Source organism: Oncorhynchus gorbuscha, linkage group LG08, assembly GCF_021184085.1.
Source record: "Oncorhynchus gorbuscha isolate QuinsamMale2020 ecotype Even-year linkage group LG08, OgorEven_v1.0, whole genome shotgun sequence".
In the NCBI taxonomy this organism is placed as follows: Eukaryota; Metazoa; Chordata; class Actinopteri; order Salmoniformes; family Salmonidae; genus Oncorhynchus; species Oncorhynchus gorbuscha.
Window position 1 is genome coordinate 58,238,123 of NC_060180.1, and position 72,089 is coordinate 58,310,211.

At 41.7% G+C, this 72,089-nt stretch overlaps 2 protein-coding genes across 6 annotated transcripts in view; one reads left to right on the forward strand and one right to left on the reverse strand.

Annotated features, from left to right (window-relative positions):
- Positions 1-5,396: 5,396 nt before the first annotated feature.
- On the reverse strand, positions 5,397-51,428 carry LOC124041905 (vasoactive intestinal polypeptide receptor 2-like). Its single transcript, XM_046360047.1, has 13 exons — positions 50,911-51,428; positions 35,552-35,657; positions 33,240-33,353; positions 26,992-27,083; positions 18,529-18,626; positions 18,168-18,300; positions 17,660-17,810; positions 16,936-16,996; positions 16,586-16,655; positions 13,414-13,505; positions 8,552-8,678; positions 8,380-8,421; positions 5,397-7,968 (listed from the first exon to the last, which is right to left on the reverse strand). Exons 1-13 carry the CDS (start codon positions 50,959-50,961, stop codon positions 7,795-7,797), a joined length of 1,311 nt encoding a protein of 436 aa, XP_046216003.1. The 5' UTR covers positions 50,962-51,428; the 3' UTR covers positions 5,397-7,794.
- A 10,339-nt stretch (positions 51,429-61,767) lies between these two features.
- Positions 61,768-72,089, forward strand: part of LOC124041904 (zinc finger MYND domain-containing protein 11-like) — a 23,636-nt gene continuing 13,314 nt past the window's right edge. For 3 of the 5 annotated variants that reach the window (XM_046360041.1, XM_046360042.1, XM_046360044.1), the window contains exons 1-4: positions 61,768-61,926; positions 65,970-66,105; positions 67,221-67,380; positions 67,895-67,918. In XM_046360041.1, coding sequence (XP_046215997.1) covers positions 65,975-66,105; positions 67,221-67,380; positions 67,895-67,918 — 315 coding nt within the window. In that variant the 5' untranslated portion in view covers positions 61,768-61,926; positions 65,970-65,974. The remainder of the gene's footprint in view (positions 61,927-65,969; positions 66,106-67,220; positions 67,381-67,894; positions 67,919-72,089) is intronic. The other 2 variants (XM_046360043.1, XM_046360046.1) reach the window with 1 other exon arrangement.

Below are 72,089 nucleotides of genomic sequence, written 5' to 3' on the forward strand. Positions count from 1 at the left end.
CAATTTGATTTGTTGCATGCGCTGAATACAACAGGTGTAGGTAGACCTTACAGTGAAATGCTTACTTACAAGCCCTTAACCAACAATGCAGTTTTAAGAAAATACAACAAAAAAAGTATGAGAAGAATCACAAATGATTAAAGAGCAGCAGTAAATAACAATTGCGGGGCTACATACAGGGGGTACCGGTACAGAGTCAATGTGCGGGGGAGACGGTGTCGAGATAATATGTACATGTAGGTAGTGTTATTAAAGTGAATATACATAGATATAACAGTGAGTAGCATCAGTGTTCCGGGGGGGCAATGCAAATAATCTGGATAGCCATTTGATTAGCTGTTCAGGAGCCTCATGGCTTGGGGGAGCCTCTTGGACCTAGATTTGGCGCTCTGGTACTGCTTGCCTTGCGGTAGCAGAGAGAACAGTATATGACTAGGGTGGCTGGAGTCCTTGACCATTTTTAGGGCCTTCTTCTAACAACGCCTGGTATAGAGGTCCTGGATGGCAGGAAGCTTGGCCCCAGCGATGTACTGGGCCCTACGCACTACCCTCTGTAGTGGCCTGCGGTCGGAGGCCGATCAGTTACCATACCAGGCAGTGATGCAACCTGTCAGGATGCTCTCTATGGTACAGCTGTAAAACCTTTTGAGGATCTGAGGACCCATGCCAAATCTTTTCAGTCTCCTGAGGTGGAATAGGTTTTGTCATGCCCTCTTCACGACTCTCTTGGTGTGCTTGGACTATGTTAGTTTGTTGGTGATGTGGACGTCAAGGAACTTGAAGCTCTCAACCTGCTCCACTGCAGCCCAGTTAATGAGAATTGGGGTGTGCTCAGTCCTTCTTTTCCTGTAGTCGACAATCATCTCCTTTGTCTTGATCACGTTGAAGGAGAGGTTGTTGTCCTTGCACCACACTGTCAGGTCTCTGACCTCCTCCCTATAGGCTGTCTGTCTCATCGTTGTTGGTGATCAGGCCTACCACTGTTGTGTCATCAGCAAACTTAATGATGGTGTTGGAGTTGTGCCTGGCTGGGCAGTCATTAGTGAACAGGGAGTACAGGAGGGGACTGAGCACGCACCCCTGAGGGGCCCCCGTGTTGAGGATCAGCATGGCGGATGTGTTGTTACCTACCCTTACCACCTGGGGACGGCCAGTCAGGAAGTCCAGAATCCAGTTGCAGAGGGAGGTGTTTAGTCCCAGGGTCCTTAGCTTAGTGATGGGGCGGCAGGGTCACCTAGTGGTTAGAGCGTTGGACTAGTAACCAAAATGTTCCAAGATCGAATCCCTGAGCTGACAAGGTAAAAATCTGTAATTCTGCCCCTGAACAAGGCAGTTAACCCAGTGTTCCTTCAATGAAAATAAGAATTTGTTCTTAACTGACTTGCCTGGTTAAATAAAGGTAAAATAAAAAGTGATGAGCTTTGAGGGCACTATGGTGTTGAACGCTGAGCTGTATTCAATGAATCGCATTCTCACATAGGTGTTTCTTTTGTCCAGGTGCGAAAGGGCAGTGTGGTGCAATAGAGATTGCATCATCTGTGGATCTGTTGGTGCGGTATGCAAATTGTAGTGGGTCTAGTGTTTCTGGGATAATGGTGTTGATGTGAGCCATGACCAGCCTTTCAAAGTATTCCATGGTTACGGACGTGAGTGCTACAGGTCGGTAGTCATTTAGGCAGGTTACCTTAGTGTTCTTGGGCACAGGGATTATGGTGGTCTGCTTGAAACATGTTGAAATTACAGACTCAGACAGGGAAATGTCAATGAAGACACTTGCTAGTTGGTCAGCGTATGCTCGTTGTACACATCCTCGTAATCCATCTGGCCCTGCCGCTTGTGAATTTTGACCTGTTTAAAGGTCTTACTCACATCGGCTGTGGAGAGCGTGATCACACAGTTGTCCGGAACAGCTGATGCGCTCATGCATGCTTCAGTGTTACTTGCCTCGAAGCCAGCATAGAAGTTATTTACCTCATCTAGTAGGCTTGTGTCACTGGTCAGCTCTCGGCTGTGCTTCTCTTTGTAGTCTGTAATAGTTTGCAGGCCCTGCCACATTCGACGAACATCGGATCCGGTGTAGTATGAGTCCCCAGCCACTAGGAGCACCGCCTCTGGATGAGCGTTTTCCTGTTTGCTTATGGCGGTATACAGCTCATTGAGTGTGGATTCAGTGACAACATAGATCTGTGGTGGTATGTAGACAGCTACGACAAATACAGATGAAAACTCTCTAGGTAGATAGTGTGGTCTACAGCTTATCATGAGATAACCAACCATGCTATTTTCGCCTGAGGTAGAGTAAGAGTCGATAAGACGGCTGCCTTCCGGCGCCAACACATTGTCCCTATGGGATGCACCCGTGGACATCCAACCCTCTGTTGCATTACAGCCATTTGAGAAATGTTGGTTGCCATGATCAAAATATGTTCTAAATGTCAGCAGTGAACTCATTGGCTAGTGTTTTTCAAAGAAATTAACTGACCTCTCAAGCATGTTGGGACTGAGTCAGAGACTACAGCTGGCAAATTATGGGGAATCAATTATCTAGACAGGTCCAGGTGAATATTACCTAACAAATGGCCTTCTGCAGTGGCATTCATCTGTTAATGTATGTCATGTTTAAGAATAGTTTTACAACTAATTAAAGTGGGCAATTCTATCATCTGTAATACAGTAATATTTTCCCTTTGGAGTAACCAAAATACAGACATTTTTGTCAGTGACCCAAATGCAGGTAATTAAACAACATTCATATACATTTAATGACATATCTTATTTAACGTAAAACATCCATATTGGAACTATGAACAGCACAGTACTTTCTAAGTGAAGGGAACTTGTGACTGCAGTTGAGAATCAACTTTCTAAGTGAGTGGAATTTGTCTGTGAATTTGAGTTTGTTTGAAGAGGATGAAATAAAACATCCATATTTGTGGTAATCCCCGTGACATTGTTCCTCAAGTGCAGATAAGCTTGAGTGATGGTATTTGCCACCTCCCCCTCTTACAGTTGAAGTCGGAAGTTTACATACACCTAGTCATTAAAACTCGTTTTTCAACCACTCCATAAATTTCTTGTTAACAAGCTATAGTTTTGGCAAGTCGGTTAGGACATCTACTTTGTGCATGACACAAGTCATTTTTCCAACAATTGTTTACAGACAGATTATTTAACTTTTAATTCACTATATCACAATTCCAGTGGGTCAGAAGTTTACATACACTAAATTGACTGTGCCTTTAGAAGCTTTAGAAGCTTCTGATAGGCTAAGTGACATCATTTGAGTCAATTGGAGGTGTACCTGTGGATGTATTTCAAGGCCTACCTTCAAACTCAGTGCCTCTTTGCTTGACATCATGGGAAAATCTAAAGAAATCAGCCAAAACCTCAGAAAAAAATTGTAGACCTCCACAAGTCTGGTTCATCCTTGGGAACAATTTACAAACGCCTGAAGGTGCCACGTTCATCTGTACAAACAATAGTACGCAAGTATAAACACCATGGGACCACGCAGCCGTCATACCGCTCAGGAAGGAGACGCGTTCTGTCTCCTAGAGAATAACATACTTTGGTGCAAAAAGTGCAGATCAATCCCAGAACAACAGCAAAGGACCTTGTGAAAATGCTGCAGGAAACAGGTACAAAAGTATCTATATTCACAGCAAAACAAGTCCTATGTTGACATAACCTGAAAGGCCGCTCAGCAAGGAAGAAGCCACTGCTCCAAAACCGCCATAAAAAGCCGGACTACGGTTTGCAACGGCACATGGGGACAAATATCGTACTTTTTGGAGAAATGTCCTCTGGTCTGATGAAACAAAAATAGAACTGTTTGGCCATAATGACCAGCGTCATGTTTGGAGGAAAAAGGGGGAGGCTTGCAAGCCGGAGAACTCCATCCCAACCATAAAGCAGGGGAGTGGAAGCATCGTGTTGTGGGGGTGCTTTGCTGCAGGAGGGACTGGTGCACTTCAAAAATAGATGGCAACATGAGGGAGGAAAATGATGTGGATATATTGAAACAACATCTCAGGACATCAGTCAGGAAGATAAAGCTTGGTCCCAAATGGGTCTTCCAAATGGACAATGACCATAAGCATACTACCAAAGTTGTGGCAAAATGGCTCGAGGTCAAGGTATTGGAGTGGCGATCACAAAGCCCTGACCTTAAACCTATAGAAAATGTATGGGCTGAACTGAAAAGTGTGTGCGAGTAAGGAGGCCTACAAACCTGACTCAGTTACATCAGCTCTATGGGAAGCTTGTGGAAGGCTACCTGAAACGTTTTACCCAAGTTAAACTATTTAAAGGCAACGCTACCAAATACTAATTGAATGTATGTAAACTTCTGACCCACTGGGAATGTGATGAAAGAAATTAAAGTGTAAATAAATCATTCTCTCTACTATTATTCTGACATTTGTAAAATAAAGTGGTGATCCTAACTGACTTAAGACAGGAAATTTTTACTAGGATTAAATGTCTGTAATTGTGAAAAATGTTGTTTAAATGTTTTTGGCTAAGGTGTATGTAAACTTCCAAATCCAACTGTACATTACCTGTTTGCAATAATTGCTGAGGAGCCTCTTGTTTTGTCTCTGCTGCTCGACATCCTTGAGTGTAGCCAGTAATGTGGGAGGTTCACTCAAGCTGTAAAGAGGCTTCTCAACAGCTTTGAGGATGAAGTACAACAAGAAGATAACTTTTAGACTGACGGTCACAAAGGAAAAAGAGCAGAAACGTGCTCCGCTCCACCCATTACATTTTTCTATCCAATTTCTCCAGTACGAGCTCACTGTTATGAGTTTACATTTTACCTTTAGGGTTAGAGGTCTCCATATGTGGCTCAAATGTATGCTAATAATGATATTTGGCCTGAGGCCTCTCAGTCTTCATTAAAGCTTTGACACAGATATTTTGCCAAAATATTGTCCCAGAATGAACCCATTCTACTTTTGAAGAAGTAATTAAACCCACTCATTCACATATCCCATCCACTCATATCCCAAATGCAAGAATTACAATCAGGGTGTGTAGAGAAATAGAGTGACTCCAGTGTGGATCAGAGGTTGTTTCTTTCTTGGACAGCATCTTCTCTTCCAATTAGTGCTGCTGCCTCCGCCCCGGAGCAGCTCTGTCAGCTCAGATCATCACAGCGCCTCATCTCAGAGTCAGCGACACGTTCAGCTAGCGTCCCCGAATCCTGGCTTGTGTCCCAATTGGCACCCTGTTCCAAAAATAGTGCACTACCTTGACGCACAATAAGGGGAATAGGGTTCTATTTGGAATGCAGTCCTGGAAACTAAAGTAAGCTGGAGCTCTGACAGTACACCATCTATGAACCAGCAAAAGGGCCAAGGTTTAATCAGAGAACGTTTCTACTGTACAATAGTAACATTTATTTAAGAACTAGTCTCATCAATATGTAAGTCATGAGAAGATTAAATATTGAAGGTCAAGTTTATTCATCATGTGCTCATAACATACATACCCAGACATTAAACAAAGCATCATTCGAAAGCATGTTGCTAATATATAAAAGTGTTTGTTATGCAACCTTAGAGCATGTCCACTGTATAGCGGTGAGAAATCAGCTAATGGAAATATCTCTTGACCATAACGGCAAAAATACATTTTGTTCTCATAAGGACATCAATACATAGCCTGGTTCCAGATCTGTTTATGCTCTTGCCAACTCCATGGCGGTCCATGTAAAGCCAATGACAATGCGCATGACACTTGGCATGAAAACACAAACAGACTGGTGTTCAGGCTCATCAATACAAGGATACATCACTAATGTTCACAAAATGAACACATTAACTGTGGTAGCTATGACATTACTCCACTTCTCCACCTCCTTGGATCTTTAATATACACATAGGATGCACCCTACATGGCACCCTATTCCCTATATTGTCCACTACTTTTGACCAGAGAGGGTCAAAGTAGTGCACCATGTAGGGGATATTGTGCCATTTGGGAAGGAGACAGCAACAGAATGTAGAATAAAATAACTCTAAGATGAAATAGAAAGTATTAGGCACTGTTAACATTTTGATTGACTACATCAATGACAAACATGCAAAAAACACAATCCTGGCAGATTTCTACATGGCAAAAACATGAGTTCGCTCAACATTTGAAATGTCTTCGGAGATCAGGGAATAATAGTACATTTGGGCGGATTTTTCTAGGAAACACAAAAGATGACCGTGTTGGAGCTTAGGTCTCCTTCTCGTATGACCTCAAGTCTAAACATTGTCACCTTGTCAGTGGAAACACCTTTGTGAGGTAATCAGCAGTCATTTCCTATCTGTCTTCCATATCTACACGAAGCACCTGAAATCCCGGTCAGGCTCAGGGTCAGTTTGTTCAGCCGGATGGATGTGTGTATAGCAGTCCAGACAGGAGCATGGATCTACCACAGAACTCATACCTTGAGTTAAAATTTAAATAGACAGCATAGGTACATAACATACAACAGAGATGGCTTTGGTTGGTTGTCTTAGTGAGGAATGAACACACACAAAAGCATAACATACTGTAAAAGATAAAGAGGAAAATTACATTCACATGATACAATACTAACAAGAGATTGTTCATCAATCATGTTGTGGTATGACATTCATGGTGTCTTTGCAGAAAATAATGCTGAGTAATATCTTAGCAAAAATGACATACCAGTACTTTAGACTTTGCAGTAGGTCAATAGACCCTCTAATATACACAATGGTCCTTTACAATTCATCTCCTCTCCTACCTGCTCATATTGTACTTGTTCTCAACTATCTCATTTAATTCTCTATATCCATTTTAATCCTCTCGACGGTAATACAAAGCAACATGAAAAATGTACATACTGTATATCTATCTATACATCTTTGCCATGACAATCCTAGTCTCCTTGTAATCATGTTTGACAAAATTAGATCTACTAGAACCCCAGTTCAGTTCGACAACCCATTGCTTAATTGTTTAAACAGCAAATGAACCATGAAGAAAACTAAATCTATGCTACAGTTGTTTTACATTTACGAAAGTAGATACAATGTTTGACGGTCAAGATGAAACCATTGTTAATTTGAATCCATAAATCTCTTACCCTTTAGTTCTTTTCACTCTGAAAGTCATCACAAATGACTCAAACGATAGTGTTAATGTCCCAAATGACACCCTATTCCCTGTTTAGTGCACTACTTTTGACCAGGGTCCATAGGGCTTTGGTCAAAAGTAGTGCACTATATAGGAAATAGGGTGCCATTTGAGACTCAGATATTAACTTGAAAGACATTGTTCATTTAGACTAGTGTCAGAACACATGGGTAGAGGGCTGCATGAGGTCATTAAGCACAGTGTGAAATCCATTTCACCACAGAGGGAGAGGAAGAGGGAAAGAGAGAGGAAGAGGGAGAGGGAAAGAGAGTGGAAGAAGTATACTAGCCATGCACAGCACTTCACCCTGGCATCGTTTAATGAAAGGTTTATTTAAACTAACCAATGACTTAAAAACATTGGCATTACTGCAGACAGACCAATTTATTCATATCTGTTAAAAATACCCTGTTATGACATCTGCCATAAGTTGCAGGCACAATAAAGGGTACAGGTTTAATAGACACACTCATTAGAAGATCCTAGAGCCATTTCAGTAATTGTTCTGCCAATACTGTGGGCCAACCTAACTTTTTAGTGCCCACAACTGTAGCCTATGCTTGCTGTAGTGTGTATTTAGGCCAATAGCAGAGTTTTATAGCGTTTTAATGGAGACAGATGCCTCTTTACCCGCAGCCCTCACAGTACAGTAGTCTCGGTCTGCAGGAAGGACTGGGCCCGACAGTTACGTTGGAACTGAGCCATGTTCTCTGAGCCGTTTCTGGAGGCTGAGGTGTTGTGCTGGGTGTAGTTTCTGGCCATATGGCAGTTGAGGCATATACTCTGCCATTTTCTCTTCAGTTCCCCTTGAACCTGAAGTAGGAAGATAAATCTCTTAGCACAAAGGGAAAACTAGTCAACATCTGTCAATTCATAGCAATACTATATAATGTTTCAATATAATCCTGTCCTCGTTGATTTACTACAATGAAAATGAAGCAGACAACATGAAGCAGACAACATTTAAAATGTCAATGTTTATCAACTTCTAATACAATACCTCCCTAATTATAAAAAATTATCTTAAATCAGTTAAAACCTTGTTTTCTAAAATAGCTTTTCTTCCCAAATTGACCCAAGGAAGACACTGTGAACACTGATTCACTAATCATTTACACTGCTATTTGTCTTCCTCATTGAGCCATTAGTCCCCAAGGCAACCCTTTAATTAAAGAAAAAAAAAGAAACAACAATTAAGTCAAGAGCTTAAAGACAATGGCTTACCTCACTGTTTAAGAAACAGTACAGGATGACAACCACCAGGCCCTGCCAATAGAACATTAACAGAAAATCCCGTAAATGAGAGACAACCAAAAACACAAACAATTCCCAACAAAACTGCCAAATATAGCCAGAAGATATTATGATTAAATTATGCAAAAATGATCAGTTTTACCTGAAAGGATCCGATAGCGAGGTCAAAGAAGATTTTGTAATCTACCATGGATTCATTGAGAGACACAAAGACAACATAATGGATGCCAAACAGAGGGATCAACAGGAGAGTGGATTTGGCCAACCTCCTGAAAACACACACAATATTACAGAGATACTGTATGCAGGGGACCTAGAGACTACCTAGAGACTACTTATATTCAATAATTACTGTTTAATATAATAATAATTGCTGGTTATACGTCCACAAAACTTTGGTACCGAAACATTGGTGTTTGCCCATTTAAATTATTGAGAGCATGTAGTGCATGCAACTTCCTTACATTTTTTGTTGAGTTGGCACTTCTCTAACTATTTCTGGTGTGCGTCCTCATACTTTTTTGTACATACAGTGCCTTGCGAAAGTATTCGGCCCCCTTGAACTTTGTGACCTTTTGCCACATTTCAGGCTTCAAACATAAAGATATAAAACTGTATTTTTTTGTGAGGAATCATTTACATTTACATTTAAGTCATTTAGCAGACGCTCTTATCCAGAGCGACTTACAAATTGGTGCATTCACCTTATGACATCCAGTGGAACAACCACTTTACAATAGTGCATCTAAATATTTTAAGGGGGGGGGGGTGAGAAGGATTACTTTATCCTATCCTAGGTATTCCTTAAAGAGGTGGGGTTTCAGGTGTCTCCGGAAGGTGGTGATTGACTCCGCTGTCCTGGCGTCGTGAGGGAGTTTGTTCCACCATTGGGGAGCCAGAGCAGCGAACAGTTTTGACTGAGCTGAGCGGGAACTGTACTTCCTCAGTGGTAGGGAGGCGAGCAGGCCAGAGGTGGATGAACGCAGTGCCCTTATTTGGGTGTAGGGCCTGATCAGAGCCTGGAGGTACTGAGGTGCCGTTCCCCTCACAGCTCCGTAGGCAAGCACCATGGTCTTGTAGCGGATGCGAGCTTCAACTGGAAGCCAGTGGAGAGAGCGGAGGAGCGGGGTGACGTGAGAGAACTTGGGAAGGTTGAACACTAGACGGGCTGCAGCGTTCTGGATGAGTTGTAGGGGTTTAATGGCACAGGCAGGGAGCCCAGCCAACAGCGAGTTGCAGTAATCCAGACGGGAGATGACAAGTGCCTGGATTAGGACCTGCGCCGCTTCCTGTGTGAGGCAGGGTCGTACTCTGCGGATGTTGTAGAGCATGAACCTACAGGAACGGGCCACCGCCTTGATGTTAGTTGAGAACGACAGTTTGTTGTCCAGGATCACGCCAAGGTTCTTAGCGCTCTGGGAGGAGGACACAATGGAGTTGTCAACCGTGATGGCGAGATCATGGAACGGGCAGTCCTTCCCCGGGAGGAAGAGCAGCTCCGTCTTGCCGAAGTTCAGCTTGAGGTGGTGATCCGTCATCCACACTGATATGTCTGCCAGACATGCAGAGATGCGATTCGCCACCTGGTCATCAGAAGGGGGAAAGGAGAAGATTAATTGTGTGTCGTCTGCATAGCAATGATAGGAGAGACCATGTGAGGTTATGACAGAGCCAAGTGACTTGGTGTATAGCGAGAATAGGAGAGGGCCTAGAACAGAGCCCTGGGGGACACCAGTGGTGAGAGCGCGTGGTGAGGAGACAGATTCTCGCCACGCCACCTGGTAGGAGCGACCTGTCAGGTAGGACGCAATCCAAGCGTGGGCCGCGCCGGAGATGCCCAACTCGGAGAGGGTGGAGAGGAGGATCTGATGGTTCACAGTATCGAAGGCAGCCGATAGGTCTAGAAGGATGAGAGCAGAGGAGAGAGAGTTAGCTTTAGCGGTGCGGAGCGCCTCCGTGATACAGAGAAGAGCAGTCTCAGTTGAATGACTAGTCTTGAAACCTGACTGATTTGGATCAAGAAGGTCATTCTGAGAGAGATAGCGGGAGAGCTGACCAAGGACGGCACGTTCAAGAGTTTTGGAGAGAAAAGAAAGAAGGGATACTGGTCTGTAGTTGTTGACATCGGAGGGATCGAGTGTAGGTTTTTTCAGAAGGGGTGCAACTCTCGCTCTCTTGAAGACGGAAGGGACGTAGCCAGCGGTCAGGGATAAGTTGATGAGCGAGGTGAGGTAAGGGAGAAGGTCTCCGGAAATGGTCTGGAGAAGAGAGGAGGGGATAGGGTCGAGCGGGCAGGTTGTTGGGCGGCCGGCCGTCACAAGACGCGAGATTTCATCTGAGAGAGAGGGGGAAAGAGGTCAGAGCACAGGGTAGGGCAGTGTGAGCAGAACCAGCGGTGTTGTTTGACTTAGCAAACGAGGATCGGATGTCGTCGATCTTCTTTTCAAAATGGTTGACGAAGTCATCTGTAGAGAGGGAGGAGGGGGGGGAGGGGGAGGAGGATTCAGGAGGGAGGAGAATGTGGCAAAGAGCTTCCTAGGGTTAGAGGCAGATGCTTGGAATTTAGAGTGGTAGAAAGTGGCTTTAGCAGCAGAGACAGAGGAGGAAAATGTAGAGAGGAGGGAGTGAAAGGATGCCAGGTCCGCAGGGAGGCGAGTTTTCCTCCATTTCCGCTCGGCCTTCCGGAGCCCTGTTCTGTGAGCTCGCATTGAGTCGTCAAGCCACGGAGCGGGAGGGGAGGACCGAGCCGGCCTGGAAGATAGGGGACATAGAGAGTCAAAGGATGCAGAAAGGGAGGAGAGGAGGGTTGAGGAGGCAGAATCAGGAGATAGGTTGGAGAAGGTTTGAGCAGAGGGAAGAGATGATAGGATGGAAGAGGAGAGAGTAGCGGGGGAGAGAGAGCGAAGGTTGGGACGGCGCGATACCATCCGAGTAGGGGCAGTGTGGGAAGTGTTGGATGAGAGCGAGAGGGAAAAGGATACAAGGTAGTGGTCGGAGACTTGGAGGGGAGTTGCAATGAGGTTAGTGGAAGAACAGCATCTAGTAAAGATGAGGTCGAGCGTATTGCCTGCCTTGTGAGTAGGGGGGAAGGTGAGAGGGTGAGGTCAAAAGAGGAGAGGAGTGGAAAGAAGGAGGCAGAGAGGAATGAGTCAAAGGTAGACGTGGGGAGGTTAAAGTCGCCCAGAACTGTGAGAGGTGAGCCGTCCTCAGGAAAGGAGCTTATCAAGGCATCAAGCTCATTGATGAACTCTCCGAGGGACCTGGAGGGCGATAAATGATAAGGATGTTAAGCTTGAAAGGGCTGGTAACTGTGACAGCATGAAATTCAAAGGAGGCGATAGACAGATGGGTAAGGGGAGAAAGAGAGAATGACCACATGGGAGAGATAAGGATCCCTATGCCACCACCCCGCTGACCAGAAGCTCTCGGGGTGTGCGAGAACACGTGGGCGGACGAAGAGAGAGCAGTAGGAGTAGCAGTGTTATCTGTGGTGATCCATGTTTCTGTCAGTGCCAAGAAGTCGAGGGACTGGAGGGAGGCATAGGCTGAGATGAACTCTGCCTTGTTGGCTGCAGATCGGCAGTTCCAGAGGCTACCGGAGACTGAATAATTTTGCACACCCAATTTTTCAGTTTTTGATTTGTTAAAAAAGTTTGAAATATCCAATAACTGTTGTTCCACTTCATGATTGTGTCCCACTTGTTGATTCATCACAAAAAAATACAGTTTTATATCTTTATGTTTGAAGCCTGAAATGTGGCAAAAGGTCGCAAAGTTCAAGGGAGCCGAATACTTTCGCAAGGCACTGTATACACATCAATGGAATACGTAAGGGATAATCAATAAGGGGCTGTGCCAGTGCACGTCAGGCAGTGGAGGCTGGTGAGAGGAGGACGGCTCATAATGGTGTGTAATGGCTGGAATGAAGTGGTATCAAACACGTGTTTGATGCCATTCCATTCCAGCCATTATTATGAGCCGTCCTCCCCTCACCAGCCTCCACTGATGTCAGGTCAACATCACACCCGGCATCATGGTTTATTTCCACATTCCCATGTTGATGATCTCTTTACATAAAGCATGTCTGGAGTCTCTCTAGAATCCCATAAATATGCAGCTCAATAACGTGCAATGTGTATAGAGTGTCATAGGAAATATCCTACCAACAAAAAGGCACCCAAAATAAACCGGAGTTTTTAATCTAAGTTTTTACCCATCATTCCACAGCCTTTTGCCACAAGAGCAGACATTCAGATTTACATATATTCTTAGGGATATATTTCTCCGAAGAAGCAGCATCTTAGCCTTTCTAAAGCCTCAACAGACTGCACAGATTACAGAGTGTATTAGTCCCTTTTGGTGATGCTACCCTTCTGGCTGAGAGAATTTCTTCAGAAGATTTTCAGGGAAGCAGATAGTCATCAGCAGACTGGTCTGAACTCAGGGATGGCTGGCTTTGTGCTGCAGTGAGAGTAAAGGCTGCATCCCAAATGGCCCCCTTTTCCCTATATAGTGCACTACTTTTTACCAGAGGCCTTTGGACCCTGTAGGGAATAGGGTGCCATTTGAAATGCCTCCTAAATCGTTAAGGGATACTGACTGCCAAGTGCCAACCTGTGATTCTTAGCACTAAGGTGGATTATGCTGTAACAATAGACACCAGCTCATCCAGTCTTAGCATCACCACCTGCCTCTTATCCCTAAAATCCCTTCGCTGAACAGATGGTAATATTTCTCCCTGAAGGCAAAGGCGTGCTGTGATGACCACCTCTATAGCTTAGCCTGAATCTTGCGTCACTCAGCAGTCTGCACTATAGAACACCTTCAGGCTGCATGTCTTTGGCCTGAGAAGGCAACGAAAATACCACGTCAGTGGCATGCAATTGTATCCTGTGGCATTTAAGTGTGGTGACATAGGAATGTTGACACACTCCTTTGTTGAGTACTCATTGTCTTTTGCCTGAGTTAAGTAACACATGCCTACTTGGATACAAGAGCACATACCTGTATTGTGACTGGTCGTTGCCACCCACATCAGGACACCTCAGTTTCTGAACCAGGATTCTTATAATACTGATGAACAGGAGGAAGTTCACCTGGAAAGCCAGTCAACAGACATGATATATAATATCATATAAATATGACACATATTTGTATATTTAGTCAAATTTGTTCACTGCATTGCTTTTGAAGGGCATTTAGGTCATCTATGACCAGTAATGGTATACATTTGAGGGAAATGTGATGCAATCAGATAAGAGGGAACAGTAGAAGCCGTCACATATAAATCCCTTGCTGTAAAGCCCTCAGAAATGTTATCCTAACTATAAAGCCCTCATAGACGTTATCCTGACCAACTGGCCCTCCAAATACACCTCCGCTGTCTTCAATCAGGATCTCAGCGACCACTGCCTCATTGCCTGTATCCGTTACGGGTCCGCAGGCAAACAACCACCCCTCATCACTGTCAAACGCTCCTAAAACACTTCTGCGAGCAGGCCTTTCTAATCGACCTGGCCCGGGTATCCTGGAAGGATATTGACCTCATCCCGTCAGTTGAGGATGCCTGGTCATTCTTTAAATGTAACTTCCTCACCATCTTAGATAAGCATGCTCCGTTCAAAAAATGCAGAACTAAGAACAGATATAGCCCTTGGTTCACTCCAGACCTGACTGCTCTTGACCAGCACAAAAACATCCTGTGGCGGACTGCAATAGCATCGAATAGTCCCTGCGATATGCAACTGTTCAGGGAAGTCAGGAATCAATACACGCAGTCAGTCAGGAAAGCAAAGGGTAGCTTTTCAAGCAGAAATGTGCATACTGTAGCTCTAACTCCAAAAAGTTCTGGGACACTGTAAAGTCAATGGAGAACAAGAGCACCCCCTCCCAGCTGCCCACTGCACTGAGGCAAGGTAACACAGTCACCACTGATAAATCCATGATAATCGAAAACTTCAACAAGCATTTCTCAACGGCTGGCCATGCCTTCCTCCTGGCTACTCCAACCTCGGCCAACAGCCCCCGCCCCCCGCCCCCCCCCCCGCAGCTACTCGCCCAAGCCTCCCCAGCTTCTCCTTTACCCAAATCCAGAAGCAGATGTTCTGAAAGAGCTGCAAAACCTGGACCAGTACAAATCAGCTGGGCTTGATAATCTCAACCCTCAATTTCTGAAACTATCCGCCGCCATTGTCGCAACCCCTATTCCCAGCCTATACAACCTCTTTCATATCGTCTGAGATCCCCAAGGATTGGGAAAGCTGCCGCAGTCATCCCCCTCTTCAAAAGGGGGAGACACCCTAGACCCAAACTGTTACAGACCTATATCTATCCTCCTATCTAAGGTCTTCGAAAGCCTAGTCAACAAACAGATCACTGACCATCTCGAATCCCACCGTACCTTCTCCGCTGTGCAATCTGGTTTCCGAGCCGGTTACGGGTGCACCTCAGCCACGCTCAAGGTACTAAATGATATCATAACCGCCATCGATAAAAGACAGTACTGTGCAGCCGTCTTCATCGACCTGGCCAAGGCTTTCGACTCTGTCAATCACCATATTCTTATCGGCAGACTCAGTAGCCTCGGTTTTTCTAATGACTGCCTTGCCTCGTTCACCAACTACTTTGCAGACAGAGTTCAGTGTGTCAAATCGGAGGGCATGTTGTCCGGTCCTCTGGCAGTCTCTATGGGGGTGCCACAGGGTTGAATTCTCAGGCCGACTCTTTTCTCTGTATATATCAATGATATTGCTCTTGCTGCGGGCGATTCCCTGATCCACCTCTATGCCGACGACACCATTCTGTATACTTCTGGCCCTTCCTTGGACACTGTGCTATCTAACCTTAAAAACAAGCTTCAATGCCATACAACACGCCTTCCGTGGCCTCCAACTGCTCTTAAACACTAGTAAAACCAAATGCATGCTTTTCAACCGTTCGCTGCCTGCACCCGCATGCCTGACTAGCATCACCACCCTGGATGGTTCCGACCTAGAATATGTGGACATCTATAAGTACCTAGGTGTCTGGCTAGACTGTAAACTCTCCTTCCAGACTCATATCAAACATCTCCAATCTAAAATCAAATCTAGAGTCGGCTTTCTATTCCGCAACAAAGTCTCCTTCACTCACGCCGCCAAACTTACCCTAGTAAAACTGACTATCCTACCGATCCTCGACTTCGGCGATGTCATCTACAAAATAGCTTCCAATACTCTACTCAGCAAACTGGATGCAGTTTATCACAGTGCCATCCGTTTTGTTACTACAGCACCTTATACCACCCACCACTGCGACCTGTATGCTCTAGTCGGCTGGTCCTCACTACATATTCGTCGCCAGACCCTCTGGCTCCAGGTCATCTACAAATCCATGCTAGGTAAAGCTCCGCCTTATCTCTGTTCACTGGCCACGATGGCAACACCCACCCGTAGCACGCGCTCCAGGAGGTGTATCTCACTGATCATCCCTAAAGCCAACACCTCATTTGGCCGCCTTTCCTTCCAGTTCTCTGCTGCCTGTGACTGGAACGAATTGCAAAAATCGCTGAAGTTGGCCTACCTCCTCATGCCTTTTGCACACAATGTATATAGACTCTTTTTTCCTACTGTGTTATTGACTTGTTTATTGTTTACTCCCATGTGTAACTCTGTGTTGTTGTCTGTTCACACTGCTATGCTTTATCTTGGCCAGGTCGCAGTTGTAAATGAGAACTTATTCTCAACTAGCCTACCTGGTTAAATAAAAATAATAAGAACTATGTTTGGACAGGAGAAATGTCGATAAAGCCAGGATCAACCTTGAATTATATCCAGTAACTGCATTAATTCACATGCATGCAGAGTAACTACATAAATGTAGCATGCTCTTGCTATTACAGTCCTATCAGCTCCCAGTATGCGCTAGATTGACAGATCTGAATATTCTCTGTCTGCATCCCAAATGGAAACCTATTCCCTTTTCAGAGCACTGCCTTTGAGCAGGGCCCATAAGGCTCTGGTCAATAGTAGTGCACTATATAGGGAATGAGTGCCATTTGAGACGCATCCTCTGTATGACATTTACTTATCTGGACACCTGTTTAGTTAATGCCTGGATATAGCAGCAGTTGGATCCTGCATGTGGTAAAGGGAATTACAGCAGCAGCAATGGGTCAGGATAGATGTTGGATACCCACCATGATGGAGATTCCTATGGGCACATTGATCACCCACATTGGGATTGGGTTATCATTCTGTTCCCAGCAGCTGAAGAAATAGGTAAAACCTACATGAGAATGTTAGTAAACACGTTCCATGCATCCCTGCCCATACTTATCTAGGCACAGCACGTTGTGCTGGTCAAATTTATTTGAGCATTAAATCGAAATGATAAAGGTTGCCAAATGCTTGATTAATTTGATAATCACATGAATCTGAAGTCACAGATTATAACATGCAAACCAAGACAAACATCGGTCTGGCAATCACATAGGAAAAGAATCCAACACATCAATCATGTACATTTATGATTTCCAAGGTAACTCACCCAGTATCCTCATAATAAACCCTTGCAATAGCCCATGCAGAAACAAACACTGTTGGGATTCCTGAAACAGAGAGGAGAATACATCTGAAAGTATAAATTGATTGAATGTACTGTATGCTCCTCACTGTTGTTGATACATTGCACACAGTATATATTAATGATTATAAACTGGGTGGTTCGAGCCCTGAATGCTGATTGGCTGAAAGCTGTTGTATATTAAACCGTGTACCACATTGCGTTGTGCATAAGAACAGCCCTTAGCCATGGTATATTGGCCATACAACACAACCCCTAATGTCTTATTGCTTAATTATAAACTGGGTGGTTCGAGCTCTGAATTCTGATTGGCTGACAGCTGTTGTATATTAAACCATGTACCACATTGCGTTGTGCATAAGAACAGCCCTTAGCCGTGGTATATTGGCCATACAACACAACCCCTCATGTCTTATTGCTTAATTATAAACTGGGTGGTTCAAGCTCTGAATTCTGATTGGCTGACAGCCGTTGTATATCAGACCAAGGGTATGACAAAACATTTATTTTTAATGCTCTAATTACGTTAATAACCAATAAGGTACCTCGGGAGTATGTGATATATGGCCAATATACCACGGCTAAGGGCTATGTCCAGGCACTCGCGTTGCGCATAAGAACAGTTCTTAGCCATGGTATTTTGGCCATATACCACACCCCCTCAGGACTTTTTGCTTAAGTAGCTTACCCCAGCCAATGAGAAGGTAAACGATGAAGTGCCTATTTTCAGAGAAGATGACAATCAGCAGCATATGGAGGTAGAGGCCCTCAACCAGCAACCAGAAGAAGTTGGCCATGATAAAGTAGTGAAAAATCACCAGGCTCGCCTTGCATCCAATCTGGAACAACATTGTAGTACATCACTTGTGCTGCTATACAAAGAGAAATTACCAGACACTCAACACAAAGAACAAACGTGTGTGTCTATATGGAAACTGAATTCCATGTCCTTATTCTGATACATGAAGAAGTGGAAAACACACATTTCTAAAGTATACCCACACAAACATAATCAGCGTGAACTGAAGGTACAATAACCAAAATGTGTCCAATGGAAACTGAATTCTGTACCTCAATCTCAAAGAATAAGTGAAAGAAACATGTTTCCAACAAATCTGTACAAATACTTATCAGTCTGAATTGTGAATGAACTATAAGAACCAGAGATATGCAGGCTGATAAACCTCCTGGCTCACCAGTGAAGGCAGCTCAGAACACTGATTGCTGCGAGAGAAGAGGATGTCGTCCTTCACAAGGACCGCCACCGCCCTCAGGATGAAGGAAAAGAACAGGTTGAGGTGAATGTAGTTCCTCGTGCAGTGGAGTTTTCTATAGAGGGGGTGGCAGAGGTAATTATTAAGCAGAGGATCTCTGGTGTGTTGATCCAATACCCTGCTGCTCTGAACAGAGGGTGTTCTCTACTGTACATAACTAAGGCTGTGTCCCAAGTGCCACCCTATTTCGTATATTAAGAACTAATTATGACCAGGGCCCTTGGCAAAAGTAGTGCGCTATATAGGGAATAGGGTGCCATTTGGGATGCATCCTAACTCTCACCTGAATACACAGAGGATGGCGCTCCCGGTTGTGAGGGCGATCAAAGACAAACTGTGGCCCAGGGTGTACAGAGTCTTCACCACCATAAAGAAGACCAGCTATAGGAGAGAGAACAAACAGTACAGTTATTGGCAGTATCAAAGCTGTATATATTCAATTCAATTAAATGTTTTCAAAAACTATGGGCAATTACTTCAACATACATAGAAGCCAAGTTAGAATAAAGAACATGTGCAAGTCATGTGCAATATCAACATTGTGTGTACTTTCAGAATGTACTTGATTCTAACATCAAATGAATAACAAGGAAGGACAGATTATAGGTTGTAATAGTTTTTAAACATCCTCAGCAGGTAAACATATCATTACAAATACTAAACCATTCTTCCATGAAACTGGCATGCGTCAGCAAATCCAACTCCTTCAATTCTATCAATCAATCAAATGTATTTAATAAAGCACATCAGCAGTTGTCACAAAGTGCTTTACAGATACCCAGGCTAAAATCCCAAAGAGCAAGCAAGCAATGCAGAGGCAGTAGCACAGTGGCTAGGAAAAATCCCCTAGAAGGCAGGGAAAAAACCTAGAGTGGAACCAGGCTCCGATGGGGTTGCCAGTCCTGTTCTGTCACGCCCTGATCTCTCCAGGTGTCGCTTATTTCCCCCGGTGTATTTATCCCTGTGTTTCCTGTCTCTCTGTTGCCAGTTCTTCTTGTCAAGTCAACCAGCATGGGTTTTCCCGTGCTCCTGCTTTTTCTTATCTCGTCTCTCTCTTTTGCTAGCCCTACACACTGATTCAAAGGGATTTACTATGTCATTAAAAGGATCTGCGTGAGCAGAGGTAGGAAAAGCAGAGGTACAGAATCATTGAGCCATTTTGAGAGAGACTCCTTTTCAAACTCACAAAAGTGTACTGTAGAGATGGGCGAAAGAAAGTGCTTCTACTGCTAAATAATTTCAACCCGCTCAAAGGGTGATTCACAGGTTGATTCAAAGAGATTGAAATCTTAAAAGGACCTGTGTGAATCTGCTCTCTAATATTGTTTCCCCAGGAAATGTGTCAAATGTTTGATTTCCACCTTTTTACCACTGTCTAGTGAAAAACAGTGACTTTCTTGAAAACGTCAGACAAGGACCCTAACAACGCACCAACCCTCCCCAGTTTGAGGTAGGGCCAAATGTACATTATCTTACGAAAACAATCATTCTCTCTAAAAGCATGGAGAGAGCTCCTGTTCTGCAGCGACCTCTTCTACACCTGCACTTCACACTATCCAATGCTCATTGTTCTTCAAAATGTGCATGCGCGCACAAGACATTTGATATGACATCAGTCCTTGTTTTAGTTATTCTAAAATATACAGCACGTTTTAACATCACATCCTAAGTGCCCTTCAAATATAACTATAAGAAAAAGTTATCCAGCCAAAGTTGAGGTTACAAGGCCTGGTCCCAGATCTGTTTGTGCTCCTGCCAACTCCACTGCTGCCATTGTGTATTTGTATTTATTATGGATCCCCATTAACTGCTGCAAAGGCAATAGCTACTCTTCGTGGGGTCCAGCAAAATTAAGGCTGTTACAATAAATATACAGTGCATTAGGATAGTATTCAGACCCATTCACTTTTTCCACATTTTGTTACATTACATCCTTATTCTAAAATGTATTAAATAAACACATTTCCTCATCACTCTACACACAGTACCCCATAATGAGGTGATAACTGTTAATTTCATTTTTACAAATGCATTAAAAATAAAGAACAGAAATACCTTATTTATATAAGTATTCAGACCCTTTGCTATGAGACTCGAAATTGAACACAGGTGCATCATGTTTCCATTTTGATCATCCGTGAGATGTTTCTACAACTTGATTGGATTCCACCTGTGGTAAGTCGCTCTGGATAAGAGCGTCTGCTAAATGACTTAAATGTAATGTAATGTAAATTCAATTGATTAAACATGATTTGGAAAAGCACACACCTGTCTATATAAGGTCCCACAGTTGACAGTGCATGTCAGAGCAAAAACCATGCCATGAGGTTGAAGGAATTGTCCGTAGAGCTCTGAGACAGAATTGTGTCGAGGCACAGATCTGGGGAAGGGTACCAAAACATTTCTGCAGCATTAAAGGTCCCTAAGAACACAGTGGCCTCCATTATTCTTAAATGGAAGACGTTTGGAACCACCAAGACTCTTCCTAGAGCTGGCTACCCGGCCAAACTGAGCAATCGGGGAGAGAAGGGCCGCTCTGACAGAGCTCCAGAGTTCCTCTGTGGAGATTGAAGAACATTCCAAAAGGACAACCATCTCTGAAGAACTCCACCAATCAAGCCTTTATGGTAGAGTAGCCAGACGGAAGCCACTCCTCAGTAAAAAGCACATGACAGCCCACTTTTGGAGTTTGCCAAAAGGCACCTAAAGGACTCTCAGACCATGAGAAACCATATTCTTTGGTCTGATGAAACCAAGATTGAACTCTTTGGCCTGAATGCCAAACGGAAGGAAAGCATCATGCTGTGGGGATGTTTTTCAGCAGCAGGGACTGGGAGACTAGTCAGGCTTGAGGGAAAGATTAACGGAGCTACGTATAGAGACATCCTTGATGAAAACTTGCTATAGAACACTTAGGACCTCAGACTGGGGCGAAGGTTCACCTTCCAACAGGACAATGACCCTAAGCACACAGCCAAGACAACGCAGGTGTAGCTTCAGGACAAGTCTCTGAATGTCCTTGAGTGGCCCAGCCAAAACCTGAGCAAACATCTCTGGAGAGACCTGAAAATAGCTGTGCAGCAACACTCCCCATCCAACCTGACTGAGCTTAGGAGGATCTGTCAAGAAGAATGGGAGAATCTCCAAAAACAGGTGTTCCAAGCTTGTAACGTCATACCTAAGAAGACTCAAGGCTGTAATTCGCTGCCAAAGGTGCTTCAACAAAGTGCTGAGTAAAGGGTCTGAATACTTATGTAAATGTGATCTTTCTAAAAACCTGTTTTTGCTTTGTCATTATGGAGTATTGTGTGTAGATTGATGAGGGGAAAAAAACAAATATCCATTTTAGAACAAGCCTGCACAGTATATACAATAACATTTCACAACACATTAAGTGTGTGCCCTCAGGCCACTACTCTACTACCAAACATCTACAGTACAACACAATCTCCATGTGGGCGTGTGTGTATAGTGCATATGTTATCATGTGCGCGTGTCTGTCTCTTCACGTATCTACGCCCGTCCTGAAACGAGAGATTTCAACCTCTGAATACCGGTGAACCTCGTCAAATTGCATGCTTTCTGTTTCATTGGTTCAAAACCCGAGTCCTCCCTTAAGCCTACTTTGATGAAGTCTAGTTCAACAGCAATGCCTGTCTTTTTTATCCTGACCATGTTATGATATCATTACATTTTATGTAGTATTTATAAAACCTGCTTGTTTTTCGTTTAACTTTATGACAACCTAACTTATTAGAATATTTCACCTTCCTGGTTTTATGGTGACAACGTCCGTGGCGCGCTTGCAATGCTACTTCTGGAGATGTGTGAATGAGGTCTGATCTGTAAAATGGTTGTGATTATGTTCATTAAAACAGGCCTTTTTGGGAGCAGTATAACGGTGAGTGGACATTCCCCCTATCTACATATTTTTATTGGATCTTTGTCCAGCAACTGTGAAAAGTTTGGAGGTGCATAAAACCCTCCATAATCTGCATGATTTTAATATTATATGCCCAGAGGGAGAGATGATGGTTCCCTTAAGTGTGATATACTATATAACCTATTTAAGACTAGTTGTTATTTTGTTTAGAATTTGATTAGAATTATTTGTTCTCTTTTTAGGCCTCATCAATCATTCATTTAATGTTGCTTATTGCCAATGTTTTTCATGTCCATGCTCAGCCATAATGAAATGTACAGTAGGCTTAGCCCCTACATCAGTGTAAGCCATGTAATTACTTAGAACAGTGTGGACTGCGAATGGATTCAAGTTAATGTATTTAGCAAAAATAGGTCTACCTTTTGTTTTTTGTTTCTGTAAACCATTTAACAAACTAACGGACTAACATTGGAATTGAAGTTGATTCCAAGGCAATATACACAAGACTGTAAAATACATAAAATACATCAAACTTGAAGCAACCATACATTTTTGCCATGGAGCACTTAATAGAGCCCTTTATATCTTTTATGTTTGTTTCATAGTACAGGTTCTCCTTTTTGTTCAGTTTAGTAACATGATTTCTCAGTTTACAGTACATTTACCAATTGGTTGTGCATTTTCTTATTAATGGGTGCATGCTTATTAGTAACCGGAATAAGAGATTTCATAAACATGTCATGTGCAGTGTCTGGTTGCTCCTCATTACACACCAGAGACCAGCAAATATTCTTTACATCTTCAACATAGGAATCACTACAAAACGCATTGTATGACCTCTTATACATTCTATTAAGCCCAGCCTTTGGAACTTAGTTTTTTATTTTTATTTATTTTTTTATTTTTTATTTTACCTTTATTTTACTAGGCAAGTCAGTTAAGAACAAATTCTTATTTTCAATGACAGCCTAGGAACAGTGGGTTAACTGCCTGTTCAGGGGCAGAATGACAGATTTGTGCCTTGTCAGCTCGGGGATTTGAACTTGCAACCTTTCGGTTACTAGTCCAACGCTCTAACCACTAGGGTACCCTGCCGTACCCTGACTACAGTATTATGATCACTACTGTACATCCAGTGGATTTGGATACTGCTTTGGAGCAGATTTCTGCAGCATTGGTAATGATGTGATCCATTTCATTCCTGTGCTGTTTAAAAAATACCCTGGTAGGTTGATTGATAACCTGAACCACGTTACAGCTTTTTTGAGTGGACGGTTTGATATATGCCATTTTTAGCAGACGCTTTTATCCAAAGCGACTTACAGTCATGTGTGCATACATTCTTGATGAAAGCCAATTAATATTTAGGTGATCGCTCTCATTGTCAAGCCAAACACAAGGAGTGACAAGGAGTTGGCATTATAGCATAAACAGACTGGCACTTGGACTAGAGGTTACATCCTAGAAGGGGGTTCCCGAAGAGCTTGCACTGTATTGGTAATGGCAGGGGTATCGTTTGGTACTTCTTGCCCCTCCACCAATTTCAAGAATTCCTGGCTTCACCACAGTATTGCAGGCATTGCAAAAGTTCTGAACTCTGTGTGAAACAAGCCATAGAGGAAACATGTGTTCCTATCTATTTTTCATAGTGAGAGAAGATGAATTTTCCATTCCGAAAGATTGGACATCGCCTTAACATGGGCAAACAGGGGGAAAGGCTTGGGTGAGAGTACAGTTGGTGAGTTTCACAGATTAATGGCCACTCAGTTAGAGGAAAACATTTTAGTGCATTAAATATTTAAGAAAGTAGGAGTTTTATTTTCATATGGAGATCAGTAGAGTGCCACTGGTGGCTCTGTGATCCAGACCAGTGGGGCCTCTTAGATAACCTCCAAGAGAATAGAGCGCAAAGAGCACAATAGGCTGTTTGAGGTCATTCCTCAATCTGAATGAAGCAAGTGAATCGTAGGGAATTGTGGCCAGCAATTTAACTACAGTCAGTTTGCCAAACAAGAATTACTGTTGGGAGTATTATTTAAATGACCCTTAAATGAATGGGTCATTTGAGTTTCATTGCTCTTTTTTGTGGGGCTTATCTCTGGTTCAGCTTTCTTCAAAAAAGATTGCTCTGACGACACCATTCTATATACTTTCGGCCCGTCATTGGACACTGTGCTATCTAACCTCCAAACGAGCTTCAATGCCATACAGCACTCCTTCCGTGGCCTCCAACTGCTCTTAAACGCGAATAAAACCAAATGCATGCTTTTCAACCGATCGCTGCCTGCACCCGCATGCCCGACTAGCATCACCACCCTGGATGGTTCCGACCTTGAATATGTGGACATCTATAAGTACCTAGGTGTCTGGCTAGACTGCAAACTCTCCTTCCAGACCCACATCAAACATCTCCAATCGAAAATCAAATCAAAAGTCGGCTTTCTATTCCGCAACAAAGCCTCCTTCACTCACGCTGCCAAGCTTACCCTAGTAAAACTGACTATCCTACCGATCCTCGACTTCGGCGATGTCATCTACAAAATGGCTTCCAACACTCTACTCAGCAAACTGGATGCAGTCTATCACAGTGCCATCCGTTTTGTCACTAAAGCACCTTATACCACCCACCACTGCGACTTGTATGCTCTAGTCAGCTGGCCCTCACTACATATTCGTCGCCAGACCCACTGGCTCCAGGTCATCTACAAGTCCATGCTAGGTAAAGCTCCGCCTTATCTCAGTTCACTGGTCACGATGGCAACACCCATCCGTAGCACGCGCTCCAGCAGGTGTATCTCACTGATCATCCCTAAAGCCAACACATCATTTGGCCGCCTTTCATTCCAGTACACTGCTGCCTGTGACTGGAACGAATTGCAAAAATCGCTGAAGTTGGAGACTTTTATCTCCCTCACCAACTTCAAACATCAGCTATCCGAGCAGCTAACCGATCGCTGCAGCTGTACATAGTCTATAGGAAAATAGCCCACCCATTTTCACCTACCTCATTCCCATACTGTTTTTATACTGTTTTTATTTATTTATTTTTCTGCTCTTTTGCACACCAATATCTTTACCTGTACATGACCATCTGATCATTTATCACTCCAGTGTTAATCTGCAAAATTGTATTATTCGCCTACCTCCTCATGCCTTTTGCACACATTGTATATAGACTGCCCATTTTTTCTACTGTGTTATTGACTTGTTAATTGTTTATTCCATGTGTAACTCTGTGTTGTCTGTTCACACTGCTATGCTTTATCTTGGCCAGGTCGCAGTTGCAAATGAGAACTTGTTCTCAACTAGCCTACCTGGTTAAGTAAAGGTGAAAAAAAAAAATGCTGGGCAGTGGAATAGCAGTATGAACCATCAGTCTTCTTCATTTCTCCTCCTGGAACATTGCTGCTACTTGGCCTCTTATTAACATCTGCTGTACTGGGCCAACCAGGACAGTAATTTGGAGTCTGTGTCCCAGATGGCATTTTATTCCCCACAGGGCCCTTGTCAAAAGCAATGCACTATATAGGAAATATCCGGGTGCCATTTGGGACACACAGGTGCAATGTTTAGATTGAGGAGACAGCTGGGTGCCACGGTGAACAGGATGATTTTTTCTTTAGCTTTTAAGGCACCTGTGTTTCATCTGTATTTCAAGGCATCAGGTGGAATTGAGCACACACATGCACACCCACCACACACACAAAAACATACACATACAAAAACACACTACACCAGACCGAGGACAGAATTCCCATGCATTTAGCAAAGGGTTATATGGCTAGTTTTCATTATCAGCATGAGGGCCTTCACACCCAGAAATCAGACCAAACTAAATCAAATGTTATATTATATAAAAATAATCATAAATCACTCACAATAACATTGTCATGTTCCTCTCTATAATGTCCATTGTATCAATACCTTGATTGCAATATCTGATATACTACAGTATTGTATTTCCAAACACAGCTACTTGCATGCCATCATGTATTGTTTCTTGCTCAAACTTTGAACAATGATACAACACCAGAGAGACCAGAGACCTAGAGATCTAGAACACCAGAGAGACCAGAGACCTAGAGATCTAGAACACCAGAGAGACCAGAGATCTAGAACACCAGAGAGACCAGAGACCTAGAACACCAGAGAGACCAGAGATCTAGAACACCAGAAAGACCAGAGACCTAGAGATCTAGAACACCAGAGAGACCAGAGACCTAGAGATCTAGAACACCAGAGAGACCAGAGACCTAGAACACCAGAGAGACCAGAGACCTAGAACACCAGAGAGACCAGAGATCTAGAACACCAGAAAGACCAGAGAGACCAGAGATCTAGAACACCAGAAAGACCAGAGACCTAGAGATCTAGAACACCAGAGAGACCAGAGACCTAGAGATCTAGAACACCAGAGAGACCAGAGACCTAGAACACCAGAGAGACCAAAGACCTAGAGATCTAGAACACCAGAGAGACCAGAGACCTAGAACACCAGAGACCAGATGCCTAGAGATCTAGAACACCAGAGAGACCAGAGACCTAGAACACCAGAGAGACCAGATGCCTAGAGATCTAGAACACGAGAGAGACCAAAGACCTAGAGATCTAAAACACCAGAGAGACCAGAGACCTAGAGATCTAGAACACCAGAGAGACCAGAGACCTAGAACACCAGAGAGACCAGATGCCTAGAGATCTAAAACACCAGAGACCAGAGACCTAGAGATCTAAAACACCAGAGACCAGAGACCTAGAGATCTAGAACACCAGAGAGACCAGAGACCTAGAACACCAGAGAGACCAGATGCCTAGAGATCTAGAACACCAGAGACCAGAGACCTAGAACATCACACTGGTTACCTTATCATGCTTTTCCTCTGCCCCACACACACGGGTTATTTGGGGAAAAACTTCAGACCATCCGTCTTCTGTACAGTTCTTACTTATGTTTCCTGTGGGTAGGAGAAAAACATTGCTTTTGTCAGTTAAATGTTTGTATTGCCCCATCTCTAAAAGACTTGGTTATTCCTTTCATAAATCATAGTCAAAGAAAATTGCAGCATGTTTTTTGTAGACACAATTATTTGATTTCTCTGGTAAGTGAGTCTGATGAATGATATTTATTCTGCTAAGATGATCCTCCTTTGTATGCCCACTCAAGTCAACCAAAAAAGGTTGTGTGATTTGCTACACATGGCTTCACACACAACCCTAAGTGATTGCTCAGTGGCTGTGATTCCATTTTGAGCATGACGCATGATGGCTTCCATTAAAGTTTCAAATGGTTCTTGTTTACAGTGTTGTCAAATTATTCTAAAAAAAACATTCAGACAGTCTTCTAAGGAGCAAATAGATGTCATTTCAGCATTTTTTCACAAAAACGTTTCTCTCTGGGAAGCGAAAGGGTTCCATGTTTATTCAAAGAAGACTTCGACCTTCAGTTGAGTACTGAATGAACCCTGTTTGTAATGTACTTTACTACACACGATTTAGGACTACAACCACAGGCCTCTTTCTTTCTCCGCTCCTTTGAGTGTCACACTCCAACAGTCTACTCTACACAGACCCTGCCACAGCAGCCTACCTACTTTTAGACTTGCCGGGTGCTATAGGGATCCCAGAGGTTTCTGTTACAAATACATCTTCCAATTTACATGCCCAGCTCATCCTCTCCAATTCAATTTCACACAGCTACATTTAGTCTGAGGTATCTTGAATGTGGGATGTTCATCATAAGACTGCAACCTGTCTTAATGTAAATACAATGATCTTACAGTAATCTATCATACTCTTTGTCTGGGTAATTAGTTTATAATGAATGAAGTGGCAGTACAGATTCGTCTAGACTGTCACCAGTAGTGATGGGTAGGACGAGAGCTCCACAGAATCCTAGTCTGCCACATGGGCCATTGGAGATTGTGGAGTGAGCAGACATGATTAATTTTGCCTCTAGTCCATACAGTGCAGAACATACTATATCATTCTTGGCTTGGTGCAATTTGGCTTGGTGCAATTCACCATGATTCAATGGAGAATTTTGCCATAGTATATAGGCTACAAAAGAACGATAGACAGTGCATTTGGAAAGTATTCATACCCCTTGACTTTTTTACAGCCTTATTCTAAAATTGATTACATAGTTTTTTCCCCTCATCAATCGACACACTCTACACACAGCGGCAGGTAGCCTAGTGGTTAGAGCATTAGTCCAGTAACCGGAAGGTCGCTAGATCAAATCCCGAGCTGACAAGGTAAAAATGTTATGCAGGTGAATGAGGACCCAAAAGCGACTTGGCGAAAACAGAGTCTTTAATCCAGTAAAGTAAATATACAATCATAAAGCACAATTCCACTCGTAATGACGAGAACAGACTGGAGACTCGATCATGAACTGCAGGTTGCCTCGGGAAGGCACTTGAACGTAGCAGACTCAGACACCTGCTCACCACGCAGCATCTGAGGGAAACACGACACGACAGGGCGATACACAGACACAGCACGGTGAACAATAGACAAGGATCCGACAGGACAGGAACGGAAAACAAGGGAAGAAATAGGGACTCTAATCAGGGGAAAAGATAGGGAACAGGTGTGGGAAGACTAAATGATTGATTAGGGGAATAGGAACAGCTGGGAGCAGGAACGGAACGATAGAGAGAAGAGAGAGAGGAAGGGAGAGAGAAAAAGGGGAACGAACCTAAAAAGACCAGCAGGGGGAAAACGAACAGAAGGAAAAGCAAAATGACAAGACAATATAAGACAAAACATGACAAAAAATCTGTTGTCCTGCCCCTGAACAAGGCAGTTAGGCCGTCATTGTGAATAAGAATTTGATCTTAACTGACTTGCCTAGTTGAATTGAATAAAATTTTTTTAAACACACAATACCCCATAACGACAAAGCAACATTTTTAGAAATGCAGGTTTTTAGAAATGTTTGCTAAAAGACTCAAATATCACATTTACTTAAGTCTTCAGACCCTTTACTCAGTACTTGGTTGAAGCACCTTTGGCAGCGATTACAGCCTTGAGTCTTCTTGGGAATGACGCTATAAGCTTGGCACACCAGTATTTGGGGAGTTTCTCCCATTCTTCTCTGCATATCTTCTCAAACTCTGTCAGGTTGGACGCACAGCTATTTTCAGGTCTCTCCAGAGCTGTTAGATCAGATTCAAATCTGGGCTCTGGCTGGGCCACTCAAGAACATTCAGAGACTTGTCCCGAAACCACTCCTGCATTGTCTTGGCTGTGTGCTTAGGGTCGTTATTGGAAGGTGAACCTTCGCCCCAGTCTAAGGTCCTGAGCTCTCTGGAGCAGGTTTTCATTAAGGATCTCTCTGTACTTTGTTCCGTTCATCTTTCCCCCATAGGGATGGTGCCAGGTTTCCTCTATATGTGAAGCTTGGCATTCAGGCCAATGAGTTAAATATTGGTTTCATCAGACCAAAGAATATTGTTTCTCATGGTCTGGGAGTCCTTTAGGTGCCTTTTGGCAAACTCCAAGTGGCCAGAAGAAAGCCACTCCTCAGTTAAAGGTACATGACAATGTACCTTTAACTGAGGAGTGGCTTTGTTCTGGCCACTCTACAATAAAGCCTAATTGGTGGAGTGCTGCAGAGATGGTTGTCCTTCTGGAAGGTTCTCCCATCTCCACAGAGGAACTCTATAGCTCTGTCAAAGTGACCATTGGTGACCACCTCCCTGAGCAAGGCCCTTCTCCCCGATTGTTCAGGTTGGCCAGGTGGCCAGGTCTAGAAAGAGTCTTGGTGATTCCAAACTTCTTCCATTTAAGAATGATGGAGGTCACTGGGTTCTTGGGAACCTTCAATGCTACAGACATATTTTGGTACCCTTCCCCAGATCTGTGCCTCGACACAATCCTGTCTCGTAGCTCTACGGACAATTCCTTCAACTTCATGACTTGGTTTTTGCTCTGACATGCACTGTCATCTGTGGGACCTTATATAGACAGGTGTGTCGAATCAATTGAATTTACCACGGGTGGACTTCAATCAAGTTGTAGAAACATCTCAAGGATGGTCAATGGAAACAGGATGCTGAATACAGGGTCTGAATATTTGTGCAAACAAGGTATCTGTGTTTTTTATTTGGAATCTTTTCAAAAAACCTTTTTCACTTTGTCATTATGGGGTATTGTGTGTAGATTGCTGAGGATTTTTTAGTTATTTAATCAATTTTAGAACAAGGCTGTAAAGTAACAAAATGTGGAATAAAGTCAAGGGTTCTGAATACTTTCTGAATGCACTGTATACTTGAGGCCCATTCATGTTTCTGGCTTTCAATGCACTCCAACTGTAGAAAATCTACATTACACTGGTCTGTGCACCTCTGTAATTCTGTGAAATTAGGAACATTGCTCTGGTGTGAATCCAAATCCTGAAAATGGTGTGAGCTCTACCTGGAAAGATGCACACATAACATTGTAGTGTAGCTGTAGCAGTGGCTTGTATTCATAGATGACCAGGAAAAAATAATACAAAATCATTTCTTTCATCTCGCTGTGTTTCATAAATGTACTTCAACTCGCAAGAGGTTCAATGTATCTCACCGGAGAAAGCATCCAAGCGAACGAAACAGCGCCCTTCTGTCTAGTATGTGTAGCCCATCTATGCAGTCTGGTCAAAAAGAGTATGACATTGTTGCATTGAGTACAAGGGAAGCCAACGAGCATTTTGCCTCCCATGATAAAAAAAATATTTAAATAGAAGCCTATCAGCGTTGCGCTAAACTGAGTGAGTTCAGCTTTGAATGGTCCTGGCGCACCAAAATGGATGGAGATAGAGATTTGGACGTTTGGTTTTACTTAACTCTCCATAAATTCATACATTGCACCCCTGTCCTGAGAAGATGGAAGTTCAGTGTGTAGCTAGATGTAGCAACTTTAGGCTAATGTTAACTAGCTGTCCTGGCGCATTGTTGCCCATATGAAAATAAGTTAAGGCTAGTGAGCAAGCATTTTAGCCAGGTAGTCTAGGACAACAAAAACTTAGTGTGTACTGTATGACAGAGTCAGACAAATTTAGGCAACATGAAAGAGGAGGATGCCATTGGCGTTTCTCTACAAGTAGGGTGAGTCAACATGTTTTTTTCTACTTACATGCACGCATACACACATAAATCAGTACTATGGACAGCCACATCATATTTAGCTTACGTTGATTGGACTGAAATTGTTTTTGGTATCTTTTAGTAGTCACTGTACTAGACTAAGCATAGGTGATTAGATGATGTTGAAATGGTGTTGGAATAGCAGTTCTATATCAGCGGTTGTTAAGTAGTCCAAAAATGTCAGAAACATTAACTTGCTTGACCACACTGTAGGTCATGTAACTGTTTGTTTCATGCAATATGTTTTGTGGACTTTACCGGTTTTGTGATTGAAACAAAGGTGTGGTTGAATATATTCGTCCACTGTGTCTTTTTGCCTCGGCCTTAGGCATATATATCATGGTCACAAGGCATATGAACTAACAGGTTATAGAGCAAACAAAGCAATTATCACAACACATACAGTACCAGTCAAAAGTTTGGACACCTACTCATTCAAGGGTTTTTCTTTATTTTTACTATTTTCTACATTGTAGAATAATAGTGAATACTTCAAAACTATGAAATAACACATATGGAATCATGTTGTAACTAAAAAAGTGATCAACAAATCAAAATAGATTTTAGATTTAGATTCTTCAAGGTAGCCACCCTTTGCCTTGATAACAGCTTTGCACACTCTTGGCAATCTCTCAACCAGCTACACCTGGAATGCTTTTCCAAGTCTTGAAGGAGTTCGCACATATGCTGAACATTTCTTGGCTGCTTTTCCTCCACTCTGCGAACCAACTCATCCCAACTCATCTCAATTGGGTTGAGATCGGGTGATTGTGGAGGCCAGGCTATCTGATGCAGCTCTCCTTCACTCTCATTCTTGGTCAAATAGCCCTTACACAGCCTGGAGGTGTGTTGGGTCATTGTCCTGTTGAAAAACAAATTGTTATCCCTCTAGGCACAAACCAGATGGGATGGCATATCACTGCAGAATGCTGTTGTAGGCATGCTGGTTAAGTGTGCCTAAAACTCTAAATAAATCACTGAGAGTTTCACCAACAAAGCAGCCCCACACCATCACACCTCCTCCAGGCGTCACGGTGGGAACCACACATGCGGTGATCGTCAGTTCACCTACTCTGCGTCTCACAAAGACACGACGGTTGGAACCCAAAATCTCAAATTTGGACTCATCATACCAAAGGACAGATTTTCACCAGTCTAATTGCTCTTGTTTCTTGACCCAAGCAAGTCACTTCTTCTTATTGGTGTATTTTAGTAGTGGTTTCTTTGCAGCAATTCGACTATGAAGGCTTGATTCAAGCAGTCTCCAGTTGATGTTGAGATGTGTCTGTTACTTGAACTCTGTGAAGCATTTATTTGGGCTACAATCTGAGGTGCAGTTAACTCTAATGAACTTATCCTCTGCAGCAGAGGTAACTCTGGATCTTCATTTCCTGTGGCGGTCCTCATGAGAGCCAGTTTCATCACAGCGCTGGATGGTTTTTGCGACTGCACTTGAAGAAACTTCTGCATTGACTGACCTTTATGTCTTAAAGTAATGTTGGACTGTTGTTTCTCCTTACTTATTGTAGCATTTCTTGACATAATATGGACTTGGTCTTTTACCATATAGGGCTATCTTCTGTATACCACCCCTACCTTGTCACAACACAACTGATTGGCTCAAATGCATTAAGATAGAAAGAAATTCCACAAATGAACTTAAGGCACACCGGTTAATTGAAATGCATTCCAGGTGACTACTTCCAGAAAAACCCTGGATGAGTAGGTGCCCAAACGTTTGACTGGTAGGGTATGTTGTAATATGTCTTTTTTTCTGGCTTGCCTTCCCCGGTGATTTTACTCACGCGCCGTTACTGAGCTGTAGTCATCACAGACAATATGAGAACATTGCTTGAGGAAAGTCTCAAACGTCTCTAACATTTGCATGATGTGGGACACAACGCTTAAAGAAATCCACCTAGAAATGTGACTGACATTGAAATTCATATATGAAGAAAACTAGAGGCTACAATACTGTACCATTTCTGCCAAAGAATGTCTTGAGCACTCTGGGACATTCCCTAGAGACGGTCTCTCCAACCTCTGCACGGCCCCAACATGCTATGTTATCCCAGATAGCTTTGCATCCCGCTCCTGTCAAGAGATTAGACAGCAGAGTTTTAATATAAATACAACGATTCAAGACAGTTGTTTGTTTGTCTCATATTTGTGAAATTTGTAGTTGCGTACCTCATGCAACAATTTCCCAAAGCAAATCTACTTTGCCATAGGGGATTCAAGACCATACTCTCACCCTACAAGTTGTTTATTATGGATAGCATCATACTGTAGCAGTATTGAATGTGATAAATGCCTCACATTTATTTTATTTTTTTTTTTACCTTTATTTTACTAGGCAAGTCAGTTAAGAACAAATTCTTATTTTCAATGATGGCCTAGGAACAGTGGGTTAACTGCCTGTTCAGGGGCAGAACGACAGATTTGTACCTTGTCAGCTCGGGGATTCGAACTTGCAACCTTTCGGTTACTAGTCCAACGCTCTAACCACTAGGCTACCCTGCCGCCCCATAAATAGTGCATGCACAGCATACAGTGCGCTAGGCTCTTTCAGAATGAATGATAGAGTTTCATAGTACCAGTAGCCTAATGGACTATGATAGACTCTCTGTGTGGGGGTGAAGTGGCTAAATGTGTGAATCTATTTCTCTCACCAATGTCAGGAGGAAGGCCAAGGCTGAGAAAGCCTCTCTGAAACTTGACTCCTGAAATATGTTGTTATTAATTCAACAAAAGGGTGTACAAAGGAAAATGGCATACAAAGAAAAAGTCCACAAAATACAATGTGTTTTTTTCATTAGTCCACTTTTGATACAGTCCCTAAATGTTTTGCATGTCAGCAGTCAAGTTTACAAGATATTGGACATTCAAGAAGCAAAGTCTCACTTGCCACATCTTAGTTGTGAAAATGGAGCGTTTAGCCTTAGCTCAGTAAAACATAGCTCCGCTCCCTTCCAGAGATAGAGAGACTGCAGAGAAAGCCTCCATGTGTAAACAACATAGCTAGCTCTATAAAAAGAAAGCTATTAACATCAGATATAATCAATGAAATGAAAACACATTGTGAAAAACGGACAACAAAATACATATTCACGATGCGACCCACATGAGTATCTCTGCACTCTCTTAGTGGTATAATATGTGTCTCTCGGTGTCTCAAATGGCACACTATTCCATGTATCGTGCCTAGGGCTCTGATGATATTATTTCAAGTGCAGCTCCTGCTTTATGGTATCTCCATATCTGTGATACAGTGTATGACAATGGCAGTGCAGTACCACACTATAAGATAAAAATGTTGCGCATATTGCCACCCACAGTGTTTACTGGCGCTAACAAACCATTTTTTTTTATCCTAAATGTTTCATAATCATATTAGGCTAGGTCAACTGATGCATGAAAAACCTTCTCCCTTTAATGCTGACCTGAATGCTCTCTATGCTTTCGAAGCACAATTGACTTAATTGGTAAGAGCATGGCGCTAGCAATGTCAGGGTTGTGGGTTCGATTCCCACTGGGAACATCCATATGCACTCACTGATGTAAGTCGTTCGGATAAGGTGTCTGCTAAACAGTGAATATTAAATTAACATTACACAAACACAGGCTCAGAAATATACACATTGTTTTTTGTGTCGGGACTCAAGAGAAAGCCAAAGACTGAGTGTCTTGTCTTTGATAAAGTACACTAATTCCCTTGACAATTAACATTATTTCTCTACCCAATTAGTTTAATTTATGTAGCACAGCCTTGGCTATAACTCACAGTAAAGTTTTAACATCGTAAGTCGGCAGCATGGTGGGGCTTGCAGGCAAAACGTTTTGTAGAACCTTCAACATGTTCAACATTTACTTCAAGATAGTTAAAGTGCAAGCTATTCAGGTTTTAATGGAAATTGAAAATACATCAAAGTTCGTGGTCACAATCTGAGTTGTGATGCTTATCTGGACTAAGAAACAATTTTACAACTATTGAAAGTCTTCATTTAATTTGACAGAGGCAATGGGGAGTAGCAAATGGGATTTACTTTCCATTACTTTCAAAGGCACTTGAAAAGATGAGATTTCACATATTCTTTTAAAAGTTTCATAAAAATAATTTAGGCGAGTGACCTAAAAATCGATGTAAAAAAATAATCTTGCACCATTCACCAAAATATGCAGTCTGTTCCCATTCCCGGAATATTCGGAAATCTATTCACAAGCCACGGTTTATCTTAACTGTCAGATGAGGAGATAAATGTGATAATCAAAATATGCCGTAATGGTGTCACCTTTGGAGGCATTTGAAGATTCTTGTTCCCTCAGCTTCACAAGACATTCCTCCTGGTCTTTCTCAAGCTCCAGAAGGAAGTTACATGTTGGATGTCTTCCACTCACCTAATTAAAAAGAAATTCAATGTTTGATTCACTTTAATTAACTCATCCTTAGATGTTAGTATTTTAATAGGTCCGTTGTGTAGTAGAAAGAAAGGTGTACAGTAATTACATTCATGCACATTCATATTCTGAATTCAATGAATTATTCATAGGACATCGTATCTTATAGGCCGCAGAATGGCAGGCAAAGACCAGTGAACAAGACATTAATCCAACTGGCGTGCTGTGGGACAAATCTGGCCGGGGGCATAAAAGACTAAAAATGTCAGAAAAACAGCTCCAAGTGATTTTCATTTTTGGAATCTGTTCTAAAGTATTCTGACGCATAATAGAGAGGGATTTCGTGATTGTGTACAAATGTAAGCAAGGTTTGAAATGATTATGTTTCAGTCAAATATGATATCTGTTTGGGCTACTTGCGGTCGACAAATGATTTGTAATTCTATTCCAGACCCCCTGACCATCCACTCGGCCCGCGGCTTCATCTCGTGGATGATCCCTGATCTACAGTATCATGTTAATGGTGCTTTGACACTATCTTGTTTGAAATGGGTTTTTTTAAAAGCATGACATCTGAGCACCGAATTTCTGCCTTCCTAACTATATGCGAAGTTGAGACAGGGAATAAATTAATTAAATAATGAGTAGGTTTACTGGAGGGAAAAGATTTCCATTATATTACAAATAGAATCAAATGGATGTGATTTTTTTCCATGAGTAAATAAAGGTTAAATTTAAAAAAGTAAATGGAGAGATGGATAGAATAACCAACATAATGGCCTCCTGAGTGGCGCAGCGGTCTACAGACCCAGGTTTCATCTCAGACTGTGTCACAACCGGCCGTGACCGGGAGTCCCATAGGGCGGCTCAAAATTGACTCAGCGTCATCCGGGTTAGGGGAGGGTGTGTGTCGTCAGTGTTTCCTCCAACACATTGGTTCAGCTGGCTTCCGGGTTAAACGGGCTGGTGTTTAGAATGTGTATTAGAGGGTCATGTTTCGGGGGACGCATGACTCGACCCCGAGCCTGTTGGGGAGTTTCAGTGATGAGACAAGATCGGAATTGAAATTCGGAGAAAGAAGGGGATAAAAAATAATAACCAATGTATCTACACGTCATGAATTTGCACTCTAAATATTCTGTGTAGGTTGGTGGTTATGAGGTAGTAGAGAATTCCTCGACAAACACCTTCAGCACCCTAAATGGGAACTGTATACATTCCCCTAGATCCCTAAAGGGTTTCTGACGTCTGTGTGAGAGAGTGTGTAAGTATGTTACCGACATGTTAGTCTCTTCAGGAGGAGTCAAGTGCAATACAAAGATGATGATGGATTGAGTGTGAAGAACATAATAGTCAAACTGGTCAGTGTGCTGCAGGAAGAAAGTGGCTTGAAAACAAACTATGTCAGAATTAACTTTTGTTTCACGTTAGTCTTTTTCTGTTAAACGCACCCAATCCCTGCCAGGAGAAACATGTGGCATGTGACAGAAAGGGTGAGAGCCACACAGTCTGACACAGAGAGCATGCCTCAGGGGGAACACACACACACACACACAGTACGGCATCAGGCAGCAATGTCTATAAAAAGGCTACAGAAGCGATAACAAACAATCAGGGGCACCAAGCGGAAGAGACCTCGTACTGGGTCAATGGGCCCTTAATGCTTTATCCCAAATGGCACCTTATGCCCAACATTGTGCACTACTTTTGATAGTACACTATATGGGGAATATGGGTCCATTTGGGACACAAATAATGACTGATATGACCCCTGGCCTCTGTTAAGGCTAACACACCAACTGTATCTACACTGACAGTCCAAAACGCATCCAAAGAAACTACATCGCACTGTGGAACTGACTGGCAACTGGTCCTTCTGATCGTGTCCCAAATGGTACCCTATTCCCTACATAGTGCACTACTTTTGCCCAGAGCCTTAAGGGCCCTGACCAAAAGTAGTGCACTACAAAGGGAATATGATGTCATTTGGGACGCACATCTCCTTTCTCTCCTCTCCTTTCTCTCCCTTCAGGCCGAGAGAAACCTTAAAAGCAGTGTTTTCATTTTAAACAGAACGTTTCCCCTGGCTAGCTAGGATGGGCACTGAGAACACTGCTACCTTTCGTGAGTATGCAGTCTCGTGTGAGCAGAAATAATCACTCTGACTTGGGACTCTCACAGCATTGCCCAAAATGGAAGAGATTGCCAGGTCAGTGGCTGGGGCATGCATCTCTGTGAGAGAGTTAGTGACTCACTCCTAGCATGCTAAAGGGCCTTTTAAATGAGGCTGCACTCAGCACTCATCCACTAATTACTGGTTTCACCCAGCGTCAACTCGGCTGTCACTACTAATGTGTGTGGCCTTAGTTATGTTAATGCAGCAATCCTATCTATTTTTTGCTAAACCAAATGTATTTTTTAAACGCTTCTTTGCTAAACCAAATTGTGGCAGACAGACATATTCATTGAAAGGCCATTGGCATTGTAGGATATTGCTATGATTCATTTCTAGTATTCCGTCAGAGAAAGGAGATGCAGAGTAGATACAATCCAAATGTAATATATTTTGGTAAATGCAACTCAACACAGACTTTCAGGCTAAAATGTGAAAGCCTAAAACTTCTAATATTACTACTGTGTATCCCACAGCTGATTTTGTAACTAATGTTAAAAACACAAACACTGGGGACACACAGTAAGCCTCTGTAGCTTTTTATTTTATTATCCTTTATCCAATATTGTTATGATTCGAATTGCAGCATAGTATGATCTATACAATAATATCAAATAAAACCCTAATGTTTACCTATTTCCCCTAACAGATAAATCTGTGTCCGGTGATCCTGTTTAAAATGGTTTATATCTGTCTATAACCAGATGGAGTTGTGAACCCAGGACTGGTATATAATAATATATGCCATTTAGTAGATTATTTTATCCAAAGCAACATACAGCCATGCATGCATTTTACTTATGGGTGGTAACTAACCCACATACCGTATTCAATCTGTTATAATTTGATGAAAGGCAGTGACTAGACCTTACTATTTTCAAGGCCAGATTAACAAACAGGCATGCAGAGCACGTGCCCCTACCTCCAGGGGTCCGCCAACCAAATGTTTCTTCGGGGGTTGTGGGCCCCATGGAGGTCGGGGGACCCTCAGATAGCAAATCAGCTGTAAATCGCAGGAAACTAGCTTAAATTCAAAATTCTCAGCCTCGTGGTAAAATATGAACAAAGGCATGAGATGAGCGATAAAACAGACCATTTTTCTCTCTGAATCAAAGCAAAAAGTGTAGAATAGCAGAGAGACAGAATTACTTTGTGTGTGACGGATCCAATGTACTTTATACTTGGGAGTCAAGGACATATCATTGCAATAATAAGCAACCACTTCAATGTCATATAGAAGTTAATTGCGCATATGAGGCAGCTGTTGATCTTGATATGTTGATTGAGGTACAAGATAATTATGAGCTTTTGCTAATGACCTGAAAAGAGTCCACTTGGAAAAGAGAAGGCCTATTAGCACATCTGTTTTGGCAACAGTCTCTGTAGATGCCTACAGACAGTGCATACAAATTATGCTCAGATAAGTATTTCTGTGCAGTACAGGTATTTCTGTGCAGTACATGTATTACAAAGGAAGCACTGGAAGGAAGGAAGCACTGCGTTGTATTAAACATTAATACCTACTGTATAGACAGGCTATATTATTTATCTAATTTAACCTTTATTTAACTAGGCAAGTAGTTAAGAAAAAAATATTAATTTACAATGACAGCCTACCCCAGACCAATTGTGCGCCACCCTATGGGACTCACAGTCACAGCTGGATGTGATACAGCCTGGATATGAACCAGTGACTGTAGTGACACCTCTTGCACTGAGATGCAGTGCCTTAGACCGCTGTGCAACTCGGGAGCCCAAGAGCTTATCAAGAGCTTCCATACTTGGCTCAACATACAGTGCATAAGTATTTCTAAGACACTCTACTGTATACAGATGGAGTACACACAAAATATGTATAGCTAAACAGACTCCATCTCTTATCTAGAGGCTCTGAAACTTTCCTCAAGTTTGTTCCTGCTTAGTCATTACAATTATTGAATTCAATGTATTAAATATATTGAATTCAATGTATTTCAGACAGTTCCACTCGTCAAAATTCTCAGTAGCTACTGAAATTGTTGAATCTTTATAACCCATATTAATATGGGATAAATTAATGATTATTCACTCTGCTCTGCTCGCATCTGGTTGATGGAGAAGAAAAGTTATTACACATCAAATATTCAACATATTTTGAGAGAAGGGGTTCATTTGCCCAGGCAAAAAGTCCTCTAGCACTTTCATGATACAGTACAGTTTCTTTCCCATTTTGCCCTAATTGCATCAAGCATATTGGCACCATACCAAACCAACAGTGATTAGGCTGGGGCACACAGGCTGTGTTTACACAGCCAGCCCAATTCTGATATTTTTTCCACTAATTGGTCTTTTCACATCAGATCTTTTTCAGAGCTACTCTGATTCATGAAAAGACCAATTAGTAAACATGAAACATAACATAATACAGAACATTAATAGGCACGAACAGCTCAAGGACAGAACTACATATAATTAAAAAATGGCACACATATCAATACATACACACAATATCTAGGTCAAATACGGGAGAGGCGTGGTGCCGTGACGTGTTGCTTAATCTGTTTTTTGAAACTGGGTTTGCGGTTTATTTGAGCAATACGAGATGGAAGGGGTGGCAGCGTAGCCTAGTGGTTAGAGCGTTGGACTAGTAACCGGAAGGTTTTGAGTTCAAACCCCCGGGCTGACAAGGTACTAATCTGTCGTTCTGCCCCTGAACAGGCAGTTAACCCACTGTTCCCAGGCAGTCATTGAAAATAAGAATATGTTCTTAACTGACTTGCCTGGTTAAATAAAGGTAAAAAAAAAAAAAACTTCTATGCAATTGTTTGTTCTGGATTTGGGGACTGTGAAAAGACCCCTGGTGGCATGTCTGGTGAGATAAGTGTGTGTCAGAGCTGTGGGTAAGTCAGAGCTGTGTGTAAGTTGACTATGCAAACTATTTAGAATTTTCAGTACATTAATGTTTCTTATAAAAAGAAGAAGCGATGTAGTCAGTCTCTCCTCAACTCTTAGCCAAGTGAGCCTAGCATGTGTCGTGTCTTTGCCGGCTATGCCGGATTAAGTGATATGACATGCTATTCTATAAAATAATTTCTCCGTAATTAATATTACCTGATTGAGCTAATCATTTAAATGTAATTAACTAGAGTCAGGGCACCACAAAATAATATTTATAGAGCTGTTATCTTCCGAATACACTCTTAAAGACCTAGTAATATTTTATATCAATAGCAGTCAATATTAATCGTTACCTTAATTCAGTCTCATCTGAAAGTTGTAAATTCTTGGTTATCTGCACAAACCATGGCTAACAAGTTGAATCAGCAATACAAAATTGGGTATAAATATTTATTTACTAAATACTTAACTAATCACACAGAATTACATATACAAAGAATGAATTATACCTCGAATACAAATTCCGTCACAAAGGAAAACGTCGCTAGCGGGCGGAACAGATATGACAGCTTGTTACACAAAAGAAAAGGGGCTGGGTTTGAGTGAAAGAGCGGGAAGACTGTAACAAAGGAATAAGCTGTGCTATCGTAAAATACAGTATCTTACGCATTCTAAATTTACCGCCCATTTGGAAAAGGTAAATGCAATCAATATTTACTGGTGGTAGATGGAAGGCCGTGTTGCCAAACCGAGTCCTTTGTCCTTTGAAGAATGTCTCTGGTGGTAAATTGGATACCTTGTCATAACATCGTTGTGTGGTAGACGGGTTCCTCTGTCTGTTCATTCCTAACCTGCGTTTGCAGCTTCTGTTGCTAATTCAACGGCTAGGAGGTATCACTTTTGTAGTGAATAAGAGTTCAAAGTTCATACCATTCTTAACCAAAGCTCACGCTGATGTTGGCTTCGTTCTGTAGTTATTATCTGAACCATTCTGACATCGGACTGTCGTCCTCACATCCTCGGAACAGGAGGTTATATTGTCGTCAAGGCTTTATATAGGAAGGGAGAGGAAGGCGTGTTTGAAAAGTTTTATAGCCCATGTCCCTTCACAGGGGCGGGCTACTGATTGAGCAGAGCCCTACCTTATGAAAACCCAAATCTCACATCTCATCCCATCACCAATCATTTCATATTCAAACATTTAAATTGAACAACAATTCCATGTGAATGCAATAACTCTGATGTGTAGACTTTCCACTGTAGAGTTTGTCATCTTATCAATGATGAGAATTTCTCAGATGACAACTGAACTGACATCATACTCATTAAGTACCACCGCATATGTTCAATTGGACGGATTACCAGAATATAGTTTATTTCCCCCGACCTTCTGATGTTCCCAGAATCTCTAAGTTAACCAAGGGTTTTGCAAAGGTAACATCAGTAGGGTAGAGAGAGGAAAAAGTGGGAAAGAGGTATTTATGACTGTCATAAACCTACCCCCAGGCCAACGACATGACACATGCATAGTATTTATATTATGATTACAATGAAGAGCAAGACCTGCTGCTCTGTTCTGGGCCAGCTGCAGCTTAATTGAGTCTTTGCAGCACTTGATCACATGACAGGACAATAATCAAGATAAAACTAGAGCCTGCAGGACATGCTTTTTGGAGTATGAACAGACCTCTCCCTATCGTTACAACTATTGAATCTATATGGTTTTCACCATGGCAGTTTACAATATAAGGTAACACCAAGTTATTTAGTCTCCTCTCTTCAACAGCCACACCATTCATTACCATATTCAGCTGAGGTCTAGAGCTTAGGGGATGATTTATAGCAAATACAACGCTCGTAGTTTTAGAGATGTTCAGGTCCAGTTTATTAATGGCCACCCATTCCAAAACTGACTGCAACTCCTTGTTAAGGGTTTCAGTGACTTCATTAGCTGTGGTTTCTGACATGCATATGGTTGAATCATCAGCATACATGGACACACAGGCTTTGTTTAATGCCAGTGTTAGAACCAGTAAATTACATTGGCTTCCCTCCAGGCCCGAGGACAAAGACATTCCTCTAGGCTTTGATATGACAGATAGGAGTGGCTATAGAGTCAGCTACCATCCAAGTTGTCAATGCCAGGAGGTTTGTCATTATTGATCAATATTAATCATTTTTCCACCTCTCTCACACCAACTTTACAAAATTCCAACGTGCAATGCTTTTTGTTCATTATTCTTTTTTTTATGCATGAGTATGATGGCTCACTGTTCATTGTTGGCATTTCCTGCCTAATTTTGCCCACTTTGCCAATGAAGTAATCATTCAAATAATTGGCAACATCAAATGGTTGTGATTAGTAAGCCATCTGATTCGATTAAAGATGGAGTAGAATTCGTCTTTCTGTCCATAATCTCTCTTAGTCTCTCTCTCGGTTTTCATAGTTTTCCATCAATTCGCAAGTGGCTTAAATCATCTGAGCAAGGGAAACAGTGCCCATCTGTGTCAGTATGGGAAACCCATGTATCTGATACTGTCTGGACCAAAAGAGTATAACTTGTTGCCGCCATAGCATTTGATTGATTGATGCCAGCAAGCATTTGGCTCCCCTTGATAAAACATTTTATAAAATAATTAGCTGAACTCAACTGTGAGTTGTCCGTCCTGGTGGAGCAAAACGCCCAAGGGAGGCCAGTTTGGATTTGGCTTGAGACCAATCAAATTACTTCCTTTACAAAACGTCATTTTCAGAAAAAAGTTTCTGGTCTGCTTGTGTTGATGTCCTACAGTAGCTGGCCTGCTAAATCGTCCCTTTCCTAAATCAGCCATGGATGGAGATTGGGATTTGGACTTGTGTTTTTGACTTAATTCTCTGTACGCCGATTCTGATCTACCTTTAACTAAAGATGTTGTGCCGCTGGCCTGAGATGATAGTAGGCTCACATAAACTAGCTAGCTAGCTAACATAGCTGGTTCATTGTTGCACATGCAAGGAAGTCAGGCTAGCAAGCATTTTAGCTATGACAAAAACTTTAAAAAGTGTACTGAGTGTAGTCTGGCCCAGGAGTGGGAAGGTGAACGGAAAGGCTCTGGAGCAACGAACCGCCCTTGCTGTCTCTGCCTGGCCGGTTCCCCTCTTTCCACTGGGATTCTCTGCCTCTAACCCTGTTGGGGCAGCCAGAGGGGCTGAGTCACTGGCTTGCTGGGGCTCTCTCGTGCCGTCCCTGGGGGGGGTGCGTCACCTGGGTGGGTTGATTCACTGTTGTGGTCGGCCTGTCTGGGTACATCCCCCCTTTTTGGGTTGTACATTTTGTGTCGGAGATCTTTGTGGGCTATACTCGGCCTTGTCTCAGGATGGTAAGTTGGTGGTTGAAGATTTCCCTCTAGTGGTGTGGGGGCTGTGCTTTGGCAAAGTGGGTGGGGTTATATGCTTCCTGTTTGGCCCTGTCCTGGGGTGTCCTCGGATGGGGCCACAGCTGTGTCTCCTGAACCCTCCTGTCTCAGCCTCCAGTATTTATGCTGCAGTAGTTTATGTGTGGGGGCTAGGGTCAGTTTGTTTATCTGGAGTACTTCTCCTGTCCTATTCAGGTGTCCTGTGTGAATCTAAGTGTGCTGTTCTCTAATTCTCTCTTCTCTCTTTCTTTCTCTCTCTCGGAGGACCTGAGCCCTAGGACCATGCCCCAGGACTACCTGACATGATGACTCCTTGCTGTCCCCAGTCCACCTGGCCATGCTGCTGCTCCAGTTTCAACTGGCCTGGGCCCTAGGACCATGTCCCATGACTACCTGACATGAGGACTCCTTGCTGTCCCCAGTCCACCTGGCCATGCTCCTGCTCCAGTTTCAACTGTTCTGCCTTACTATTATTCAACCATGCTGGTCATTTATGAACATTTGAACATCTTGGCCACGTTCTGTTATAATCTCCACCCGGCACAGCCAGAAGAGGACTGGCCACCCCACATATGCTCTCTCTAATTCTCTCTTTCTTTCTCTCTCTCGGAGGACCTGAGCCCTAGGACCGTGCCCCAGGACTACCTGACATGATGGCTCCTTGCTGTCCCCAGTCCACCTGACTGTGCTGCTGCTCCAGTTTCAACTGTTCTGCCTTATTATTATTTGACCATGCTGGTCATTTATGAACATTTGAACATCTTGGTCATGTTCTGTTATAATCTCTACCCGGCACAGCCAGAAGAGGACTGGCCACCCCACATAGCCCGGTTCCTCTCTATGTGTGCAGAGGGTCCCTGAAACACTAACTAAGCTAGCGTTTCACATCCGTTACACTCACCACCCTTTTGACCTCCTCCTTTTCCGCAGCAACCAGTGATCCGGGTCAACAGCATCAATGTAACAGTATAACTTTAGACCGTCCCTTCGCCAATACCCAGGGACCCTCTGCACACATCAACAACAGTCACCCACGAAGCATCGTTACCCATCGCTCCACAAAAAGTTGCGGCCCTTGCAGAGCAAGGGGAACCACTACTTCAAGGTCTCAGAGCAAGTGACGTCACCGATTGAAACACTATTTAGCGCGAACCACCGCTAACTAAGCTAGCGTTTCACATCCGTTACATGAGCACAGCACAACAATGTGAGTCCAAAAATATATTGTATGCTGATGCATGCAATATGCCAGGGAGATATGTATAATGTAGCTAAGAAAGTAATACTGTGTATGTTGTATAGTAAGTGTATGTTGTATAGTAAGCTGTTAGTCGCCCATGTGCCTCACTCTTATAATTCAGTCCCTTTTCCCCTCATAATTTAGCCTAATGTTCTGACTTGGTGGTGCACATGTAGCCTATAGCCTGTTTTAGAGAAATGTCATCATTGAATATTGTAAGAGCTTTCAATGTCTGCTTATATGCCCCCTTTAGTTATCCTGCAGTTCTGACTTGGTGTACAGGGAGAATACTGGAAGAACAGCCCATTCTGTCGCTGTGCATTTCAAAAGTGCTGAACAAATAGTTATATTGACTACGTCTGTCCTAGCTCATTGTCTTAATCGAAAATACGGATTGCCTCTTATCCACTCTTATCCACTCAACGTCCCTTATGCCATAGTTTGTACATCTCAATTGTCAATAGGAACCACATTTGTTTAAACAAGTCAGCCATATCAGCTATGTTTTTTTAAAAGGCAGTAAATCAAATGATTGCCTCACCTGGTTCACCAACTACTTCTCTGATAGAGTTCAGTGTGTCAAATTGGAGGGTCTGCTGTCTGGACCTCTGGCAGTCTCTATGGGGGTGCCACAGGGTTCAATTCTTGGACCGACTCTCTTCTCTGTATACATCAATGTCGCTCTTGCTGCTGGTGAGTACCTGATCCACCTCTACGCAGACGACACCATTCTGTATACTTCTGGCCCTTCTTTGGACACTGTTAACAACCCTCCAGGCAAGCTTCAATGTCATACAACTCTCCTTCCGTGGCCTCCAATTGCTCTTAAATACAAGTAAAACTAAATGCATGCTCTTCAACCGATCGCTGCCTGCACCTGCCCAACATCAATATTCTAAGTCAGAACCGTCCAGAGTATGTGGACAACTACAAATACCTAGGTGTCTGGTTAGACTGTAAACTCTTCTTTCAGACTCACATCAAACACCTCCAATCCAAAGTTAAATCTAGAATTGGCTTCCTATTTCACAACAAAGCGTCCTTTACTCATGCTGCCAAACATACCCTCGTAAAACTGGCCATCCTACCTAAACTCGACTTTGGCGATGTCATTTACAAAATAGCCTCCAATACCCTACTCAATAAATTGGATGCAGTCTATCACAGTGCCATCCGTTTTGTCACCAAAGCCCCATATACTACCCACCACTGCGACCTTTACGGTCTCATTCCATCTCACTCCATGTCATCTACAAGACCCTGCTAGGTAAAGTCCCCCCTTATCTCAGCTCGCTGGTCACCATAGCATCATCCACCTGTAGCACGAGCTCCAGCAGGTATATCTCTCTGGTCACCCCCAAAACCAATTCTTTCTTTGGCTGCCTCTCCTTCCAGTTCTCTGCTGCCAATGACTGGAACGAACTACAAAAATCTCTGAAACACTTGTCTCCCTCACTAGCTTTAAGCACCAGCTGTCAGAGCAGCTTACAGATCACTGCACCTGTACATAGACCATCTATAATTTAGCACAAACAACTACCTCTTTCCCTACTGAATTTAATTTATTTATTTTGCTCCTTTGCACCCCATTATTTTTATTTCTACTTTGCACATTATTCCACTGCAAATCTATCATTCCAGTGTTTTACTTGCTATATTGTATTTACTTTGCCACCATGGCCTTTTTTTTCCTTTACCCCCCTTATCTCACCTCATTTGCTCACATCGTATATAGACTTGTTTCTACTGTATTATTGACTGTATGCTTGTTTTACTCCATGTGTAACTCTGTGTCGTTGAATGTGTCGAACTGGTTTGCTTTATCTTGGCCAGGTCGCAATTGTAAATGATAACTTGTTCTCAACTTCCCTACCTGGTTAAATAAAGGTGAAATAAAATTAAAATAAATAAAAAATGATGCTGAATGAAATGTTTCACTGCCAGACAAGACTCCGCTGATAGCCATGTGTTGTGGTGGTAAGGTGTTGGGACGGTTGTTGGGACTCTGCTGTTGGGACAGCTTTATGTGGGCCCTAACAGTTTGTGGGCACCGTTTGTCACCATTATAGTCCAATAAATGTATTGTTAATGTTGTGTAGTGGCTTTGCTGGCATGCATCTAAAGAAAATAGTTTGCCTCACAAAGATTTACATACTAAAATTGCCACTGGACAGAGCCATAGACCATTTTGCCAACATGAAGAGAGGAGGACGGCATTGGCGTTCAACTAGTCTACAAATACTGTGAGTCAACATGTTTTGCTTTACTTGAGGGCGCACGCACGCACACACATACAAACAGTTGAAGTCGGAAGTTTTACCTTAGCTAAATACATTTAAACTCAGTTTTTCACAATTCCTGACATTTAATCCTAGTAAAAATTCCATATTAGGTCAATTAGGATCACCACTTTATTTTAAGAATGTGAAATGTCAGAATAATAGTAGAGAGAATTTCAGCTTTTATTTCTTTCATCACATTCCTAGTGAGTCAGAAGTTTACATACACTCAATTAGTATTTGGTAGCATTGCCTTTGTTTAACTTGGGTAAAATGTTTCAGGTAGCCTTCCACAAGCTTCCCACAATAAGTTTTTGAATTGTGGCCCATTCATCCTGACAGAGCTGGTGTAACCGATTCAGGTCTGTAGGCCTCCTTGCTTTTTCATGCTTTTTCAGTTCTGCCCACAAATCTTCTACAGGATTGAGGTCAGGGCTTTGTGATGGCCACTCCAATACCTTGACTTTGTTGTCCTTAAGCCATTTTGCCACAACTTTGGAAGTATGCTTGGGGTCATTGTCTATCTGGAAGACCCATTTGCAACCAAGCTTTAACTTCCTGATTGATGTCTTGAGATGTTGCTTCAATATATCCACATCATTTTCCATCTTCATGATGCCATCTATTTTGTGAAGTGCACCAGTCCCTCCTTCAGCAAAGCACCCCCACAACATGATGCTGCCACCCTCTTCAACATGAATGATGTTCATCGGCTTCACAGTTGGAATTTTTCCTCCAAACATAACAATGGTCATTATGGCCAAACAGTTCTATTTTTGTTTCATTAGACCAGAGGACATTTCTCCAAATAGTACGATCTTTGTCCCCATGTGCAGTTGCAAACTATTTTGAAGCAGTTCCTTACTGAGTGGCCTTTAAGGTTATGTCGACATAGGACTCATTTACCTGTGGATTTAGATACTTTTGCACCTGTTTCCTCCAGCATCTTCACAAGGTCCTTTGCTGTTGTTCTGGGATTGATTTGCACTTTTTGCACCAAAGTACATTCATCTCTAGGAGACAGAACGTGACTCCTTCCTGAGCGGTATGATGGCTGCATGGTCCCATGGTGTTTATACTTGCGTACTATTGTTTGTACAGATGAACGTGGTACCTTCAGGCGTTTGGAAATTGCTCCCAAGGATGAACCAGACTTGTGGAGGTTTGTTTTCAGTGGAGGTTTGTTATTAAACTAAACATATATAGCCTTGTTGATTTGATGTTTAAATGGTTAAGTTGAAATGGTGCTGGAATAGCAGAGGCAGTGCTCCTGTTGTCTTTGTGCTGACTTGAGATAACTCCTTGGTTCTAAATCAGTAGTTGTTTAGTGAACTGTCGAAAACATTAACTTGCTTGACCATATAACTGTTTGAATGCAATATTTGCTTTGTGGACATCAGCGGACAGATGAGGCTTTCTGGTTTTGTGATGAAACAAACATGTGTAGTTTAATTTATTCTGCCACTGTGTGACTGTCTTTTTGTTGTCACGGCCTTATTGTATATCACGGTGGCGTATGAATTTATGGTTATAGAGCAAACAATGTTCTAGAGCTGTATCCGTACCCATTGGTGCAGTGATCACAAAGGGGCTGTATCCAGGATACCATAGCAGTGTATGGGTAAAATCACTAAGGAAGCCAAGCCATTAAAAAAGCCATTTGCAACCTATGTTGTGATAATTTCAAAGTTCTACAGTATTAGTAAAAATGTGATCAATACATGTGGATGATCTTGTCCCTGTAGTGTCTGTAAACACCCTGGTAGGTTGATTAATAACCTGAACCAGATTATAGGCACTGGTTACAGTGAAACGCTTCCTCTTGAGCGGACAGATATTCAGGTCCCCAAGACAGTAAACATCTGTGCTTGCATCACATATACTATTGAGCATTTCACACACATGACTTAGATACTGACTGTTAGCACTTGGTGGCCTATAGCAACACCCCCAAATAATAGGCTTTAGATGAGGCAGGTGAACCTGCAACCACAGCACTTTAATAACACTTGACGTGAGATCTTCCTAAGCATTACAGGGATATGGCTCTGAACATATAGAGCAACACCTCCCCAATAAGCATTCCTGTCCCTTCTATAGATGTTATATCCTTGTATTGCTACTGCTGTAACAAACAAATTATCTAAGTCTCAGAAATGGCTAATATATAAATATTATCTAATGTTATTGATTTCTTTAACCTTATTTCTAAGGCTACATATATTAATAATGGCTATTTTCAGCCCTTTCCTGGGTAGCTCCTCTGAGATAGACAGTCTGGAGCATTTCAGGTGACCCATATTATTTGTGCCTCCAAACAATGTAAAAATCGAAGTCTGTAACTATAAAAGTCTGTAAGACCATGCAGACAATAGAGTCAGACAGTCCAATTTAACCATTTTTTCAGAGGTCAACATCATCCTGTGTGAAAGGCATTCTATCATAGTTGCATATAGAATCTATTTGGGTTCTACTTTCCACGTTGTTGCAGAATATTTTTAAAAATAGCTATATTTCACTCAAACATTACGTAGCTGTATTTCAGGCAAATCATTACATCAGAATCCACTGCATCACAGCTCACACATTTAGCGGAAATATGAAATTACCTAGACTATCATTTGCCCTGTAAAGAGCACTCCAATGACAGCTTCATGGCAAAATTAGATCTTGATGCTTTGAATAGCACAAGCCTATTCATTACTGCTACAGCTGTCGGATCTTAATGTGATCACCCTGTTGTAGAACATTCCTGCAATGCAGGAATTGTAAAAGTTGTAGTTTATTTGAGGTTTAAAAAGGCTTCTGACGTTTGGAATTTCCACTTTAGCATTTTTTACTTGATTTTCTCTTAAGAAAAAAGTATCAACCCCTATAAAAATGTATATTAATTAGACTCCACATACAATTCAAATGTTCTGTTGCTGCAGGATTATTTTCCTGTTGTAGCAAACTGGCTCAAATTAAGATCCTACATCTGCCTGTGTTTATACCATATCTCTTTGGACTGTGAAGAATGCTGCATGCTTAAATCAAGAGTTCAACTTCTGCAAAGAGCAAATTGGTTTAATAAATGAGAGTAAACAAGTAGAACATTGTACACTAGGCTACCCTATATGGACAAAACCCTCTTCTTACCAAGTCCATCAATCATAATGTCACACATTTGTTAGTTTATATTTTCAAGCAATAGAATGCCCTTCTCTTCATCCTTGTGCACATTTTATCGTCATGCATAGGCCTAACACAAAACGAAATATACATTAAAAGTACTGTTGTAGTACTTACCACTGACAGACACGTTGATAAAGCTAGAATAAAAACAATCAAACTTCTCATATTTAATTCGTTGGTCACCTGCCGGACTTCATTGATGAGAGGTCACAATCCCATTCAAGTGACTAAAAGGGTTTTTGTGAAGAAGAAAAACATCCAATATTCCAAGTTAAAAAATAATTGAAGCAAACTATGAAGTTAGTTGAAGGAATGAACCTTGAAAGGCTTTGATTTGCCAAATCCAAATACTTGATAAAGAGAGAGAGAGAAACACGCACTGATTGGTTGTCCGCGCGCACTGTTTTGGCATCACTTGGCACTTCGTCTGGTCTTTGGGAAGAAGTCACCGGTCTGCAGCAGTCGTGTCAAATATTACATTGAAAGCTTTAGTAAGTCCCGAATCACTGAACTGAGGCTCAAATGCAGAAATTCCGTTTCCCTGAAGCCATCGAACCAGAGTACTATCTGCACGTACGGGGCAATTGTGTGCTGGTAGGCTACAGCAGCACTGGCGTCCGTGGAGGGATGCTTTCTCCTTATGAACTTTGAAATGACTGAAGCCAGCTCTGTGCTGTTACGCAAGTTTTAAAAAACGTGAATTATATTGACCTATTGGAGCACATGTTATGCTATTACCGTGTTAGTATGGAGGGTGATCATTGCCATTTCGAAAATGCTTAAAATATGTTCATATCAGTATGCATGATTTATGACACAATTAAATTCTAATGTTAAAAAGAAAATTGAAAATGACTAATTGAATATTGAAAATGGCTAATTGAATATTGGAAATGGCTCATGGAAATTCTAAATTAAAATGGGAAATGGAAAACAGAAAATGGTTAACAGAAAATAGTAAAATGAATGTGCAAAGTGAAATGGAAACTGGCTATTTTCATTTTCAAATTGCCCAATTTAGCTTTCTCTTTTTATTTTAAACATTTATTTAAATTGCTTCCTGGAAGCATTAACCAGAGAGCAACAGGACACCACCATGCAGTAATACATTCTATGTGCATTGATTTTAGACTTGTTTAACTGACATGTTTCAAACCTGGTGTGCTGTACACCAGAAGAACATTTTAGCCTGCCAATCCAAAGCCTAGGCAATTTAGCTTAGGGAGCTAATGCAATTTGTCTGGTCCCTGGCAAAGTTACTCAACATTAGGCAAAGTTACTCATCACATGGTCACAAATCACTTCTTCCTGATTACTTGTTCGCATGATGAGTAACCTTGCCTGATACCTGAAGAGTTGCATTGGCTATAGGCTTTGGTTTAGCAGGCTAATCTGCTGTTCTGATGTGCAGAATAGCCTTGTTTGAACCCTGTCAGTCATATTTGTTTTGTGGCTCAGATGGGTCTCTGAGGAAGAGGTCAAAAGATGGTGAATTGTAACTGAGGTGGTTCAGTTACCACACATGCATGATGAGTAGGCCCTACCCTGTCTGAGACCTGAAGAGTTGCATTGGCTCCGTGAGTCAATTGCTAGGCTTCAGTTTAACAGGCCTCTATGCTTTCTGGTACACATGAGACCTGTTTACACTAGTCTAAAATCAATGGCTAGGATGTACTATTACATATGGGTGTGTTGCTCTCTTGGTTCACGCCTCCAAGAAGCAATTTGTATACACTTTTGAAAATGAGAAAATGCTTAATTGGGTAGTTGGAAAATGAAAACAGACACTTTAGTTTAATTTTGCATTTACGATTTTCTGTTTACCATTTGTTTTTTCAATTAACCCTTGTCTATTTTCATTTTAACTTTGCAATTTAATTGTGGCATGACTCATGCACACTAATATGAGAAGAAAAATCGATTTATAATTTTGCCATTCCTATTTAGCGTTTAAGGCAATGCATTTTCAAACTGGTACTGTTAACCCTCCATATGCCAGATCATATGTGAGAATAAAATGTGATATTTCCAAATGTAAAAGCCATCATGTTTATTCAGAGGGGGATGCATTTCATAGCAATCGATTCCACTCCAGAGGCAGATGAGTGTTCTGTTTGTGTGACCTGGACTAATCTCTAATATGATTGGTTTGACCCCGGTGGAGAACCTGGATATCAGAAGATGTCTGCACACATTTTCTCCAATGGTAAAGGATGTAGTACAAAGGGAGGTTATTTCATTTGAAGGCTGGTCAACAATCAGCACAACTAGACACCAGGGGGACATTTCAGTCATTTCACAACTTTGTTTCTTTGAAGTGGAGGGCCTTTCATTGAAAAACTCCAGAAGAGCTGAACAGGTAGATGAGACACTAACCTTCCATCAGTCACCCTAAAAAATGGGATCCTAAATGCCTGACCAACCACCTTGCATTGGTTGAATTTGAAGACTTTGTTGGCATTTGATTCGAGGCTCTAATTTAAACACCTGTCTGTCAATTGCATGGGGACTCTGGAATGGCTCCATTAACTGTGCTGTATTTGTCATGTTCAAAATAGTTTCACCCCCCCTCAAAAGAAGAAAAGATGTCAGCATGAAAGAGAACATTCAATCAACTAAATGTTAGCCAGTCTGTAACCCACTGAAGGCTCAAACAAAGGACTACACAAATTCCCCAAACTTTGTGTGTTATCTAATGTTTATTTTATGCACATAATTAAGCACTTATAATCACAGGAGGCCCAAAAAGTAAGATAGTAAGTTCAGTGAGTGGAGTCAAATAAATGAGTTGAAAAACTTGGGCCCATTCGGAGAACTCTGCTGTTATTTTGTTGGATGGCATTTCACCGCTGAAAAACAAGAACTCAATACAAAACCACAAGAAGAAGCTTAATGCCATAATGAGAAATAAATCATTAGTTGTAGTGTTTGATGGGACAACATTAGATCCAAACACCTGTTACTCTAACAACAGCTATTTCTTAACAACAGTGGGGTCCACAATTATTGACACCCTTAATAAATATAAAATACATAATTTAAATACTGGAGGTATATTGTATGCTCCAAAACATTTTGAAATTGTATTATTTTATAAGCCTACTAATAAAATTGCTCAGAGAAAGAGATTTTTGTATGCAATAAAATAAAAAAATCAATAAAGGTAGGGGTCAAAATTATTGACACCCCCAAAGATTCTTAATTACTTGTTGGATGCATTTGCTGTTAGTTTAGGTTTTTCAGATAATTTTGTGCCAAATAGAAATGCGTGAAATGTATTGTGTCATTTTGGAGTCACTTTTATTGTAAATAAGAGTATAATATGTTTCTGAACACTTCTACATTAATGTGGATGCTACCATGATTACAGATAATCCTGAATGTATCGTGAATAAATGATGAGTGAAGAAGTTAGAGGGTCAACGATCATACCCCCAAGACATACTAACCTCCCCTGTTATTGGTAATGGTGAGAGGTTAGCATGTCTTGGGGGTATGTTCTTTGAAAAAATATGACTTGTTTAACAAAATCTTTCTCTGAGCAATTGTATTAGTATAAACTCAACATTTCCCCATGTATTTATTTTGTATACAATATAGCTCAGTATTTGAATGATTTATTTATACAGTCATTATTGCTTATCTTTATCAAGGGTGTCAATCATTTTGGACCCCACTGAAAGAACTGCATTTTACTCAAATAACCCTTCCTTATAGGAGGACAACTTGACCCATTTATGGAAGTAATATCTTCCCCTGGGAAGAGAAGCAGCTCAGGGAACATTGATCCTTTCCTCTCTGCACCATCTGGTGTCATGGCTGGAAGGAGTTATTTGATGTCTTCCCTTGTTCTGAGTCTATCACATTGAGATCAATTGTGAAAGGTCAAGAAATGTAACAACTTTTAAAGTCACATGAAGTGTAAATATCATGTGAAGTAATGAGCTGAACTACAGGGATTCAACTATCCCAAATAAAACAACGCCGAGTGATTTTTACATCATCATGATCAAATTCATTTCCATTGCGGCCCTCGTACTTAGGCTTATCGTTGCTTTTCATTATTCACTGCCATAAAAAGCTTTGTCAGTTAGTTCAACAATATCTTCCCATGATGAGGTACAGTGTATGAACGTATTCACCTCTCCAAAATGTACTTAAAATAACTTTTCAGGTTTCTAGACTAAACATTCGAATTAACCCTCATCCAAGTCAGGCAAACTTCCAATTCAGACTCTTCACTCCTCTCATTTTAGAATGTATCCATTTTATATCAAGCTACCATTTACATAGAAGCTGTATACTATTCTCATCAATTGAGTCTTGGTACCTCGGAAGCAGATTCACAAAATGAGCTAGCGCAAAATGTAATAATATATGGCTAAATATGTAGCTATCTAACATAACTAACATTCCAAGTGGGTTAAATGTTTATTTCAGCAAAGTACTAAACCATAACACCCTTTTATCATGTATTTAGACAGTACTCTTGTATGATATTGAGTAAGTATACCAGAAGTCTGGGAGAATACTATATTATCTACTAAGTGAGGACCACTAAGGCAATGACCAGTCCCCCTGTTAATGTAGGAAGATTGATGATTCCCTGCCATGATAAACATAGTGCCATGTGTAACTGTATAACGTCTCTCACCTTGTCTAAATGTGTTTTAATGTAAATATAGTAACTGAATATTACTATACATTCAGATACTTTAATTTACTTTACTAGCAACGGCATAAAACACAACTGGGTGGTGACCAAAAATGTCTGAGAAGTTCCAGCATCCAGACAATAGTTTGAAATAGAGCAATGTAGACAGGCCACTAATATGAGACCTTTGTCTGCACTGATAAAGAGTTGAAAGATTACTTTAAAATATGCAGCTGGACTATATCCCAAACCATTACATTTTGGAATGAGGAGGTTTCACTCATGATATGGGTTTTGTTTAAATGTTAGTAATTAATCGCAAATCTCACAGAGTGAATGCTGGATCATGTGTGATCCAGGGGCTCCTGAGTGGCACGGTGGTTCCAGATTCTGCATCTCAGTGCAAGAGACGACACTGCAGTACCTGGTTTGAATCCAAGCTGCATCACATCTGGCTGTGATTGGGGGTCCCATAGGGCGGTGCACAATTGGCCCAGCATCATCCAGGTTTGGCTGGGGTAGGCTGTCATTGTAAATAAGAATTTGTTCTTAACTGACTTGTCTGGTTAAATAAAAATAAGTGTGTGAATACTCCACCTGGGCTATAAATATGTGGAGCCATACCTTCATAAAACTATAGTTAATTTAACTAGTGTATTTAGCTTGCTGTAAAGGGGAATGAAATACTTTTGTACACCGGGGAAAGAAATGATATATATTCTGAGTCTATCACATTGAGATAAATTGTGAAAGGTCAAGAAATGTAACAACTTTTAAAGTCACATGAAGTGTAAATATCATGTGAAGTAATGAGCTGAACTACAGGGATTCAACTATCCCAAATAAAACAACGCCGAGTGATTTTTACATCATCATGATACAATTCATTTCCATTGCGGCCCTCGTACTTAGGCTTATCGTTACGAGAGCAAGCAATGAAAGCCTGCTACTCATGTTGGGAAATATAATGAATGTGCTTTTTCTCTACGAAAAAAGAAAACAAATGACATTTCCTTTCTCTATTTCAAAGCAGTGCAGACATAGCTACAGTATCAGAGGCCATGGAAATACATGTATAATACTTCTGAAGAAGCCTTGAGAAAGGAGTTGGTACGTAGCTGCCCTTCAACATAGGAGGTAATCATCTGAAATTGTCAGACAAACAGACCATCATGAACAAACATGTGTGCTATGTAGAGCACTGACTGTATAAATACATACACAATTTACATAATGGATAATACTTTTTTTTTTAAATGTCCGAAATCCTAAATTCAATTAACTTTTACTTAGTCATACATTGATGTAAAATGGGAGACATCTATGGTAGTGAAAATAAGATTTGCCACTGAATAGCTCAAATACTCCCAAAGTTTGAATATCATTTTTTGGGCTTGAAAATACTAGACGATTGCCTGTGTAAGCACTGATCGCTATAGCTTGTAGTGGTGTGAAATTATTTGCAGACTTTCACTACAATGCAATAGATTTTGGAACATAGAGGTTGTGGAATGAACTATACAGACCTCTAATGCGTTTATCTAGTGAAGTGCAGAGGATGGCATGTCAGTCCACAGGAGGTTGGTGGCTCGTGCTAATGGCTGGAGTAAAATAGCGGAATGGTATCAAATGCATGGTACCATTCCATTTGCTCTGTTCCGTCCGTTATTGAGCTGTTCTCCTCTCAGCAGCCTCCTGTGTGTCAGTCTGACTTTTGAATGAAGTCAAATTCTTCAAAAAACAGATACATTGTCTCCTGCTTAGTGCTTTGTTGACACCCTCTAACATCAATGTTAAAAATCATTTGCATGTTTCCTAAGTGCTATACACCTTGTTTGGAGAGCGAGGTAGTGGCAGTGTTCTGACCCTAAGTGCTATTATAGAGTATGCCTATGGCCCTAACTCATACAATAAATTCCCTGGTTTTCCCCAAATCACGGGTTGGAGTATACTCGGAATCAGGAGGGATTAAGCAGAAATTCCGGAATCCTACAACCAGGATTTCTGGAAAATGTTGCAACCCTAACCCTGATACTTCAGCTACACTACACCCATCACATTTCATTTCCATCAGCATCATGTCAATGGGACGTTCTACCTGCTACACCAGAAACCAACCAAAACCAACCTCATTATTTCAATTCACAAGATAGAATGAACGTGCACCTCAGCCATCGAGAATTGAACCTTGACAATTCTTATAGATAGATAGAAGCTTTCATTGATTTCAAAGGAAGCATTCCCTCAATGGCTGGTGACTGTAGTGTAGCAGGGCCGTTATACTGTCACTCCAAATGGAGTGCCATGACAGTCTGAACAGTATTACCCTATTCCATAAAACTTTGATGACTTCGCAATGTGAACTGACCAAACGGCTTACATGAAGTTAATTAGAAAATTATAAAACTTTGAAACTCTGCACTGCAGAATACAAATGACTGGACTTGTCAGCCAACAGAATAATTTAACACTCCAGCATGACTTACTACAGTATTTACTGAAACAGCAGAGCCTTTTTTATGTTCTATTGTCCTGTAAGAAAAGTTGTGTTTAACATGTCTTTCTCACAAACTAGCTGAGGACAAAGTGTAGCACTATGTCAAGTAATACTTGTTTCCTTGTAAGGATAGAGGGCTTCTGAAAGACCCATAAATACTAAACAGACTGGGTTACCAATTAAGCTGTGTGTGTGTGTGTGTGTGTGTGTGTGTGTGTGTGTGTGTGTGTGTGTGTGTGTGTGTGTGTGTGTGTGTGTGTGTGTGTGTGTGTGTGTGTGTGTGTGTGTGTGTGTGTGTGTGTGTGTGTGTGTGTGTGTGTGTGTGTGTGTGTGTGTGTGTGCCTTAGTCAGACATATCTGAATAGTATAAGGGGACAGGGGACACAACTGAAACACAGACATTTGAATGTCAAAGAGATCACTTGAACTAAGTGGTAACCCCCCCCCCCCACAAAATAGCTTTTGAATCAAATGCTATTGATGAATATGTCCGTATTAATACGAAAACTGTGTACTAAAGATTCTGTATGAGTTGAATTTCCCTGTCTATTTAGTCTGTTCAAATTCCTTCACTTTCTGCCCTCATCCACCTGCCATATGTGGCTCTGTGAATTAGAATATACTGCAGTTCACCACATCTCTATTAATACAGTGTTATGATGTTTGTTCTCATGTATACAGTATCAAGCTGATGAAAGCATGATTCACAATGAGTTAATGCAGTTAATGCAGGCTTTAGGATGTCAGTCTGTAAAAAAAACACTAGAAAGCATTTTAAACAAACTAGTTTCTGAAACATTCTTAAGCATAAACATTCAGAAACATTCCATCCTTGATGGAAATAAAAAAGACATACATGCTTCCCAAATGAGTTAGGAGATTAACAGCTACTAATACTAACACTAATACTTATTTTCTTGAAAGATAAATTCAGGTTTGTGTTTTGTATTATGAATGCAAGCAAAACAACAGAAGTAAGTAGCCATAGCATTCATAATCAGAGTGATATGGGGGGGGGGGGGTGTTCAAAGGGCACAAACAAGGATAGAACATGCTTTTACAGGCTGTGTTGCCAGAGGAAGACACTTCCACCAATAATGGGCCTGACTATGGTGGAGGCAGGAACCTATAATTAAAATAAGGGAACTCGGTTCTATTAATTCTAATTCTATGGGTATGACCAGAAAGAATGTCAGGGATGGGGTTGCCATGGGATCAAAGTAAACAATGGTTTTAGGTGAAATAGCTCATACAATAGCGCAACGATTCTGCCTGCACATATTTTATTTTCACAATGTCCTTTCCAGCACAGTTATGCATAATCGGGCCCAGTGCAGCTCAGCTTGGCCTTACAGTGTGAGTCAGGCTAAAGACTGGCTGGATAATGTCTTCACCACCCGCAGGGAGAGAGAGATGTTCACCTCACTGCCTGGTTGGCAAGCACCAGGCCGGTCACATGAATCTGACACTGGGCACTTCAATCTGACATACTGTAAGTATTTGAGTGAATATATATTCACCAGAAGAGGTTGGTAGCACCTTAATTGGGGAGGACGGGCTCGTGACACTAGCTGGAGCGGAATGGTATCAAATACATCAAACACACGGTTTGCCATTATTATGAGCCATCCTCCCCTCAGCAGCCTCCACTGATATTCACATAACCCATTTATGATGACTGGGCCCAATCACCCAGTTCCACATTGATGTCAAACTCATTGATGGCAGATTTAAGTATTCAGTCTATTACAAGTTGTCTGGAGTAAACGGTTCCTGTTGCAAAATGTTTTGGACTAATAATTACACCCTAGGAGTTTATTCAATCGGATCCTGTTGCAAAACGTTTGGTAACAGACATTTACATTTTTACAATTTAGCAGACACTCTTATCCAGAACAACTTATAGTTAGTGCATTAATCTTAAAATAGCTAGCTAGGACAACCACATATCACAGGCATAGTAAGTACACTCTTCCTCAATAAAGTAGCAAAGTCAGGGCTGTAAAGGGGGGTGGGTGGGTTAAATGTGGAATACACAATTCAGTTGAATGCATTCAGTTGTACAACTGACTAGGTATCCCCCCTTTGCCTTTCCTTTTATTTCTTCTGAACATTCTAAAACGTTGTGTCCTGCTCAACGTGCCCCATGTGCAGTGTAATGCATGTCATTCAGTGTTACTATATCGCCGCCCAGTGGTGATTGATTCTCGCATGAGAACCCCAGTTAGTTTAGTTTTGAAATAGGGCAATTCCTTGATAACAGAGTGATGCTAGGACAGATATTTCACATGTATGTCAAACAAAACATTCTATGCACAAGGATGACTTTAAACAATTTCCACTCAATGTTTTACAAAAACACATTTACTTGAAGAACAGTTCAGATGCAAAGTTAGTTAACCGAATGAAGGCACCAACAGCACAAACCGTGATTCTGTTGCCAAACTTTGCATCTGCACTCTTCTTCAAAGTAAACGTTATACAGTGTTTGTTAACATTTCCTGTCCGTGAATAGATTGTAGATCATATATACAAAATTATTTCCATTTCAAAATTCCGATGTACCATCTTGAAATATCAACTTAGTATCCAAGATGTTTGACTTACAGTACCAGTACACATATGGCAAAGGGTGTCTACTTTGAAGAATCTCAAATATAAAATGTATTTTGATTTTTTTTTAACCCTTGTTTGTTTACTACATGATTCCATATGTGTTATTCCATAGTTTTGATCTCTTCACTATTATTCTACAATGTAGAAAATAGTCAAAATAAAGAAAAACCCTGGAATGAGTAGGTTTGTTCAAACTTTTGACTGGTACTGTATGTATCTTGAAATGTTGACATACATATCTCAAAATATTGAGATTGTTCTATCTGTGGAGATACAGTACTGTGAGACATATTTCCCCAGATCATGGTCCTTCTGTAGCTCAGTTGGTAGAGCATGGCGCTTGTAACACCAGGGTAGTGGGTTCGATTCCCGGGACCACCCATACGTAGAATGTATGAATGGATAAAAGCGTCCGCTAAATGGCATATATATTTCCCCAAGCATCTGCTTGGCGTTTCCACTCACAACCAAATATGGTAGTGAGAGGAAGCCCTCTAGCTGGCATTGGGAGAAGATGGAACGAGATGGATTTTGGCCAACATTCTGCAAATGTTCTCATCGAGGACACATTTGATATCAATACAGTTTTCTGTTCCCAAAACTAGAATTAGTTATGAACGACGTTTTTATAGACTTTATCCTCTGCGCACTTCACAGAGGAGGCGTTCTCTAACGGAAATATACAGATATTTGCAAGAACAAGCCAATAGGATCTCGCTATCTCGTGCTTGGCTCTGCCCACCTCCATGCCTGTTCTGTCCACTATGACTCATTTGTTCCCATCGGAAACGGCTGTCTGTGGTGTATCTTGGTTTAGTTATACAAATCTTCGTTCTCTCATATTTTTGGGGGTGGCGAGAATGAGCTTCCATAGTTTTTGCCGAATATCTTTAATACCATTTGTATGTAATTATTTCCTGATATGTTGCAATGTATAAAGCACTTGCAATTGCTATGTAATCTATTGAGAAGTATTGATAATGTGACAAAATGTTAATTGGTTAAATACCTGTACAGGTGAATATTTTATTTGTTTCACCATTTGGCCAGATGCCCGTTCTAATACTAAAAATAAATGTACTCTCGAAAGTTGGCTCACAAAAATAACAAAAACAAAAGAGTACGTGTCAAATCGTAATTCCACCACTAGAGTTCTCCTGTGTAAAAATCTGTCCTGCTATTTTAATGTTGGCGCTGTGTTTACCTCTCCCCAATCCTGTGCTGTGTGGCCAGGCCAGCTGGATGTAAACCTGACCATAATTCAGACAGTCTAAACTATCCCGGAAATACAAATGTAAAGTATCTTACATTGAATCCTTTGCGGATTTATACAGTAACATATATTATTAATACTGTAGTGACGGTAAGTTGGACATTTATTTAATATAAAATGTATTACTTAAATTAACATATTACGGTTAGCTAACAGCTAGCTATCTACTGTAGCTGTACCTGTTGTGAACATGGCGCGTTCTGAAAACAATGATTCTAACTAACATTCATATTTTCTGTATACGTTTTGGTAGTTGCTTTGTTACCGTCTAACAACTATATTTTATTTGTCTACGTGGCTAATAAATGCATGTTTGAAAGCGTACGTTAAATAGCTAGGTAGCTGCTACAGAACTGCTTTGCTTTCCAGATCCTGCTAACTAACGTTAGCTAGCTTGCTAACAATGTTGTCGAACCATTTTTAGGTTGATAGCTTCAGCAGTTTATAACAAACCATGATTTAGTTTTTTTTTAGCTAACTAACGTTTTGACAAGCTTTCTTTGACACTCGCTTTGGCGATTGCCCATACCAAACGTTAACTAGATAGCTAGTACTAGCGAGCTAGCTAACTATCAAACTGACAACATTAGCCAGCTAGAAAACTGGGAGTGGGAGCTACCAGTTAGCTAGTTTGGTCGTGTGGCCTTGGACGCCTTTGTTGAAATATCCACGGACTGTGCTGAATACTTAATCCGGAAATCAGGCCAGGGATTGGTCTGGGGAAGAGAAGGCACATTTACCCGCCTGCCAACTACACTATCAATGTGTGAATAGTTGGTCAGACAAAATTAAAACACAGCCACGAAAAAGCTCATTCATGCATTCATGTATCCAATAAGCTAATCCTGCTGTTTTTTGTGTGTTTTTTTTTACATCTTCAAAATAGTATTTATTAACGAAGTTTTAGCTAGCCCATCAGCATTTTCATTCACAGGACCTCTCCTTTAGGATGTCTGTCTCGCATACTATTATTCATGTTGAGTTTGACACGCGTATTAGTGGATTGATTGTTTGGCTAATTTGCTCATACTATCTACACAGTAGATATAATTGGTCTGCCTCTGTTGAGCACTGATTGTGATGTAAAAGTGGAAACAGAGTCACAGCTGGACCTTGAGGAAGACAACATTCATGATTCATAGCTACATTTGATAAACAAAGACTCTAAATAATAAAGTTCATCTTATTGCCACTGCTAGACCTACCTTGTATGATTATAAGCTCTGGATTTTGATGATGGGAGTGTTGTGCACCTGGACACCTAGCAGCCTAATTGATTGGGGAGTGTAGAACCTCTGTAGTCATGACATTATATAGTGTCAGTCCCTAGACGGGGGTGTGTTCAGGTAGCAGCTGTGAGCGGTTGCTGTTACCTCTGGATGCATCCCAAATGGCACCCTATTCCATATTTAGTCATCTACTTTTAACCAGAATAATCCCCAGTTTACAATTGGCACATTCACCCCCCTCCTCTCCCCTGTAACTATTCCCCAGGTCGTTGCTGCAAATGAGAATGTGTTCTCAGTCAACTTACCTGGTAAAGTAATGGGTAGATAAATAAATATGGGGAATATGGTAGAATTTGGGCAGCTGCCTTTGTAAGGTGGCAGCGGATGTGGAGTTGGAGCACAAAGTAGGCACTGGTGACTCTTATTAACACCTACTCTGGTTTGCATTGCATGGGATATCACATCGCTCACTGTCACCTCTACTCCTCTCAGTTCTTATTCACCTTCTGTCAGCAGGCTGCAAGTCAGACATGGGAAGAGACATGATATTGCAGTGATTTAGAGTCTGTCGTCAATCCTCGGGTTTGCAAGGAAATGTGATTTTCTTTTTGTGAAATGTTTGCCCCAAGATAAGCCTACTGCGGGAGTGGTATAGGCCTGAAATTGAGATATTGTACTGTCTTGCTAAGGCGTACACATTTTATTTTTTTTATTTTTTTTTATAAATGTTTAACAGATGCTCCTCTTTGTTTTCTAAAAAAATATTTTAAAATGTTTTTTTAAAGGTGTGATTATAGGAAACATAATGTTCTCAAGCTTCCTGTAAAGATATACTCAACCATTAGGTGGTGGATAAATGAAGATGTCTTCCTAAGGCCGTTTACACCATTGAAAAAAATAGTCAGTTCCAGTCTTAACGGTGTGTCTCTCCCATAGGCACCAATGCAATAGCAGGTTGATCTGGTCTGCTTAGTTTATTGACTCTATATGAACCATTAAAAAATGTGCATGTGGGATGTCTCGCTTCCTCTTCCTTCAACTTCCCCTTGGATTATAGCTGAACTATGCCTCTGAGCCTCCAATAGGCTAAAATCTCTTGGTTAGATTAAGTGTTGAACTATGATTGCTATAGGTTTTTAACAAGAATGCCTACATTTTTAGAGAAGTGATTCGCTTGCTTAAATCACTTAAAAATATATATATATAAAAATGTAAACTCAATATGTATGTATGCTTCACGTACAAGATGACATGGTTATTGTAAGCAGTGGATGTGCTGGGCCTTAATTTGTGAAATTTGTCTCACATTTCAATATCACATGCTTTTTAATTTGACTATGGTGAATTGAAGCGAAATATGAAGTGGCTACATGATATCTATTTAGGCTATTTCCTCCTGTCTGGCCCAATGAGGTGTCAAAATGTTCAGTGAACTGGTGTGAACAGTCAGTAAACCGTACACATAATTTTGTCCTTTGGTCTTTAAATGTTAGTTGAACTAAAAAATGTATGGATTCGCATTCTGTTTGTGAAGTCTGTGGACTAACATTAGCATATGGTTAGCTTGGAACAGAAGTTTTTTAAATTGACATTTTACATTTCAAAGTAAAAACAAAAATGCTGGAGGGCATCTTTTAAGAAGAGTAATGTGCAAAATTGGATTTGAAACATAGTTAACAGGACGGCAGGTAGCCTAGTGGTTAGAGCGTTGAGCCAGTCGTTCTGCCCTGAACAAGGCAGTTAACCCACTGTTCCCCGGTAGGCCGTCATTGTAAATAAGAATTTGTTCTTAACTGACTTGCCTAGTTAAAATAAGGTTATTTATTAATAACAGGATGAGGAAAACTGCTATTGTTCCTTTCCTTAAAATCTCTTGAGTAATATTGTATTCCCTCACAGTAGACTTGTTCTATGATAGTTCTGTGAAATGGTACAGCTTTCTTCATTTCTTTTGCAATAACATTGTTATTTTTTGGGGGGGGGGGGTTATTCTGTTTTTCTTCCACTGAATAGCCTAGAATATGGTAGGCAACCCTGTTCCTGCGGCACTCCAGGACTAGGGTTGCCTACCCCTGGCCTGGAATCTAGATGTTGGCCATTTCTACTACAGCTCCGTAAGTGCTGATTCCTGTTACATTGCAGTGTTTAAGGGAATGATAAACAAAGCCCAATAGAACTAGACTTGGCCATACATAATAGTGTATTTTAGGATTACATTTAGCAGACACTCTTATCCATACCTACTTACAGGAGCAATTGGGGTTAAGTGCCTTTCTCAAGGGCAAGGCAGCAGATTTTTCACCTAGTTGGCTCGGGGTGTCTAACCAGCAAATTATTGGTTACTGGGCCAACGCTCTTAACCGATAGGCTACCTGCTGACCATGGGAAGCCCCATGTGTCACTCGCATGGTCATTGGAGCTATGTTGTGTCATGGACATCTATTAGGCCAGTCAAAGCACGTTTCTGAGGTCTTTCTGACATGGGAATAGACATCGTTTTTGTTGTCTTGATTGGGTTGACAAATCCTGGTCCTGGAAGGCTTTGGAACCAGCAGATTCTTGTTGTCTCTTATCCTGGCTGTTTAAGCTAGGAAGATGGCTAAAGGTAGCCTGATGGAACCATCCTGATCGCTGCGTTCACCGTTCTGTTGACGTCAGTGAAATAGAATGGTGAACATAGCGATCAGGATGGTTCCACCAGGCTAGGCTGGAGGTGTGGTTTACCCATGCCCTCTGGGTGGTGTGTCTTGATGAGGATTTCTTCACTTGAGCTGAGAGGGGGAAGAAAAACAACTTTCGCTGTTCATTTCCTGATTTGAAATTGACGCATTCCAAGTATGTTCCGCAGTGTTTCTAGAAGTAGCCTAATGGTATGAAACATTACTTATCTCCCATTCCTTGCAGGTGTCATGAATAAAGAGATCATGTCGCGTGTGGTGAAGAAGAGGCAGGCGGATCCGAAGGTGGTCCAGTACGTGTGGGCTGCCATTGAGGTCATCCGCAACCAGAAACAAATTGCCAACATGGACAGGATCTCAAAGTAAGTATTCCACTCATTCTAGTTATATTCCAAGACACTTAGAAAGTGGAGACGTCACCAATGCCCCCCAAAATTGTCTTAAATATTAGTGGAGACACCAGGCCGTTTTGTAGACTAAATGATAAGGTGTCTCCAGTTGTTTACATTTGTGATGCACCTTCTATGCATATTCACTTTCAATACATACTGAGTTTGGATTGATGGATGAATGGTGGTGGGTCTTAGCCACTGCTTTCAGGGTCATGCTTGATCAATAGGTGAAATGGTTTCATCGTTCAATACTTGACATTAAATTCCTTTTGCTTAATGCCATTCAGACCATAAATGATTTCAACCAAGCTATATTGCAGCTTCCATTGTAGCACCTATATGAATATTTTTTATTTATTTAGACTGATTTAGGTCCTATTATATTGTTTTATGATTATCGTGTAATATTCTTACAGTCTAATCTAAATTAATTCATGCTGAAACTTATGTGTGATAAGTCCTTATTTTCAGTTAATGGAATAGGAATATGGCTAATTGGAGTCCTCTGGCAAACAGAGAGCCTTGGAAGTTGTCCACGAGCAGAATGAATGACACAGAGTGGTGTTGTCATGGAGATAAAGCGATGAAATTCAATGGCAGGCACTGCTGAACTGTCTTAATGTCTTAAAATACATTTTGTATTTGAATGGATGAGGTGGTGACATTGAGAGTCCAGGAAAATAGAGTTTAATATTAAAATGAAGGCAGTTGGTACAGAAGGGGAGGTTGTGTTATCTCTTTACATTGGATGTGGAAAGGCTTAGTCTGTCTGTCTGCAGAACATAAAACGGTTGGCAGCACAGTCATTAGTGCTTTTGTCCCAACTAGTCCATGTAATGGGTTGCACTGTGATGTGGTGGTTCCAATGTAGGTAGCAATATTTTTCTGGGGGCTAGGCCCTACTTCAAGATTTAAAATTGGATGTCTTTGGCACTCTTGTCTGCTTCTGTTTTGTTCTATTCTTGCCCATTTCCTTGTGAATTGCATATTTGGCAGCTCCTTCTGAGGTGAATGGGTTTATCCTTGGTTGAGTTGTTAGAGAATGCAGGCAGAGGCAGTGATGTTGGTGTGTTGTGCCTATGCAGGTACCTGAGCCGTGTGTTTGGCATGCACCCCAAAGAGACAGCCAGGCAGCTGAGTCTGGCAGTGAAGGATGGCCTGGTGGTGGAGACTCTCACTGTGGGCTGTAAGGGCTCCAAGGCCGGCATTGAGCAGGAGGGCTACTGGCTGCCTGGAGACGAGCAGGTAAGAGAGGGGTTTTACCAAGTAGTGATAACCCAAACACCAGCAGTCCTTGCTGGTTTCTTCATCATCAACACCTATTTCTCCTATCTCCCTCAGCAACACCTCTATGGTTCAGAAGAAAATGTACTTAGTTCAAGGAATTCTCCCTTTTATTCAATGTTTTTACGTCTTTTATTTGTAAAGAGTTGTTTGTATATCTGCTATGCTAGACAACTTAGTAATACATCAGTCATTCAGAGGTGCTGTGAACTATAGCACTGAATTCAGCATTGATTATAACGACCTGGTGATTCAAGTCATGCTGCTCCCTTACCAATTTGTATGTGAGGCTGACTAGTTAAAGTCGTAGGTATGATGACCATGCACACATTCCTTTAGTACTGTAGCTCTGCTATGCACCAAACACACTGGCCCCACACAGTACAGTCAAATTTAGCACTACTCAAAGAGAACTCAATTGACTAGAGCAGCAGGACTTTAAACACTGCTTTCTGGATCACTTGCAATCACACAGGAGCCGAAGGCCGAAGGAAGCAAGGTAAGGGTGCATCGTTGTTTTCTATTTTTTTTTTCAATCTCAACTTTATTTTTACTAACATCATACCGCTTCAAATCACTTCTGCCACTTCTGCAGCGCAATCTGGGATTTGATGGAATCTTTTTAGAGCTGCATACTCTTTAACATAAAATCAGACAATAAAAGACTAATTGAATTATCTGTTTAAAAAAAAAATGATTTAAAAAGTATTTTCAGTTGTAATGGTTAACCATTTACGTCATAGCCAGTAGTTTTAACACGAGAGATGCTGATATTCCATGTGAAAAGCTTCCAGAAAGCCCATTGTAGCGCTGTGTCTCGGTGGCCCAATTTCTTGCGGAATGGATCAGTCACTTCCTTTAAATATTTGCTCGCTACTTATCTACACATGTAACGTTGCTTTAAAAACAGCTAAAAAAAATGAATAAACATGGCCAGGGTTCCATACAGTGAAAGCTGTTGCCTTCATGGCTTTGTTTCACACATACTTCAAAACAATTCTCCAAAGAGAGAGTCTCTGAAGAAAAAGTTTCAGAATCATAGTAGCACATTTCAATGTCATGTCTTTTGCGTGAAATGACCAGCAACGCCAGCATAGCCGCAGGTTTGTAGCAAGCATATATGATGTGTGTAGTAGATGTAGTTTTGCTGATGGTGGTAGCAGTAGTAACTCCTCAGAGAGGGGTGTGTACCTTCATTCCTCTGTGTGTTATGATCTCTGTGACTCCAGCATGACTTTGGTTTGATGAACAGGGTGGTGTGTTGTCTATACTATCCCAAATGGACTCATATTCCCTATGTTGTGCACTACTTTTGACCATTGCCTATGGGATTCCCTGGTCAAAAGTAGTGCACTATAGAGAATAGGGGCCTTTGGGATACAACCTATTTATGCCTGACTGTCCTTAGAAATGTTAGCTGGCTGATTTCATAGGTCAGCATCGCTGATGTATTGTGTATCTGAAGAATGTCGACGTAATTACAGTACATTATGAAGTTCCGTTGTCTCAAGTGCCTGGATTCAATCCAACTGTCATGTTTGTGTCCTTGGAAGTGACCAGGGCTTGCATCCCAAATGGCACCCTATTCCCTATATAGTGCACTACTTTTGACCCGTTCCCATAGGGTGCAATTTTAGACGCAAGAATGTTTCTTTCTTCCGCAACAGCAGCAGTATTTGTTCATATTCCTCACCGTTGATCATAAACATACATGCTGACCAAACCGGCACCGCGCGTGTGTCTGTGTACGCATGCTGGTTTTGTCTATCCACACCAGATGTGTTCATGACGCGCAGGTTAAAATACCAAAACTAACTATATTCATTTGGGGACAGATCAAAACACAAATGAAACATTCATGGCCATTTAGGTAGCTTGCTGTTGCTAGCTAATTTGTCTTGGGAGACTTTGGGTTGTTATTTTAACGGAAATTCATATGGTCCTTTTTTGTTGTTGCTGGATCTTTGTAGAATTCTGACCCATTTTGAGTGTTACAAAATTGTGTGTTCTCTACTCCCGATAATTAATCCACAGATGAAAAGGAGAAACCTAGTTCGTTATTGGTCAATTTAAAAAAAATCTTGTTCAGATTTTAGATGGCGGTTGGCAACCAAATTTAAGGTGGATTTACCGCCACCAACTGGACTGGAGTGTGGACCTCGTTCATACAGTATTTCAATCATCCACGTGGGTATATGCTCGTAAAAACGAATGAGTAGATGAGAGCGGTGGGACTTGAAGCGTGTCAAGCGCCTAAAATAGAACCAAATTCTATTTTAGCACCTGGTTATGCAGACGCGCCCAAGCAGTTTGGAAGAAATGATTTAATAACATGTTTTGTGTAAATTTATCTTGCAACACTAGCTCACGCAACATGGCCGGTTTGGTCAGCATGTTAGAGGATCAACCCTTGATAAATACGTTCCAAAGTAAATAGATAATGGACCCAAGTCAGAGTGGATTTAATCCAGGCACGCCCATTATTATTATCTAGACTCTTCTTGTTTATGATATTCCATATCCTGAACAGTGCATCTTATCTCTGGTTTGTTCAGTTAATCAGAAGAGAGTGGCAGAATGGCTTGTTGATGGATGTGTTTCAGGTGAAGCTCAGTGGGGAAGGCCAAATAGCACCCTTTCCCCTAGTTAAAGCACGACAAGGGCCCATAGCACTCTGGTCAAAAGTAGTGCAATTTTATATATGGAATAGGGTGCCATTTGGGACACATACAGTGTCTTCATGTCTGGCCTTAGCTAGTAGCTTCATGGTTATGTATTGTGAATGCAGGGAGGGCAGTGTGGCCTGTATTTGTAATGATCTCTACAGCTCTCCTGAGAGGAATGGGTATGTGGTGTGTCTATAGGGAGGTTGGCTCAGCTAGCCTGCTGCAGTGCAGAGTGCTGGTGCCTGCATAATGTCACCCTATTCCCTATATAGTTCACTCCTTTTGACCCGGGCTCATAAGGTTCTGGTAAAAGGTAGTGCACTATGTAAGGAATAGGGTGCTATTTCAGATGGATCACCGGGCTGGCTTATGTAATAGATGGACCTGTGCTTCCAGGCACATCTCTGCTCAGCCTGCTTTCTCTCTGCCTGGCGTGTCCCAGCTTGAGACTCTTGACAGTGTTATTGGGGTTGGGAGACGGCATGAGCCAAACTGGGTCGGCCCTACGGGTACTAGCTAGCACCTCCCCTCACAACCCCTCTGCTTTTGTTGACCGTTTTAGACAAGGCTCATTCTCCCCCCTAAAAGTTCACCCTCTGCTGTTTTGGGGGGTCAATTATAAAAATTCTACAAAATAGATATAATTGCTTTGGTTAATAATGTATGATATATTTGTATAATTTGTTTACAACTCTCCCTTGTGTTATTATACATGTGCAACAGCCTTTTGTTTTCTTACTTGAGGATGTTGGATGTCCTTCACTTGATTTAATCTCTGCAATAACCACCACACTGTAACATCATGCCAGTGTGGTGGGGATATTTAACACTCCCAAGTGAGGTAGGCAATGTTACACTGTAGGAAGCATCATCAGACAGTGCTTCCCCATAGGCCTCACCTTTTCATTCAGAATACAATAGGACAGGGACACGGCATGGACCGTGAAGTACCCTTCTACACGTGACTGTGCAGTGGGACTGGGCCAGGCGCATCTAGCAGGGCTGAACACCACCAACAGACTAGGTCTCAACTGGAAAGAGCCATCCAAAATAGCCCTTGACAGGAAAAGATATGGAGGGACCTTGTGGAGGCCTTGGTGCGGTGAGGCCAAAATAAAAATGATTTGCCTCTGGCAGAGCTTGCTTTACATCAGGCTCTCCCTCTAGGCTGGCAGTGGCACTGCTGCGTCTATGCACTGTCCTTTTGTCCTTTATGACTATTTATGGCTCTGTGTGTTAGTTTGGGCTCCTCCTCTCTGCTCCCCTGTGATGGAGTGCTCTCCAGCTCACTAGGTTTAAACAGAGCATGTGCAACAGAGGCTGGATAGAGTTGGAGGGAAGGACACAAGGATTCTGCACTGATGGAGTGTCGTAGGTTAGGTTGTCCTGAGTTAACCACCTCAACTAGGATGTTTTTATTCCTTGATCTGAAAGAAAGGGTTTGTGTGGGAAGGTGTAGGCTAGTTGCAATAATAAGTCCTTATTCACTTCCTTTACCACTCCAGACTATGAGGAGGTTGTTGGTTTGAATCCCAGGCAGGCAGATGGTTTCTAGCTCTATGCGTCTTAGTGAAACCTGTAACTAGACTATAGTAAATCATGAGTAATGCTTTGAGCAGCAGGTTCAGGTTGGCAGGAATTTCCCCCACCCTTCCCTAGCTTCCATCAGCCTTTCATGCATGCACGGCCACATCAGGGATTAATATGAACTTTGGTTGCTTCCTAAATGGCACCCTATTCCCTTTATAGTGCACTACTTTAGACCACAGCCCACCAGGGCTCTTGTCAAAAGATGGGCACTATATAGGGAATAGGGTGCCATTTGGGAGGCATACTTCATCTAGCCTCAGAACACAGACGGGGAACTTTAGTTGATCTGAAATATCTTAGATATGTGTGCTAATAATTACATTCCAGTAAGCAAGCGTTTCCGCAATGGTCAAACATCAGCCTTAGGCCTGTATACTCTCATCCTTCCTTCCCAAGAGGTTTATTTAAGAGATT

What these genes read in the sequence shown, in the direction of transcription:
- LOC124041905 (XM_046360047.1), bottom strand. Translation starts at nt 50,961, where the DNA reads ATGAGAAGTTTGATTGTTTTTATTCTAGCTTTATCAACGTGTCTGTCA. An exon ending in GTTTATTATGAGGATACTGG is followed by an intron (nt 16,656 to 16,935) that starts GTGAGTTACCTT and finishes CTATTTCTTCAG; the next exon opens with CTGCTGGGAACAGAATGATA. An exon ending in TCGCTATCGGATCCTTTCAG is followed by an intron (nt 8,422 to 8,551) that starts GTAAAACTGATC and finishes TTCTATTGGCAG; the next exon opens with GGCCTGGTGGTTGTCATCCT.